We start from the raw sequence: 72,089 nt of genomic DNA, 5'->3' as shown, positions 1-72,089 counted from the left end.
AAGATATCAAACCCACAGGGAACGCTTTTTAACTAAAAACTTATTTAATTCAGTTTTATTCACGTCTTTAGGTTTAACTAAAGAAAATCGTTTAATTGATAGTAATGGTTCGGATAAATTAGGATTAGATGAGAATATTATATGTTGAACTTTAGAGAACAATTCTGTCTTGAGATTTTGATTACAAGACAAATGCTTCCGTAGTTGGAATAAATAGAAGGTATAAAACTTATTTTCATTAAGCAAAGAAAGCAACTATAACTTTGGTAAAATTATGAACATGTAATGATATAAGAATTTATGCAATTAAATGGCTTTGAACCGCAAACGATCTTCCTACGATCGGGCAAGATCGCTACCTCAATTAAATTCGTATCTTATATCTGATAAGCCGCGCTAGCGATCATATCATCCATAAAAACTAATTCTTTCAAGTGTTCAACAAAGTTTCTATATAAATATGATTATATAAAAAGTTTTAATAAAAACACCAGTTTATCATTTTGAAAATCATTTTGTCAGAACAATATCAAAATAATCAACATAAAGAATGTATTGAATAAAATAAATATATCATTAGTGAATTGTGAATCTTCACAAGTTAACAGAGAAGAAGAAACATGGATAACATTTTAACGAAAACTTTGAGATCCGGGTTGTCAATCTTTCCCTCAAACTCCGTAGGTTTGTCAGACCTCTTTGCGTTTCAGCCGTTAGTTCTTCTCGCTGAATCTTCGGAATAGAGACCGCTAGGTCCACTACCAGAATGAAAACTTGTCTCTGATCAACCTTTTAAACTAAACTAATAATATTGTGTTTATAACTAATCTAATAACAACTTGTGTACATCAAGTTTGTTTACACAGAAATGAAATCTAACTTTTTGACTATTTCTGAATCAGAAACTCAACATAATATCTCTCTGATTTCTCTAACTTTTCTAACTTAGCCAACAACATTGATTTCTGAAATGGATCACTTATTTATAGTTGTTGAAAGGTTGTAAATGAAGGGTTATGTCCGCTGGTGAAGGGTCGCTTTTATCCAAACGAACAGACGCGTTTTTTGGAATTAAACATGTGAAATCTGTGCAGAATTCTTCGCTGTCTCATATGAGATTCCGAGAATCTCAGTCGCGACAGGGGGTGAAGGGGCGAGCTGAAGACTTCGAATTTCCGGAGATTGGTGATCGTATGTCGCGACTGAGATTTTGAAAATCTCAGTCGCGACAGGGGCTTTCTTCCCCGTCTTTCGACTACTTCTTGCCCTCTTAAGTCGGTCTTCTGATTGATACGTATTTTTGGCACGTAATTTAGGTTTTTCCTCCATTTTAGCTCTGTTTTAGCTCCTATTTGGATTTAACCAAATAATTAAGTACCTTGCATCAAAGAAGTAAATAAAGACGTAAAAGTATTCTAAATGAATATAATTAGCACGATTTCAATGTAAATTTAACGTATTTATATATGATATTTTAGGTATATTTTGGGCTTAACATCTTCTATATATCCTTTAAAAGAAACACCAACAAGGCCTTCTATATATTACTAGATGTTACTTATTATGTGTTTATATTAGGTAATCCCAAACATGATGTGTTATTATTTTATCATAGCTTTATGGTTTGGTGAGTATAAGATTCAGATTAGGAAAAGATATCATTCATTATCAACGGATAAGTAAATACGCAGAAGATAGCATCCGTAGTAAAATAGGCGAATACTCATGAAAAGGTCCGCCTCCACAAGTCTTTATCATGATAGACTCGTCAGTATAAGAGGTATGTGCAAGACATGTACATTCGGATACATGTGAAGGCTTGAGATTCGCAAGGAGATGATGGAAAGAGGGAAAGGATGTATATAGTCATGCTCGAATACCTTTAGAAGCAGTTATGCAGAGTCCAAAGAGAACTGTTATCCCTTCTAAACTGTTATTCCTTTTAGAAAGAGGAATAATGACAATTAATGAAAATAATAATGAAACGACCTAATTAATAGGTTCGTTATAAAAGGTGTATATATACCCCTCGGAACATTTTTATAAATAAGTTAACAACATTTTTGTATACTCTTTTCAATATCCATTTATTCACTTCAATTAGTGGCGGAGCGAAGACTCATACATCGGGGTGTGTGTGTGGGGGGGGGGGGGGGGGGGGGGGGCTCCACTATAGATTGAATTTTTTTTTTCCCAGGAATTTGATTTCTATTGAAGATGTGTATTTATATACAAAAGTTGTTTGAGAATTTTTTTTTCAATATATTCACTAGCAATTGATTGAGCTAAAATCTAAAAATACCTAAATTAATAAGCTTTTTTTTATTTTTTTTATAACATATAGAAATTATAAAACTAGAAATAAAATAAACAACGAAAAAAAATTATTTGAAAGTTAGAAGTTGAATAATAAAAAAAAGATATTGGGCAATTGAAATTTCAAAAAAAGTATGGAGCAATTTCCAAATTCACAACATTTTCCTGCGTAAATGAGAAAAAAAAGGGAGAAAGAAGTATTATAATAGATAGAAGGGGGAAAAATTGACCTTTCCATCTTTAATTTTTTTAAGTTAACCTACTCAAAACGAAACGACGTTGTTTTGAGTAGATTAACTTAAAAAAATTAAGGATGAAAAGGGCAATTTTGCCCTTCCATCCTTTTACAGAAGAAGAAGAAGAAGAAGAGTCTTTTTCTTTTTTCCAGCCGCCATGGCTGGAGGGGCTCCAGCCATGGCGACCCCTGGCGGAGGCCAGGATTGAAACCCCCTCCTAGGGGGTTTCCGGCGGGGTCGGAGGGTCGGCTGACCCTTCCCGTCCCCTCTAGCTCCGCCCCTGACTTCAATAATATAATGATTTTTTTTATCGAAGTACCTACGACCGAATCCAACAATGTTTCCCAAGAAAGGAAAAAATATCAAACAAAGGAAGTGTTGTTATTAAATCCAAATCTCCGTTTTCATATCTCTAATTTTGATTTTTTACTACGATCACCTCCAACAAATTACTCTATTTTCTACTCTAAAAAATAGTCTATACCTTTTCTTATAGAGCACACATGTATTCAAAAAAAAAAAAAAGGATAGAGTATTATAAGTAAATTTAATTTATAATATATTCTAGGGCTAATTACAAACCTAGCCCAATTAAGAGTGGCCTTTTACATATCTAACCCACTTTGCTTCCATCTTACCAAATTAGACACTTTCAACCATTTTGGACAAAATTACCCTTAGTTCTATTCAATCATCGATCTACTTCTGATTCTTCTTCTTCTTCCGCTTCTTCTTCTTCCTCTTCTTCTTCTTCTTCTTTTTCTTCTTCTTCTTCTGGTTCTTCTTCTTCTTCGGTTCATCTTCTTCAATTTCTGATACCAATCATTATCGATTTTTGAGATTATTGACGTATTATGTTCAATTTCCCATAGAAATGGTATGTTTTTAGCTTATACGCTTGCTTTTCTCATTGGTCTTGCCTCTTTCTTCATCTGTAATGGTATCGTTTCAATTTCCTCTATTTTTCACAATTTTTCTCAATTTTCCTCCATTGCTGTCGCATTTGTGACGAAATTTGTCGCATTTCGTCACAAATGCGACAAGAGTTGTCGCATTTCATCACAAATGTGACAACTCTTGTCGCATTTGTGATGAAATACGACAAATGCGACAAGAGTTGTCGCATTTCGTCATAAATGCGACAAGAGTTGTCGCATTTGCGACGAATGCGACAACACTTGTCGCATTTGTGACGAAATGTGACAACTCTTGTCGCATTTGTGACGAAATGTGACAAATTTTGTCACAAATGCGACAACAATGGAGGAAAATTGAGAAAAATTGTGGAAAATTGAGAAAATTGAAACGATACCATTACAGATGAAGAAAGAGGCAAGACCAACGAGAAAAGCAAGCGTATAAGCTAAAAACATACCATTTCTACGAGAAATTGAACATAATACGTCAATAATCTCAAAAATCGCTAATGATTGGTATCAGAAATTGAAGAAGCCGAACCGAAGAAGAAGTTGAAACGAAGAAGAAAAAGAAGAAGAAGAAGAAGAAGAAGAAGAAGAAGAAGAAGCGGAAGAAGAAGAAGAAGAAGAAGAAGTAGATCGATGATTGAATAGAACTAAGGGTAATTTTGTCTAAAATGGTTGAAAGTGTCTAATTTGGTAAGATGGAAGCAAAGTGAGTTAGATATGTAAAAGGTCCCTTTTAATTGGGCTAGATTTATAATTAGCCCTATATTCTATGTCGTAATTAAACTTCTAGTTCAATAAATGTGAATAGTACAATATTAATTAGGTTTGTAACCTTTTCTATCGACTTAAATAAACATTCGTGTAGGTTCAGTTAAACTACGATTGGGGACAATAGGATCTGGATGATAAGGTTGAGACGTAATCAAGCCTCTCTCGTTCGAACTCCATTGAAAACCACGACAGTAGACCCAGGGGATGTGTATATTAACCCCTTTGTAGATACCATGTTAGAATGGGAGAAAAAAAAGCAGCAGTACAAGGTAAATCCGTTTCTTTTTCAAGTTCAAAACCCACTCTCGCTAGTGTGTGCACTATTCAACGTGGGCGGACAAGTGACAATGCCCTGCTACTGAAGAAGACCTTGACGTCAAAATCTGCACAGGACATACGTAGCTCGAATTTCTTTTGCTTCATTGACAGATGTGAGCTCAGATATGGTGGACATTGAGGTGTTGGATTCCCCTCTGGATTTCAGAGTTTCGCTAGGGAGAGGGAAAAGTCTCGGTTAGTTCGGAGCAGGGAGCCAGTGCGTCTACATTAGGGCCGAAACTCTTGGAGGATCAGGTTTCGATCCTCCGTAGACCATGTGGAAATGCAGATAGTGGGATGGAAGGAAGGGTCAGGGGGCATGGCTGCGAGGTGGTTGGCTTTTTTATTTCTCTCCAATACTACTCTAGGGGGACGAGTTTTTGTTTCTTTAGTATCTTTGTGTATTTTATGCAGTACATCATTTGGAACTGTTTTGTGAAGTCTCATAAACCGACTATCATTGCTTTGCTTGAGCCTAGAATTTTGGGGTCTCGTGTAGATAATCTTTATCGGCTTCTAGGTTTTACCGCTATGGAGATTGTTGAGGCTGATGGGTTCAGAGGTGGAATCTGGATGTTTTGGGATTTTAATCGGGTTATGGTTGATGTCATCCTTTGGAATAGTCAGTTCATTCATTCACAGGTCACCTTGATTGGTGGTCGGTGTCATGGGGTGCAGTTTGCTTTCTTAGTTGTGTATGTGCGCCCCCAAGGTGTAGAGAAACACAAGTTTTTTTTTGAAGATATTTGTGGTTTGAGGAATTCAATCTATATCCTGTGGATTATTGCTGGTGATTTTAACTGTATAAAAGAGGCTACTGAAAATCTTGGAGGATCGAAGTAATCGCTGCTCACTATTTCAAGAGTGGATTCAAAACTTGAGCTTTGTAGATTTGGGATTTATTGGGCCCTCGTTTACTTGGTTTAGGGGTCGGACTCCTAGAACTCGTGTAACGTGTCGGCTTGAAAGGGCCCTTTATGACTTGGACTGGCGACATCTGTTCCCTAATACGGTTGTGCGCCATCTGCCTCACCATAATTCTGAGCATGCTCTGATTCTGATTGATTTAGAGATTTGTCCATCGTGCTCGTATAACTCACATTTTTTGTTTTTAAGGAGGAAGGTTTGAGCACCCAAACTTTGTTGGTTTTGTTCACTCGGATGGGTCTCAGGGGGTGAAGGCGAGACTAGTTGATGTCAAGTTGGGGGAGTGGAACCGATCAGTTTTTCGTAACATATTTTACAGAAAAAACAGCTACTGGCCCGCTTAGGTGGGGTGTAACGCCGAATGTGTTTTGCCAATCATGGTGGCTTGTTCAAATTGCAGAGAAAGATTTCTCACGAGTTGTCTACGATTCTAAGGCAAGAGGAGTTACTGTGGTGTCAAAAATCTCGAGTTAAATGGATTCATTGTGGGGACCAGAACACACGGTGTTTTCATACTTCGATGATTATCTGCAAACAAAAAAATCGGGTGGATGGCCCAAGGATGTTAATGGAAATTTGGATTTGGGACCAGGAGTTTTTTAGAAAATATGGCTTTATCCCATTTTAAAGCAGTGTACAACGAGGAGTCGGGAAGCAGGAATAGCCTGCGAACTTTTCAGTCGTTCCCACACTAGGAAGCTTCAGTGCTGGACCGGTTGCAGCAGCCATTCATGGCCGTGGAAGTAAAATCGTCGGTTTTTGCGATGGGGGCTACTAAGGCACCTATGACTGATGGGTTTCCAGTATAATTTTATCAGCATTTTTTGAATCTAGTGGGGATCGCGATGACATCTAGTATATTACAGGCTTTGAATCAGGGAGTTTTTTTGGTGAATGAGTGAATGACACACTCATTAAACTGATCCCTAAAGTCCCACATCTCGTCTCCTTATCTGAATTCAGACCTATAAGCTTATGCAATGTTCTATCTAAAGCCTCATCTTCGGTACTTAATTGGGCCTTGTCAAAGTAGTTTCGTCCCAAGCTGTCAGATAACTGATAATGTGATCCTTATATAGGAAGTTATGCATTATATAAAAAGAAAGTCGGGTAGGCATGGTAATCTGATACTTAAATTAGACATGGAGAAAGCCTATGATAGAATTAGTTGAGATTTCTTAAGAGAGACATTGGTCTGTCTGAAGCATTAGGTACGTCTAATTATGGTTTGTGTTTCATCTCCTAAAATGGCGGTTCTTTGGAATGGGGAGGCGACTCTAGAATTTAGCCCGTCCTGTGTGCTCCGTCAAGGTGACCCATTATACCCTACCTTTTTGTTCTTTGCATTGAAAAGTTAAGCCATCTTATCACTGATGTAATTAGTATGCGTGATTAGAAGCCAATATTAGTCTCGAGAGGTGGCCTGACTCTCTTCTATTTCTTCTTTGCGGATGATATTGTGCTGATGTCACAAATACAATACTCAATTTTTCTTCACAAATTTATGTAATGGACATTACAAACAAAATAGGCATGAACTCCATTACGATTAACCCTTATATTTTTATTACTAATGGCGAAATACGTAAAAAAACATGAAAACATAAAAACCGAAAAAACGTGAAAAGGTGGAAAACTTGAAAAAAACCGAAAATGAGAAAAATGCAAAAAAGGAAATTGGAAAACGCGAAAAAAAAACATGAAAACAGCAAAACGAGAAAAAACACGAAAAACACGGAAAATGGAAAAAACATAAAAAATACGGAAAAAAATAGAAAATGAGAAATTCGAAAAACGCAAAAAACATGAAAATTACATTAGCTAGTATAAAATATACGTATTGCAATGATAATTGCATGTTATCAATTTTATTAAAATTTATCAACCAAACATAATAATAATAAAATCATTATTCCATTCTATTACATTACACCTTTGATTACGTTGCATTGCATTACAACATTCCAAACATACCTTAATGTCTTATCCTATAGTTGCCTATTATTTTGAACTTATATTTTTTGTTTGAATCAATACGCGGACTTTAAATTAACGAGGCATTAATATTCTCAAGAATAACAACTGGTAACCAATCCGGCAAATCAAAGAATGAAAAAATACTAGCATGGGAAAAAGTTTTTCTGGCTACAGAATGAGCCGCTCTATTCGCTAGTCTAGGTATAAATGATACTGAAAATGCATTATTTTGGATAATTTTTGGGAAAAAGTACAAAAATAAACCTTGTGGTTTGGCCCATTTTCGAACTGCACCTATGTGGTTTAAAAGTTTGCAAGTTGGTACCATGAACTTCATTCCGTTAGCAAACATATATCAAATTGACTAACGGTGTTAAAAGTCAAAGGGAAAAGAGTTAATTTGGTCCTTATATTTATTTATTTTATAAATTAACTCCCCTTATTATCTACTTACCACAAACAAACCCCAAAATTAAAAATAAGAATCAAATACACCATCTTCTTCACATCTCTTTTGGATTTTTTTTTCTTTCTCTCTCCTCTCCCAAAATTCATACACATACATGCTCTTCATCTATGGCTTCTATCCTCTCCTTCACATACATGCTTGATCCACAAACAAAATAAGTAAATATATAATAGTATGAAATTAAGAAGAATGGATTGAAAACCTTCGCCGCCGAAGTTGATCTGCCGGAGGGATCCAACTCCGCCAGCTCCTTCAATGATGTCGATACTTTTGATAACCTGAGGCAAAACTTTGGGGAGAAGTTGGGGAAAATCCAACACTACAGCTTTGAATATTCTGGATGGAGGAATTGTCGAAATAATCTCTGTTTCATAACTTACAACTCCCATTTTTTTTCAAATTAATTTGATGTAGAAATATAAATAGAATAGAATTGTCGAAATAATCTCTGTTTCATAATTTTTGCTCATAATATGTTTAATTTTGGGAGAGGAGAGAGAAAGAAAAAAAAATCAAAAGAGAGGTGAAGAAGATGGTGTATTTGATTCTTATTTTTAATTTTGGGGTTTGTTTGTGGTAAGTAGATAATAAGGGAAATTAATTTATAAAATAAATAAATATAAGGACCAAATTAACTCTTTTCCCTTTGACTTTTAACACCGTTAGGCAATTTGGTATATGTTTGCTAACGGAATGAAGTTCATGGTACCAACTTGCAAACTTTTAAACCACAAGGGTGCATTTCGAAAATGGACCAAATCACAAGGTTTATTTTTGTACTTTTCCCTAAATTTTTTTTGCAATTCTCTATCAAGTCTCCAAATAATTAAATGTCTAGTACCTCTACATTCACATGATCTGCAATCTCTTTCGCATCTGTTTCGAATGTGGCTGCCTCAATATTTTGTTCCTTAGCCCATTTCAAGCTTTTCCTCAACGTATATACTTCCAACCATTCGTGCATCATGTGCTCCGTCTCCTGCCATATTTTGAACTTATATTACTTTCTAAAAAAAAAAAAAATTAGATCCAAAACCTAACAAACAAAATTCATTTTTCAGGTACATGTGAACATAAATCATTATTTTCCTTATTTTATCGTTGCTTCGTGATTCAATGATAAAACATCACCCATCTCTTGGGCCCAGTGGCTCACCATTGTAAAATACACACGCGGGCACCTTATCATTACTCATTTTCAATCACCATCATTTTCTATATAAATTCTGTTTTTACTGGCAAACACTAGAAATTATTCAAGAGATTCAAAAGTTAGACAGAGATAGAAAGAAAGAGCGAATCGGAATTCAGGCGAGAATGGCGGGGAGATGGTCGACTTCAATGTTCAACTGGCTAGGTTTCGACTTCGCTTACTCATCTCTCCGGTCATCGTTCCTCCGATTTCCGCGATTCGTGCCGTCGTCTTACTTATCCCCGAGGTGGACCTCCGGAGGTTCACTGAATCTAAATTGGGACCCGCAGAGGTTCTTACGGTGGCCAGATTTGAATTTCTCGATCTTCGACGATGTTCTCTGGAGCTTAATCACCGCGTTTGAGTCCGTCGCTCTTGTATCTATGCTCTGTTTCTTCTTCCTCTTCTGTGGATGCACCGTTTGATTGATAATCTAGCTTGAGTTGTAGAGGTAACTAGAGGAATCTGAGGACGCCGGAGATGTGAGAGGCGGAGATAACGAGAACGGTTTCTGTAGCCGGAGAAATACAGCTGACCGGTAGAGGACAGAGGTAGATGAGCAAACACGTGATGAGACGATAAGGCACGTGGAGGTTTTCCTTTTGCAGATTTTATAAAATATTAGTATTTGACATATAATAACATTATTTTTAGTTGAATTGATTTTTGAAATTTGTTTGTTGTAACAATGTACTAATTAGTACAATAGTATGGTGTTTGCTAAGATTAGGTACAGTTTTAATTTTATGATTTTGTTTTTTTGGATTGCCGACGAAAATTGCTTAGGCAAGAAGGATATTTAATTCTTTTTTTTTTGATAATAATGTTAAAATTTGATTAAATAAGAAGATTGATATTATTGCAGAAAAGCAGCAAGGTACAAAACTTTACATAAGCATAAGCTATGTCTCATACATGATCCACTAAGGTAATAAGATGACTACAAAAAGCAGAAAAAACCATAAAAGATACAATTAACATAAACAACAACAGATGAATCATATATTTCTCGAAACTTCAAGATTGCAGAAAAGCAGTTGTAGTCCAATCTTCAACACCAGAACCATTCTGAACCTTCGGATCTGAGTCATTTCTTTCGCAATCCCATAGATCTAGTAATCTACGGATAAGATCTATCTTTTCAGAAGGATATTTAATTTTAAACTCTAATCTTCTTAATGTTTCTTAATTGAGTCAATAATTTTTTTGGGATAATAATATTTGCGGTAACGTTGAGATAGCGAATTTGATTAAAGTGTTTCTTCAAACTCAAAAAGATTACACGAATAGAATAATCTGACTATGTATTTATCAAAGTGCCACGATTGTGTTAACTAATTTAACGAATAGAATAGCCCGATTATATTATTTACTTAACCAAAGTGCCACAGTTGCGTTAGCTAATTCGAGGCAAATATTGTATCAAAATTTAGTGTTCAATTTTTTTAAATGACACAAATTTCTCTAATATTTTTTTTTTCACATTGAATTGAGTCGTTACTTAGCTAATAAGCAACTTAATGTCGTCAAAATACAATTACAACATTCAACATCTTAAAACAAATAAAATCCAATACTAAAATGGTCAATTATTACTTAAAAAAAGGTCAATTATTAATAACTCAGAACATTCTGTTAAATATATTGATCCATATACAATTCAATAAATCTATCTAACGATATGAAATTAAGAATCAATTTCAATTTTTTTTATCAGCTTATCTGGATTTTTTTAACATCCTGTGCATTTTTTGACCGCCTGATGGTGCCTAAGTTGTTTTTGGGTATTGCTATATACCGCACCCAAAATTGCTAGCACCGCCCCCATTGGACAATTTTGCCCTTGCCATAAAAATGTTGTCAAAATTGAGAAAAAAAAATTTGAGAGAAAATTTTGAATTTAGCCTAAACGGATGCGGCATACCGTCCGATCCATGGTCGGAACGGATGCGGCGTCCATTCCACCATGGGTTGGGTGGTACGCCGCATCCGTTCCCGCCATAGGTCAGACGGTATGCGGCACCCGTTCCGGCCATGGTTGGAACGGATGCGGCATCCGTTCCACCATGGGTCGGGTGGTACGCCGCATCTGTTCCCACCATGGGTCGGGTTGTATGATGCATCCGTTTAGGCCAAATTTTGAAATATACAAAATCGTAAAATTTTTAGTGACGAAAAATACTAAATCATTCAATTTTTTGTGACGAAAAATTAAAAATTCTTCTATTTTTTGTGACGAAAAATGCAAAATCGTCATGAAAAATATGTATTATTTTCATGAGTTCTTTGATAAAAAAATATAAATCTTAATGTTTCCGACTCGTAATCATCCATTTTTGAGGTTCCAATTGTCACATATCAATTATTTTCATAATTTTAATTATTGTTGTTCGGGTTTATGATTTTGGAGAGAAAATGCAAGGAAGGTAGAGAGGATTTGAGCAAATTCCATTTTCTTGTTTCAAAAAGTGAGGAGGGCAAATATGTCCAAAATGGGCGGTGGACCGGAATTTGAGTGCGGTATATAGCAGCTCACTTGTCTTACCCAATGCTTAGACTGCCTGTGCAATATCTAGGTGATGAGCGGAACAAAAAATACATTTTTTATTATTAATTTTTTTGTTTTTATTTTATTTCATTATAATTCACTTTTGATTATTACTGAATTGTGTTTATTATCTTCAAATAATTTTTTTATCTAATTGTATTATTATTTCCATGATATGATTTAAAACTTTAAAAATATTGATAGTTTTAGATAAATTATATTACTTATTAATATTTTTTTTTTTACGTTGAACGTTTTACTAAGACCCAATTAGCCATTCTAACTAAAGAGCGAGATACAAGAAATTGACATTGACATCCCAAAGAAATTTCCACACAGGATGAAAGCATGTCACATTCCAAAAGTAAGGTGAGATATTTTATTCCGGAAATATTATAGAATCTCTCTACAAGATGAAGAGACCAGAGATTGTTCCACGCATTATGAGAGGGCTTCACATGACCTAAGTCCGTTAAAATTAACAGCAAATTGGGTTGTGTTTGGACTAAGCATTTTAAGGTGAAAGCTCTTGAGGCTCCACTTTGCCTCTTCCACTTGTAATACCTTCTGACGTCCTTCAATCTACAGAATAAGTTGGATAAGCTGATATATAGTCACCTAAGGAAAACCAACAAACAGTCAGAGAAAGTCAGTTTATAGCGACCCTCTTTCGATGTTTAAATCATTATTTTACTAAAAAAAATTGTTTCCAAAATAAGCATTAATTATTATGGTCATGACTTGGCATGAGGGAGCTTTGTATTGTCAACAAAAATTCAATAATGTTATAGCTAAGAAAGACATATAGTGGGAGTAAACTGCATAATTTGGAAAGCACTTTACCACTTGTTCAAAATGAACCCTATAATGTTAACGTAATCAACCAACTCATTATACATAATGCCAAAAGCCTGCACTTCTTCTTTAATCCTTTTGGCTTTTGTTTCCATATAAATCACTTTATTTAAGTGGGGTGTTTCGTTCACTAAAAATATACTTTGGAATGGGAATGGAAGTAATTGATTCCCTTTTATAATGTTTGATTCACTAAAATTAGTTTAGGAATGGAAATCTAATTCCCCAAACTATGGGAATCATGATTCCCATCTCTAACCCCATTAATCAAATTTCATTCCTCCTAATTTATTCAATTTAACAAAAGAAAAAAAAAAAGATAAAACCGTAAAACCCACCCATTACCCCAAAAACAATCCACTTACAACATTATAACCCATGATTAGTTATATATATATATATATATAAAATAATAATAATAAAATAGTAAATAATATATTATATTCTATTTTAGTAAATTATATTTATCAAAATCATTATTAGTCTAATTAATTTAATAAATAAATATTACATTCCGATTACGGATTAAACCATACAGAATTATTAAATTGTGATTCCGATTCTGATTCTCTATCATTCTGATTCCGATTCCAATTCCGATTCCGATTCCGATTCCAATTCCGATTCCAAAGTTTAATAGGTTATTCAGAAATACTTTTTTTATCCTGTTAGGAATTAAAAACTCAAATTTGGATCCAATTGAATAATTAAATACCACTAAGGAGTTGCTTGGTTGTCATAAGTGTAACGACTCACTTCTAAGAAGATAATGTTAGGATGGAAAGTTTGAACGAGATGGCGATAAAATAGAAATGAACTAAATCTTAAATCGAGTGACTAGACTATATTAGAAAGTATGTTTCCAACACATATAACTGCGTTTAAACTGGAAAATACATTAAATAAGATTTGAGCCAAGTTGCCAATATTTACATGTATTTAGCCTGGTTGTTATAACCAGGCTCTGAAAAGGAGTTGAATTGTAAGGTTCAATTTCTGGGTAAATTACATACGTGGTGTACAACTTTTACCCCAAATCACACTTTGGTGTACAACCAAAATTTTATCACACTAAATCGTACGAGATTCAGGTGACCTCCCACTAAAGTGTACAGCCGGTTTTTATGACCGGTCAACGCTAGTCAACTATGTCACGTCAGCATTTTTAATTGTAGAATTAAAAAAAAGGCACACTCTTTATAAAATGACTAAAGTACCTTCATCTTCTTCCTTCAACTCCTCTCTTCTATTTCTCTCTCCAAGTCTTCTCTCACTCCTCCTTCTCCTCCTCTATGATTACTCTCTTCTTCCTCCTTCCCCTCTTCCTTTCTCTCTCTAACTTCTCTCTCATTACCTTATCTCTCTCTAACCACGTCTTCAGTCGTTTGTTTCCAAATTAATAGGAATATTATTGCTTTAGATAAATATAATTTTTATAAAATTCATTTATGGTAAAATTATGAAGAGGGTAATCAGTGAGGAGGAGAAGGAGGAGTGAGAGAAATGAGAGAGAGGGGTGAAGGAAAAAGATAAGGGTATTTTAGTCATTTCATAAAGAGTGGGTCCTTTTTTTTAATTCTACAATTAAAAATGCTGACGTGGCATAGTTGACCAGCGTTGACCGGTCATAAAAACCGGATGTACACTTTAGTGGGAGGTCAACTGAAGCTCATACGGTTTAGTGTAATAAAATTTTGGTTGTACACCAAAGTGTGATTTGGGGTAAAGATTGTACACCACGTATGTAATATACCCTTCAATCTCTCGATTTTCAAAGTTGGTAAAATGCAAAAAAAATATATTTTTATTTTATTTTTTAATAAAAGGATTACAAATCTTTCAATTTGATGCATTGACTTTTGATTAGTTATAATTGCACACATTGAGCTCTTGGTTAATGGTTAAAAGCTCAACCCACTTCATATGTGTTTGACACAATATTTTTCTACAGTTTGAAAATAAATTTTTATATTTATACGTTTGATGTAGTTATAACTTATAGGGCACTGATTTTATTGAAACAAAAATCAAAATTGGATGAATTTATTGAGACAAATTGAAGTTTAACTTTATTGAGACAAATTGATGTTTAGTGACCATTTTAAGACAAACCTCAAAGTTGAGTAACCGACGTGCATTTAAACCAATAAGGCTTGATAATTAAGCCACTAAATCATGACTCATTAATACTCTTAGTGCCCATAACTCTAATCTTAGCTATCCCACTAATCACAATTAACCAAAACCTTCCCTTCTATAAATTTGCGTCCATAAAGAGACTAAATGTTCATCATGAATGCTTGGTAGTTTTGGTTCAAAGAAGGAAAACAAAGTTAAGTACAAAGACATCTATGTAAGAATGTCAAATTAGGTTGTCATGTAGACGAGTTGTATCTGTAAATTGTATTATCGTGTCAGAAATTTACAGTAGCTTTTGAATATCAAAATTTGTACAAGCATTAACATGTTTTGGTTGAAAACTACAGGGAAAACGTGAAGAAAGTGACGGGAATTATGTTACTAATTCTTGGATTAACATTAATGGAAGCTTAAGTTGATGCTAGAAGGCTTGTTCAAGAGCAAGGTAAAACAGAAAAAGCTGATAATCAACTTCTATCCAACGTGTTGGGAAGCCTATCGGATGATGATGATGATACAAATGAGATCAAACTAGGAGATTATCGAAATCCTGCAGGAACATCCTCTCAAGTGTGTTACGGGTACATGTACCTTTTGTTGAAGGTCGTTCAAGCTTTTCCTGGAGTATGACATAAGTTACTTCAACGTTGTTGCACCTGATAGTCGAATACGATGTTCTCTACCACTTTTTACCCTAAAAAAGCAAGGACACCGTGCATCCTTGAATTGATAAGTATCTTTCAGCTAACGTAGTCTCCTCTGTCCCTCGAGACAAACAAAAGGTATTCGCCTTTTGTCCATTGCCTGACTACACCTTTCGGCATGATCTTAGGCATTGTCTCACCCTTTGGGGATGAACCTTGTGGAGGACCCCTTGCTTTTTGAGGCATTAGATTCTTACCAATGTTTACTCAAGCCAACATTCCCGTTTCCTCTTCATATATTTATTAAAAAGATAAATTAAAATTCCAAAGCCCATCCAACCAACTAATATATTTATTAAAAAGATAAATTAAAATTAAACTATGATTATAAACAATAAAAATGAAGCAAACTAAAATTTGGTTAGTAATCCAACAAAAATCAACAAGGTAATCTTAAATAAACAAAAAAACATTTAACAAAACAATAAGAAATCGAGATAAGGCTGGATTCGAGCTTTTTGAGATAAATCTCAAACTGAACCCATTTTATATGTGGGCTTGGAGGGGTCCGGGCCGGGTCAAATGTCAAATATCATGAAAGCGGGATGAGCAGGCTTGGGGATCCATGAACAGGTCTAAGCATAGCAAAAAGGTCAAGACCAAAAAAGCACCTCCACCTTTCATTTTTTAGTCAATTTAGTCCAACTCAAAAATTAACTTGGACTTGTTTGTTCCAACTTGCCAAGTTGAGAGTGTTTTTCGTAATTTTACCTAAGATGAACAGCTACATGTTGAAGTAATTGTTCACATACTGCTAAAAGTTTACTTCATTGTTAATAACCAAGGTTGCACGGAAACAGAAACGGATATCAGGGAAACGTTATTCCTACAAAAATATAGCTAGAAAACGGTAATGGAAACGGAAATTCAAAAACACTAACGAAGAAGAGTTTCCGTGTAACATAGTTAATAACTGTTATTCGAATTCCTTCACCATTTTCGGGCACCAAAAAGTTCTAAACTTTCCTTTCCTGAAAGTGTCACTTCCCTTACTATCTACTTTTGCTGACTCCTATTTCAATAACTCACCAAAAATCGTTGCACGAACATGTTCCATTCTTAAAATGATGGTAACGTGCGCGATCTCTCACAATAATCTCTCGACTATACACACGAGAAATCAGCTTAACAGCAGAATGACAGTCTTCACACATCCTTAGATTCTTCACAATACGAATAGTCGTCCCTGGCTTCGTATTGATCAATCCAAACGAGATTGCAAGCTTTTCACTATGATAATATAATGCAGTTTCTTTTTCCTCTTCTTCGATATCAAACAAAACCTGAGACGTATTCGGAGAATACCCTTCTAGCTCTAGCCTCTCAATCATGTTTTCCAACATTAAGTAAATTTGCTTCATCTGTGGATGTGATCCATCCCCCATTTTGAATTCATGAACAACACCCCCGAAATCAATCATGCTAGTTCCGGTCGTGGTCTTGACTCCTCGTTCCTTCATTAGTCTCCGAACTTCGGTTACATCGTTCCATCTACCAGCCTTGGCGTATATGTTTGATAACAATGCATATCTACCACTATTTTGTGGCTCCAATTCAAGTAAAATCCTCCCTACTTTCTCGCCTAATTCGGGGCTACCGTGTATCCTACAAGCGCCTAATAGTGCGCCCCAAACAGCAGCGCTTGGTTCAACTGGCATCGAAAATATGAACTCCTCTGCATCTTCCAACAATCCTGCTCTCCCTAAGAGATCAACTACGCAACCATAATGCTCCATCTCGGGTACAACACCGTATACTTCTTCCATGGAATCGAATACTTTTAGACCCTCCTCTACCATTCCGTTGTGCGCACACGCATTCAAGATACCGACGAATGTGATCCCATTCAGCTTAAAGTTCTGATCCTGCATCTGAAAGAAAAGCTGCATTGCATCCTCTGCTCTGCCGTGCATTGCTAGACCACAAATCATAGCATTCCAGGTGAAAACTCTCTTTTGTTTCATCGTCTCGAAAACACTCCACGCCATGTCAAGCTGCCCGCATTTCGCATACATATCGATTAAAGCAGTACCTAAAACTGCATCCAAATGTATAGGATTCTTCTTTATATAAGCATGAATCCATCTACCTTGATCAAGAGCTCCAACGTTCGCACACGCAGCTAAAACACTCGACAACGCGTACTTCTTCGGCCTAATTTCCTCTCGTTGCATCAAATCGAATACTTCCAACGATTCCTTATAGTATCCACCTTGAATATATCCATCAATCATAGCACTCCAAGATATATCATCCTTTTCTTTCATTTCATCAAACACTTCCCTAGCTTCCTTAACCATCCCACATTTCGCCAAACCCGAAATCATCACATTCCAAGAACCAACATTTTTATCCACCATTTTCTCAAACAACTCCCTAGCTGAATCCCCATCTCCACTCCTAAAATACCCATCAATCGCCGCGTTATAACAAACAACATCGGACCCCCCATCCGCCTCTAACATTTTCCTAGCAGACACCATATCCCCAAAAGTTGCATACATTTGAATCCCAGAACTTCTTATATGCCCATCTCCATTAAGCCCAAATTTAATCACATGACCATGAACTTGCACCCCCTCTTTACCCCCTTTCGCAGCCGCGCAAGCCTTAAACAACGGAGGGTATGTGAACTTATTAGGCCTTGAATTAGCCCCCATCATCATATTATAACAACATATGGCATGAAAGGGTTCATTGTTGTCTAAACAAGATTTGATAAAAATGTTGTAAACAAACACATTAGGGTTTGGGATATGATCAAAGACTGTAAAAGCTGAATCAAGGGTTTTAAATTGGGGATTTGCATAACATTTGAGTAATATACCAGACACATAATGATCTTGGAAATGGCCACTTCTTAAAATCACAGCATGGAGTTGCTTGAGATATTGAAGTGAAGTTATGCATTTGGTGTTTAGGAGATTGAGGATTGTTTTTTGGGAAAGTTTGGAAGTGGGTGAGTTTTCTGCTGGTGAAAGATGATAAGGAAGATTTGTGGTTGTGGTTGCAGAATTCATATTTCTTTGCACTGTGAAGAATTGGGTTTTGGGGTATAGGATAATGTATCAGAAAAAAGTTTTAACTTTTCTGATATTTAAGCAAGGATGTTTCAGATAAGGTGGGCCAAATGAAATCTATCCATATGTAGAGTCAATTAGTCTTTGAATTACTGAATTAACATAAGGGATTAAAGTTAATTTTGTAATTAAAGGTATTGCAATCCATGATCTTCTCCAATCTAACAAGAAAAGATAAGATTTTTTTTAGGTTTTGTAAAAGAAGTGGATGAGCCATTAGGGGTAATAGTGACACGAACCTGCAAAAACTCTGGATTGCAGATGAATTCCGGACGCCGTGGCATCACCGGCATGGATGGGCCAGTTTTCATAGAAGCTGATCAGAGAATCCTCAAGACAGCCGAAAAGTAGGCCGACCGGGAAAGGGTTCTCCATTGTATCTGAAAAGAGTATTTAGGAGGAAAGTGTAGGAGCAGAGTAATTAAGGGTGTGCCCTCAGTTTCACTATCACACACTTTCAAGGCTTAATCCGCACTCGTACGAAAACTTTGATTTGCCCTGAACATTCAAAATATCAATATAATTCCATGTATAAAATGTAATCAATTGATCACTCGGTTGTAAAAAAAAAAAAAAAAAAAAAAAGTTAAATACGAAAAATATATTGCACGAGTCTTAAAAAAAAGTAAAACGACAAAAATCGAGATATACGGTTATAATATTAGAGAAGACAAATTCTATAGTTGAACAAATAATAACTTCATTTTTAATCTATTTTTAAATTATGTAATAACATTTTAAGATGCGTGGAATACAACTTTCATATTTAACTTATTTTTTTTACGACCGAGTGATCAATTGATTATATTTTACGCAAATTTAGGAAGGTAACTGAACATTTTATGCAAGTTTAGGTGGCTATCAGAACACTTTAAAAGTTCAGGGGCCAATCAAACTTTTAAGACAAATTCAGGGGCAAATGATGTATCCACTTTCAGAGTTCAAAGTCTGCATCTTGAATTATCATTCAAATTTGAATTTGGGTAAATAGAAAAATAAAATTATGTGCATTGATTTGTAGGTAAAAAATGTATTTTTTTCCCTTTTTTTTAATGTTTTATATGGTTAGCAAAATTTATTTTTTAAAATAACGATGTTAATTTACAATGTATGACTATTGACTTTGATGATGTAACATGTTAACTTTACTAATATGACATGTTGACTTTGATGATGTTAAGAGGCAATGACAGAGGAGCCTTCCCATCGCATGTATCACTTCTACTGAGGATGGTTCTACGCTCCTAATTCCAGAAGTTTGGGGTTTGAGTGTTAAAATAGCATGACTTTTAATTTATATATATATGTAAATGTGAAATTGGCACTTTAAGCGTAGCAGTCCTTTATTCACCGATGCTAACGTGACACAATACAATTTTATCTCTTGCTGATATTGCATGTTGACTTGATGACATAACATGTTAACTTGATGATGTAATAAAATTTTGTTAGTTAAATTCCTTTTTCTACTAACAGTGTATAGGATATACACACTTTTGCAGAAGAAAAAAAAAAATCAATGAGAGCACACAAGTTCTTTTTTATATTTTTTCCTTTAAATGTTGTGGTTTTTGTATAATAAATTTATGTTTACGTAAATAATTTATTAGTCTATAAATTTATACATATTATATTAGTAAATTTCTCTGTTTTAAACAACAAACTATAAAGTACATGGTTTTTGACTAAACTAACTACTTAGTCTCTCCTAAATTTATATAAACTATTTAAAAAAAAATTTATAGATGTTTTCTAATTAATTTTTATATAATTTTTTTTTAGTATATTAAGACAAATATGAAAATAATATAGTAATAAAATTATATCATTATTTAATATATTTTTAATTAAAAATAGATAACTAATTCTTTAATAACATAAATTTTAATTTGAATAAAAATGAATCTATCTTTAATATAATATTTGTTTGTGGTTCTTCTAATTTCTATACTATTAAATATATAATAATATATTAAAAATTATTTTAAAAGATACATATAATATATAAAATGATAAATTTACCTATCTGCAATAAATTATTTCAGTATTTCATAATGTTAGATAATATATTAAAAAATAATGGTTATATGTTATATTTTTTTATCAGGATTATATGTTATATTAAAAAAAAAAAAGCAAGAATATAACATTTTATCATATTTTACTAAATAAATTAAGGTTGATTTGAGTAGGTAAGTACTTTTATTTCTCAAGTTCGAATCTTAATATATATAAAAGAATTGAATTGAGAGATGATCCACTTAAAGAGGCTTTAACAAACCTCAAACGTAGTAATCAAATAAATTATATATAAAAATCTATTTTTACTAAAATAGTATATATGAAAATTAATTATTAATTATTTTATAAATTTTAATTTATTGATTAGGTTATAAAAAAGTAGTGATTATCTAAAATATGTTGCATTTAATCGATTATTATTAGTGTAAAGAATAATAAATTATTTACTCATATCATTATGTCATCTATATCGATTGAACCATCTAAACAGTGTTGTCCACCTGGTCAATAACTGACTAAATAAATGGTTTTTTTTTGTTAGATCTAGACTTAATAGAATTTTAGAATGAATATTAAAGTTATCTTAAAGTGGATATCTAATAACCGTAATTAATTTTGAGTCAGTGACTGATTAAATTCATTTAGTCTGTTACTAACTAGACCTGTCCACGGGTCCGGATATCCGCCCAGGCACGTGTCCCTTGGACCGGGCTTGGACAATAAAAATTGTTCATAAGCCTAGGCCCACTAAAGCTCGCCTATTTTTTGGGCGGGCTTGGGATTAATAAAAATAACACGGGCCGGCTTAGCCCGGTCCGTCTATCAATATTAATTAATAAATGTATATATTTATATATTAAATATTTATATATTAAATATTTATTTTTTATAATTAATAACTTTATATTTATCTTTAGGTGGGTTTATATGGATTGGGCTTGAGATTTGGTTTGTAAGCCCGAGTCCGTCTAAATTAATAATGGGATGGGCTGCGCTTGGACCGAGCATTGTTACCTGAAAACCCGACAGGCCCGGCCCGGCCCATGGATAGGTCTATTACTAACTAGTTAAACACCACTACCAACTAAAATATTAATAGATATTTAATAGATTGAAGTATAACATTTTTAATATTAACCCGTTAAGTTCGGTCCAAACTTGCACGTAAATAGGTCTAATTGTAAATGGATAAATCTTGATTTTTTTATAATTTTAAATAATAGAGTTAATAAGCTTTTTCTTAAAATTTGAAATCTTCTATGTATAATATTTATACATTATGAATATGTAATAATTGGTAACTTTAAATATAGATTTAGTTCAACTTCTTTTAAAATCTGATCACTTTTATGATAAATAATTTTGTTAACTTCATTCTAGAAAACATATATCCAATTTTTCCAATAATAATAATAAGTCTATAATAGATTTTTTTTTTTTTGATAGAAATATAAGTCTATAATAGATCACTGTCTAATGATCGGGTAAATTACACCTATTACCATTAAACTTTACCCATTTTAACATTGTGGCTACTGAACTTCAATTTTAACGGTGTGTCACTAAACTCTACACTTTTTAATATTGGTGACCATTAAACTTTAACTAACTACTCAAAATGATAATTAACGATCTCAAAATGAAAATACTGAAAAATTAAAGTTGTTCGGAATGACATCTACCATGAAACCACATTTTTTATTTTCCAAAATCACATTTTTTTGAGTTTTCTCTTTCTAAAAATTCATTCTTTCTATTATAACCAAATAACACCAAAATGACCTCAAAACGAAAATTTTCAAGAATTAAAGTTCCTTAGAATATTATTAACTCTTCAAATTTTTTATTTTGAGGCCGTCAACGGCCGTTTTGAGGCGTTGGGTGGTTACATGTGTTAAAAAATGTAAAGTTCAGCGACCATACCGTTAAGAATTGACGTTCAGCGGCCACATAAAATGTGTAAAGTTTAATGGCCATGGTGTAATTTACCCTCTAATGATTTTACGTTAAAAAAATATATCATCATATCAGTAGCGATCACCTGGACCTTAAATGACCAAATCAATTTGGTTATTTACTGTCAAATCTAGACTCATTATAATCCTACGATGGAGATCCAAAACATTCTAAGGTATAGATTTAACGAACCTAGATCTAACGGTTTGGCCATTCAGGATCCAATGAATACTACTAATCATCATATACACAGTGGTTAGATGTAATAAATGAAGTTATGGTATTAGTTATCAATAATTCAAAATTATCACCAATTATTATACATGAATAATGAACAAAAGTAAGAAAAGTAATGCAATAATTAATGAGAAAAAAAAGAGAAGAATATAATTAAATTATAATTGGTACTATAAATATTATTGTACAATGATCTTGAAATTGGTTATTTATTTTTTTTTCTACTTTAAATTGCTTCTAAATTGTTAGATTGAAGACTCTCGCAAGTTTTATTTCTCTGATCACAAGTAAGTTTTTTTTTTCATTTTATTTAAAATATTTTCAATTCACTATGAATAATTTGAAAAAAAATAAAATTTGATTGCTATATAAGTATTGATAACAATTAATTTATTCATGTTTCTTGAACAATTGAATGTTCTTATTATATGTAATTGATAAGATAAACAAATTTCTAAGTTGAATTACAAATATCCTTCTAAGCTAAAATGACTATCAATTATATATTAATACGTGTTATTTTCGACTAGTTTCACACTAGATGCCAAATTAAATGACTAAATTAATACCCTAATTTTATTTTGGTTTAAATTAATCCTACTAACCAATTTTAGGAGTAAAATCGATCCTATACTTGGGGTCGAGAAAAAGTGGGTCATGGAGGTGATCGGAGTAAAAGTAATAAGGTAAAAGCATAATTAGCCTATAAATTTTGTCTTTATTTAATCATAAAGTCACTGATCTACTATCTTTCCACATTGACTTCTTAATCATTCAGTATGTTATGAATCAAGTCATTATTTAATTTTTTCATCGAGTTTGTGCTAAATACATCATTAGGGCAATTCAGGTTGTTATATGGATAAATAAAAATAAGAATTTCTTAACTAGGAGAGGTAAAAAAGTAAATCAATTATATAAACTAATTTCCATTAGGTTTTTCCAAACTCGATCTTTTCCTTTCCAATTTTGCGATTTCCAACATCAGAGTCACCAAATCGTTATTCTCCCCTAATATCAAAATTCACTTCCAGCAGGTTCTTCCAAACTAGATTTCCAGCTTAGAAAAATTTACTCAGAATCGATTTCTCTAATTTCTTTTTACTTTTTACTCGCCCCTAATCAAGAAGCTTATTTTTTTTTATTTGTCCACATCGAAGTAAAAATTTCCACATCAGCAGGTTGAATCCCTTAACGCTTGTCGTCCAAAGTCGATGGAAAAGTTAAATAAGGGTTAAATCTATAACAAAATCAATGATCAATGGCTCAATATGGAAAAATAATTGATTAGAGACTTGATTCTTAAAACAGACAAAGTTCGGGGGCTTAATTATGCTTTTTTTTTTTTGCCAAATGATAACAATTAGAAATACTGATGTAAATGTTTGTCGCTAAGCATATATTTCTGTCGTTAGTTATATATATTCAAAATTTCTCAAGGATGACGGAATTATTCGTCGCTGATAGTCAATTGTTAGATAAAGTTCCTTTTTTTCTATGACAGGAATTTGATTAATCGAAAATGTGGAAGAAAGTTGAGAAATTAGGATTTTATTTAGCATGTTTGGTTCTTCTTCTGGTTGTTCGTCCCAGTAACGGTGAAGAAGTAGTGAGGATAAGTTTGAAGAAAGGAGAAGTAGATGCTAACATAAGGCTTGGTGATTCGGATTCGGAAGTAATACCACTTGATAATACATTGAATACTCAATACTATGGAGAAATCGGAATCGGCACTCCTCCCCAGAGATTCACCGTCGCTTTCGATACCGGAAGTTCTAACCTCTGGCTTCCTTCCTCTAAATGCTTCTTTTCTGTAAGTTGGGTTTTTTACAGAACAATTTAGTCTACACGTACAAAACAATGAAATATTAAACCTAATGTTTACGGAATTACACACATTTACTATTTACAGATTCCATGTTATCTTCGCCAGAGGTATGATTCAGATAAATCCAGAACATACTTATTCAATGGTAAGCACTTGGTCTTAATAGTTTTATATTTCCTTACGAAAATTTCTATAATAGACTAGGACCAGTACTCAGATGATGTTATATTAACTCAACTATTGATGTGACATTATTTAAGTAGAGGGACCAATATTAATCCCGGTCTATGGTAGAATTTCCTACCTCTTACATGATTTAAATTAATCTTTATTTATTTATTCTGATTGAAATTATAAACGTGGTTCAGGAACGTATGGCAAAATAAATAGTGGATGGAGATCAATTTCAGGTTTCTTCAGTCAAGAAAATGTTGAAATTGGAAATCTTCTTGTCGAGGCTCAAGTAATAATTTCTTAATTAATATATGTCACTCAATTTTAATTGGATTCAGATTCACAAAAATCTAATGTTATCAAATTCGGACTGGACCGGTCAGTTCGACCGGTCGAATCTGGAACTAATCACATTTCCGGTTTATGTCATATTGGATTTGTTAATATTTAATAACTCAGGACCCGATAGTCCAACCAGGATCCGACAGTCCAACTAGGACTCGATTTGACCTCGGTATTTTATTTTATTTTTAAATATTATTTAAAACAAAAGAAAAATACTTTTGGAAAATTTTGTATCTCAAGTCTTATTTTTTCATAATTAACTCTCTTTATACAAAATTAAAATATATATTATTTATTCATTACGTCATCTGGTCCAATCAATTCGAATCATTAAACAAGTGACTCATAACTCATAAATCCGATTTGATGTTTGATCCAATTCTGACAATATTGCATGTTGCAGAAAAAAATATAAATTTTCGATTTATTTGCATTCAAAGATGTTAATGAGTAAAGATAACTTATAAACTGTTCGAGCTCGGGATCGGCTTGAGACATTAAAAAGTCAAATCTGACCTTGTAGCTTGTAAAGAGACTCGATTATTTTTTAATTATTATATATATTTCATTAGTTTTTAATTTAAAATAAATTTATTGTAAACTATATATTAAATTTGTGATTTTAAGTTTAAAGTTGGTGTTTTCTTCATTACAATACTGCAATTAAATAAGGCCTAATACACAAATAACCCCCTGAACTTGTCCAAATGTTGCAACTGCCCCCTCCAACTTTCAATTGTAACAACTTACCCCTCAAACTTGTCCAATTGTAACAATTTACTCCTTAAACTTGTCCAATTGTAAAACACAACCCCAAATTGCTAACATGGACTGCAATTAAAGAAACACATGAAATACAAAATCTGCAACGATCGTGGAGTATGATAATCAGATCTTTGGCATGATACGAATCCGGAAAAACTTTTTTACGGTTGCTTCAAATACGAGGTAAAAAAATTCTCAATTTGGGGTTATGTTTTACAATTGGACAAGTTTAAGGGGTAAGTTGTTACAATTGAAAGTTGAGGGGGCAGTTGCAACATTTGGACAAGTTCAAAGGTTATTTGTGTATTAGGCCATTAAATAATACATGTTAAAACATGTATTCAAGTACAAATTTGAGCTCAAAAATATTCTCGAGCCATTCTCAAACCGTTCCCAGCTTATATTTGATTCTCTTGAGGTCGAGTCGAACTCGACCTCACCCATTTCCAAGCCGAGCCTACCGAAACTCGGTCTCGGTTCTCAACTTGTTAATATTGCATCCACCTTGGTGATATTTTTGTGACAACATTTACTATGTTTTTTATTCAGGACTTCATTGAAGCAACACAAATAGGTAACGAATTTATTGCAATGAAGTACGATGGAATGCTGGGACTTGGATTTCAAGAACTCTCGGCAGAAAATGCCGTTCCTGTTTGGTACGCCTTGTCTTCCGCTTATATCAAAAATTCTAAAATGGTCTCGGTTCATATGGATCCAACCAATGAAAAACAGGCACATACTCATATATTACTTAATTACTTGTCAATTTTTCATTGGTCGGATATCGTCGTCTCGTGTCTCGAAAGCGTTAATTTTATGATGGAAATTGTAGGTACAATATGTTGAATCAAAGTCTTGTAAGAGAGAAGGTTTTCTCAATTTGGTTGAGTAAGAATCCAAATGCTGTAATAGGAGGTGAGATTGTTTTTGGTGGTGTTGATCAAAAACATTTTACTGGGCAACATCTTTATGTTCCTGTTACCAAAAAAGGTTATTGGCAGGTAATAAAAATATTTTTATTTATTTTGATTACGAGAAATTCTAAAATGGTCTCGGTTTTTCGATTAAACTAATGATGTTTGATGGGTTTTTTTCAAATTCAGTTCGATGTGGATGACATTCTAGTCGAAAGCCAATCATTAGGTAATGGTCATGCAATCTCAAGTGTTGTCTATACTTGGTTTAAAAAACTTATCGGTTTCCTGAATTTTGGAGATGTCTTAATAGTTTTTTAAATTTGTTTAATGTGACAAATCGGCCCTTTAGACTTACTTAAACTTGTCTATTGGCTTTTAAATAAGTTGGTCTCCTGAACTTGTTTAAAGTATTAGACGTTTCAACTTGCTTATTTGTCTTTTACTCTGTGACGTAGTAATAAAGAGCTAATCATTTCATTTTAACAAGTTCATGAGATAACGATGCATAGTTTCAAGAGGCTAAGTAGGTTTTTTAACCAAGTTTAGATAGATTCTGACTTTTGATTATTGATAAGTTCTTTTTTCGTACGTCAGAAGCCATATTGTAAATCTCAATTATTCAATTAAAAATAAAGGGGTAATATACTAAAATAGTACTATTAAGTTTTTTAGGAAAAAAAGTCAACTTAGTCCTTATACAAACAACACAATTTCAGTATTGTTAAATGATATAATTAAAGCCTTCACCATCAGAAATTGGCATATCAAATGTTGTTTCTTTAACCTCTCTACACCTAGGTGCCACATGACGTTTTAAAGATTGAGCCTAGATATAGAGGGGTTAATGACACAATCAACTCATGTATCAATATTTATTTGCGAGGACTTTAATTATGGCATTTGACAAACATTAGGACTTAAATTGTATTATTTTGGTTTTCTATATGCCTAAATGGCATCATTTTAACATATTGGAAGCTAAAAAAATAAAGATATCCAACCGTTTTTGGATAAACACCTTTATTTTCTAATGGGGTGACACCCCAAGAGAGATTGAGAGCTATCAGGGGACGACACACTACCGCTCCTCGGGGGTGGTGTCGCTACAGGAGAGTTCCGGCTCTCCTGAACTCCAACTAGCTCTATAACTCTAGAAATACTATAAAACTTCTTCAACACTTATTTAGTTTAAGTTTCTGAATAGAAATTCAAATTCAATTGTTTTCTTTAAGAAACAATATGACTAAAAATTATGCAAATGTTCTTTGAACTTAAATCATACGCAACACGGGATAATTGCATACGTGATGTACAATACAACAACAACAACAACAACAAAGCCTTAGTCCCGAAATGATTCGGGGTCGGCTAACATGAACCATCATATAAAACCGTGAAATCAAGTCGTGTCAGCGACACAAATTCTCTCCCTCCACTCTTTCCTATCCACTACCATATTTTATCTGCAAAATTGAAGGTTGTACACCAAAATGTGAAATAGGACAAATGTTGTACACCACATATGTTGGAGCCTGCTGATTGGTGTATTAAGTGATGCACACCATATTGTAATGCACACAACCACACTATATCCTTTTCTCCTTTCTGTTACATTTTCTGTTATCACCTGCCAACTGTTTTGGCGCCATTTTCTTTGCTCATCACTTGCTATATAAAGCAGTGATCTAACTGTAATTCTCAAGAGCTTTTAGTAATACAATTCCATTTGATTGCATTGTTCTATATGGTATCAGAGCCACTATGACCAAACGGTCGAGGGTTCGAGTCCCGGCAACCTCATTAATTTGTGGAATTAATAAAACACATGGCGGGATGAACACATGGCGGGATGGGCCTGTGTTGTGCACGCTGCAAGCCCAATGGGCATTTGCGTGTGAGGGTGTGTCGGAGATTAATATAAGATATATGATTGGACCTTAACTATTAGCTCGAGCTTTTAGTTCAATCGGTTCCATGACATGGTATCAGATTTAGGTTGATTTTCCTCTCATTTTCGTTCAATCATGGCGAAAAAGAAGAACAATGGCGGTCAAAGGATGAATACTAGATCTCTCCGGCAAGAGAATGATCTCTCCGATTCATCTAGTGAATCCAGTGGCGATGATAGTGTTGCTTCTGCTTCACAATCGAAGGGAAATGCTTCCCAGACCTCCAAACATGGTGGATCTTCATCATCAGAAAATCCTGGTTTGGTGCTCATCAATATTCTGCTGACTAGCACAAATTACCTGGCTTGGAGCAGTGCCATGATTCGTGTGCTCACTGCGAAAGGCAAATTGAAGTATATTCAGGCTGATCTTGCTCATCCTGCGCTCAATTCTCCAGATTTCATGCGCTGGTAGAAGAAAGATTGTCTTGTGCAGCAATGGATTGTTAACACAGTCTCAAAGGAGATAGCTGATGGCTTTCTTCATATCACATCTGCTGGTGCTCTGTGGAAAGAGCTGAAAAGAAGGTTTGGCCAGAGCAATGGCCCTATGCTTTACAAGATCAAGCGCGAGATCAGTAATCTTCAGTAAGGTAATTTGTCTCTCATGCTTTACTATAATAAGCTAAATAGATGCTGGGATGAACTAGCTATGCTTAGACCCCTGCCAGGATGCATTTGTAATGCTGGAAAATCCTGTGCTTGTAATGCATTCCAGAGATTAGCTGAGATTTCTGAGGAAGATAAATTGATGCAATTGATTCTCATCTCTGACCCTCTCCCTGATGTACACAAAGCCTATTCTATGGTGCTTCGTATTGAACATCAAAGAGATATCTCCAATACTCAAAATCTTGAAATAGCCAGTTATGGTAAAGGTTCTAGCTCTTCCAAACATGGCTCAGGGGATAAAGGGAGAGAGTCTAAGAATAACAAGAAGAATGAAGTGTGTGAACACTGTAATCAGTCAGGCGACACAAAAGCTACTTGCTTCAAAATAGTAGGATATCCAGATTGGTGGAAAGATAAAGGGAAACAGAAGATTGTTAGAGCTAATGCTGTTTCTATAGGCCTGAATAATGATAGTTCTGAGGAGGAAGAACTAGATACCAAACAAATGGCTAAGATGGTTAGTCAGATGTACAAATACATGAAATCAAAGTCATCTACAGAAAGTTCATCTGCAGATTCTCCTTTACATAGCAATTTTGATTTTAATGCTTTTGCCTGCTGTGCAAAAACTTCTTATGGAAACCATCAGTCTTGCTGGATCATAGATAGTGGAGCCTCTTCTCATATGTGTGCAGAAAAGGATTGGTTCACTCAAATGCAGCAAATCTCTTTTATTCAGAAAGTTACTTTACCTAATGGCTCCTTGCAGGATGTAAGCCATGTAGGTACAGTTCCTTTACATGCTGAGTTGACATTGCAAGATGTACTGTTTGTCCCAGGTTTTCAGTACAATCTATTATCTTTTGGTCAACTTTTAGCACAGTCAGAGATTCAAGTTATTTTTTATGAAAATTGTTATACTCTGCAGAAGAAAGGGTCTGGCAGGGTTATTGCAGTAGCTTGGCTGACTGACAAGTTGTATCTGTTGGATACTACATCTTTCACTGAAAAGATTAAAAACAAGTTTTTGGCTTGTCACACTCAAAGGCATGTGTTGCATTGGATACTGGCACTGCAGATGGTCCTACAGATAGTGTTGATTTATGGCATTTGAAACTTGGACATGCCTCTTTTGAAGCATTGAGCCACATTGATGAAATAGAGCTCAAAACAAACTCAAACAAGTGTCAAGTCTGTCCATGTGCAAAGATGCATAGATTCTCTTTTAGCAGAAGTGAGGTGAAGACTGCAGCTAGATTTGAGCTGCTACATCTTGATGTCTGGGGTCCATATCACACTCCTACAATTACTGGTGCTAAATACTTCTTATCCATTGTTGATGATTTTACTAGAATCACTTGGATAATACTGCTTCAACAAAAATCACAAGTTTTCAAGTCATTAGAAGCTTTTCTAGCCATGATTTCTACTCAGTATGATGCAACTGTCAAGGTTCTGAGGTCAGATAATGGTGGAGAGTTTGTTAACAAACAATGCAGTGAACTTTTCAATCACAAAGGAATTGTGCACTAGAAGAGCTGCTCTTATACTCCTCAACAAAATGGAGTAGTTGAGAGAAAGCATAGACATTTGCTTGAAATAGCAAGGGCCATCAACTTACATGCCTGTTTGCAAGTTGAATTCTGGGGTGAAGCTGTTCTTATGGCTACAACCATCACCAATGTACTTCCAAGCAGACTATTGGAGTGGAAATCTCCTTATTACAGGTTTCACAACAAACAGCCTGATTACTCTGTATTCCATGTATTTGGAAGTTTGTGCTTCTACAAGGATTTGCAGTGTACTGATAAAATGAATACTAGAGCAATCAAGGGTATTTTTCTTGGTTATACACCTGGCAAAAAGGGCTATAAGTCTACAACATGGAATCTGGCAAGATTTTTACCTCCAGAGATGTCATTTTTCATGATACTATTTTCCCTTATGCTCAAAATGCCCAATTTCCTGCTGAAATGCAGTCTACAACTCTCACTGCACCATCTGAAACAACCAGAATGCTTATATCTCCCTCTCCACATCTTATACCACCTATTGCAGACCAAAACCCTTCCCTCAGAAGATCACAAAGAGTCTCCAAATCCCCTACTTGGATGTCTGATTATGTTCATCTATGTGCAGAAAACAATTTCTCACATCCATCCACCCATCAACCCCTAACTGATCATTCCTTACCTCTTGTACTTCCTATGGCAGCCTTCTCTCAAACTCATAAGGCTTTTATGGTAAAAATAGTGCAGCACAAGGAACCTGCAAACTATACAGAAGCTGCTACTAATCCAACATGGATTCAAGCAATGAATGTGGAGATTGATGCTCTAGAAAGGAATGAAACATGGGTTCTATGTACTCTACCTAAAGGGAAAAAGGTTATTGCCTCTAGCTGGGTCTACAGAGTCAAGTACAAACCTAATGGAGAGGTGGATAAATATAAAGCCAGATTGGTGGCTAAGGGTTTCAAACAGATTCAAGGCATAGATTTCCATGAATCTTTTAGCCCTGTTGCAAGAGCAGTGACTGTTAGATTATTTCTAGCAATGGCAGTAATTAGATCCTGGGAAGTACATCAGATTGATGTTAACAATGCCTACTTACATGCCACCATTGATGAAGAACTCTACATGCTCCCTCCTCCAGGCTATAAGAAAGCAAATGGTCAAGTTTGCAGACTGGTAAAGTCTTTATATGGCCTTAAACAGACTGGTAGACAGTGGCACAAGGAGCTATCTACCAAACTTGAAGGTTTTGGTTTCAGGAGATCAGTGTTTGATCATTGCTTGTTCATTCAACAGCATAGTGATATTAATCAGTTCACAGCCATCATCATCTATGTAGATGACATCTTAATCACTAGCTCAAATCCTGCTCACATCACTGCTGTTAAGGCCTTTTTACATGATCTTTTTACTATTAAAGACATGGGGTCAGTTACTTACTTTCTTGGCATTGAAATTACTAAGACTGCAGAAGGAATGATGTTATCACAAGTGAAATACATCACTGATATGCTCAAGGATGCAGATATGATGAGTGCCAAGCCTGCTGCCAGTCCTTTTCCTTCTGGAGTTGATCTATCTATAACCAGTGAAGAAATTTCTAATGCAGCCTTCTATAGAAGGATTATTGGCAGACTCTTGTATCTGGGGTTCTCAAGGCCAGACATTGCATATTGTACTCAACAGCTCAGTCAACATATGCAAAAGCCTCAAGCACACCATCTTACAGCTGCTTTACATGTCTTGAGATACCTAAAAGGTACTCTATATACTGGTTTATTCTATCCTACTCATGCTACACACATTTTGCAGGCCTTCTGTGACTCAGATTGGGGGGGCTGCCAAGTCACTAGAAGGTCCTTAACTGGTTTTTGCATCTTCCTTGGAGAATCTCTAATTTCATGGAAGACTAAGAAACAAAGTGTAGTCAGCAAATCTTCAGCTGAGGCTGAGTACAGAAGTCTGGCAGCAACATGTGCAGAGTCGAAATGGCTATCCTATTTGCTCAGTGACTTCAAATTCCCACTGGAGCTCCCTATACTAGTTTCATGTGACAGTCAAGCAACAATCTCAATTGCCAAAAACCCTGTTCTACATGACACTACTAAGCATTTCGAAATTGATTGTCACTATGCGAGACAATGTGTCAATCAAGGTTTTATAAAGTTAGTTCATGTATCCACTCATGCTCAACTAGCTGATGTTTTTACTAAGACATTAAGCTATACACAGATGTCTCCTGCTCTTGTCAAGATGAACCTCCGCAGCATTAACCTTGCTTCATCTTGAGGGAGGCGTGTTGGAGCCTGCTGATTGGTCTATTAAGTGATGCACACCATATTGTAATGCACACAACCACACTATATCCTTTTCTCCTTTCTGTTACATTTTCTGTTATCACCTGCCAACTGTTTTGGCGCCATTTTCTTTGCTCATCACTTGCTATATAAAGCAGTGATCTAACTGTAATTCTCAAGAGCTTTTAGTAATACAATTCCATTTGATTGCATTGTTCTATAACATATGTAATTTACCCGCACAACTCGTATTGAAATTTGCATATTCTACCAAGTATTAAAATCTTATCATCAAATAACATTGCCAAGATTAAAATCTTGGATCGCTAAATCTAAGAGAATTTAATACCGAGTCTTTTTATTCATATGCTTAAGCTGATAAATAAAGTCAAAAAATAGCGAGTTTCCTATAATTTTATAGGTGCTTGTGAATTCTAAGAGAAATTAATACCGAGTCTTTTGATTCATATGCTTAAGCTAATAAGTAAGGTCAAAGAATAACGGGTTTCTATAATTTCGTAGGTGCTTGTGGAAGTTATGGTTGCGCTGCGATTATAGATTCGGGAACAGCCTTGCTTGGTGGTCCAGGGGTAACATACATATTTCATACAATCTTTTAACATAAATTAATTAATCTCCATCTTCATCAATTAAATTTTTTAAAAATTGGGTATATATTATATAGTTTGTTGTGGAACAAATCAATAGAGCAATTGGAGCAGAAGGTGTCTCAACTGCTCAATGTAAGAAAGTTATTTCACTCTATGGAGATGTTATTTGGGATTTCTTGGTAACTCGGGTCAGTTTTACTTCTAAACCTATTCTTTTTTTTAACTTGTTTATCGTGTTAAACCTATTTATCGGTCGGATTGAGCTAGATCTTACGGGCTGACCTCCTTATGTATAAGGGTATTTTTATAATGTTATAAATGATACAATTGAGAATCTAACTAAGGTAAACTGGATCATTTCAGACATTATTAATGGTATCTTGTTCTCAATCATGAATTTTGTTATTTCTACAAAACATGTGCGTAAAACACTCATCGATAAACAGATTACAGACACATGTATAAAAGAATTTTTTTGGTAACTCAGGTCAGATTTACTTCTAAACCTATTCTCTTTTGTTTCCATATTATGCCTAATGATTGCTCATGGGTCGGACTGGGTCAGACTTACGGGTTTATATCGAGAAATATGTAGTCTACATTAAACTCAATCTATTATCAATTTAATCGGACTCTAGCTATTCTAGGTTTAAATTTGAAAATTTAATCCCGAATAGCTCAACCCAAATAGACCTACCTCCTTATGTATTTTATTTTAAAATTATATATCTTTTTTTTTTTTGGTAGAAAAGGAAAAGAAAAACGAATAACAACAAACTACCCAGGAATTAGCCTAGGGAAGCTAACCCCAATCCTATCTTCTAAGAGAAGATGAGAGATGAAACTAGGGGAAACAGGAAGGGTAGTAACGCCTAACGTCCCTTCATGGCCCGCCGCCGCCAAGCGATCAGCAACACGATTCTGCTCTCTAAAAATGTGTCTGAACTCTACGAACTCTAAAAATTATATATCTAATATTGTCAGTTAAGAGCATTTTTATCCATAACGTCATGGATAATACAATTGAGGATCTAATGTTGGCAAGCTAGGCCATTTCAAATATTATTAACGGAATCATGTCCTCTTTCATGAATCTTTTTTATTTCCACAGTACACAGTAATGGACTGTGGCAGATCTAGGATTCACTGACAGTGAGTGTTTGTGGTGGTCTTTCGTGATTTATAGTTGCTAAATTAATATTTTCAGGGTGCTTTTACATATAAAAAATTAAAGCCTCGTACACATTTTCATAAATTTTTTGGTGTTTTATGATGACATGTGGGTACTCAAGCTCCCCCTTCCCCCCCTGGATCTGTCCCTGGTAACAGATTACAGACACGTGTACAATAGAATTCTTGTGTTATGCACGTTGTAAAAAAAATCCAAACATTTCATCAAATTTGAAGCGATAGTCATCTTCGTATTTATTCTGAAATTGTAAAAAACTCATAATCTTTTATTCTGAACCAACCGATAAGTAACTTGTATCAAATACAAGGATATAATATTTGTTTTTTAATGATATTTTAAATTCCCTTTGTTTGTCAATTAAACTCTCAATTGTATCATTTATGACATTATAAATAAAGTTATTCTTCACTAACAACGTTAGGAATACTTTTATACTTTATACTTACAATTAATGCCAAATTGGTCATTTCTATTTAAATTTTTTTATGTTTAAACCCGACCTATTAGATAGGTCATGAACAAATACCGAAACCCACGAACAAATAGTTTGTATTTAATAAAGTATTCAAGCATGTTTAACTTTTCTCGTAATTATTGTCTTTAGGTTATACGTCCTTCTAAGATATGCTCGAAGCTTGAGTTATGTCGTGGAGTGTTTCCAAGGTGTCTATTTCTAACACATAATTTTCGATATCTGTTTCCATTTCCGTAAAATATTCATCTAATTATGTATATCTATATGTAGCAGGGGGATTAAACCTATGGTGGAGGGATCATCTACTAATATTGACATTGGATGTGTTGCGTGTGAGATAGCTGTGTCTTGGGCTCAAGTGCTACTTAGACAAGGGCATACAAAGAAGGAGGCATTCAAACATTTAACTAAGGTGTGACTCATTACTAGACATGTTCATGCTCGGGCTGGGTGCGACTTGGGTCAAGCCCAACATGCTTTTATCTAAAAATGTTCAGTCCAAATCTAATCCAGAATTCTGCTAATTTAGGTAGATTTGGGCCGATGTAGGCTCGAGTTTATAGATAAATCTCAAACTCAATCCATATAAATCACTTAATATATATATATATATAATTCTCAATAATAATAATAAAAAATTATAGTTAAAAATAAATATTTAAATATATATTTACTAATTAATATTAATAGAGCAAGTCGGGCCGAGTCAGACCATGCTATTTTTATAAATTCTAAGTCTGCCCAAAAAAATAGACGGGTTTTAATGGACCTGAGATCGATTGAGTTTAAGGTCAAATTTCATTATCCAAGCCAAGCTCACGAGACACAAACTCGTGAACAGAGCTACTCATTACTAGTTTTCACAATTAATTGAGTTTGGTATAATACCCCATTTAATTGTTGGAAAATATCGTGTAAGGAATTTTTTTGTGTTTGGCTACAACACCGAGGAACGAGAAGAAGTGGTGAATAGTTACTATTTTCAAAAGAGTAAAAATGAATGAAGTATGATTCAAAAATTTAGAAAAATATTTTACTCTTTTAAAAAACATAAAACATTTTACACAGGTTCTCATAAATCTTCTTGTTGACAACTTAAAAATTTTCATTGATTTATTTTTTTAAACAAACAAACATTGAAAAATCAAGAAAATATTTTCTACACAATATTTTTCGAAAAAAAAATACAACCTAAGTTTCAAATTTGACAGTTATGTTGAATAAAATTTTATCTTGTTTATATTAATTAATTCTTGTGTTAACTTTAATTGAGTATTTATCATTTGGCAGTTATGTTTAAGCCTACAAAGTCCTAAGAGCCAACCAGTAATTAACTGTGCCGTACTCTCAAGTATGCCAAATATCAGCTTCGTTATAGGAGCTCAACCATTCAATCTCATGCCTGACCAGGTTTGTTTCACTTTTTTCTAATGGTCCATGTTTATGTGAATGAACTCGAACAATCAAAACTTGACACATTAGCACGTATGACATGCCATATGATCAGATTCTAATTGGCTAAGTTAATATGGATCTGGACTATAATAGAATTTCTCGTATTACATATTATAACTATTATTTACATATTATTATAAGTGCCACATTTTTCTTGACTACTTGTGTAGTTCAAGGGCTTATTAATTCATATGGCTGTTAAAAAATATGTCATGACGCGATAATATGATTTGTTTAACCCGTAAAATAAAAACATTAGAGTTAAAGCTTAACGGGTTCAAGTCATAAATGGATTGACACATTAACCAAAAAAAATAAACGAGTCAATTTACGGGTTGACACACCTGTCTAACATGTTTAACTCTTAAAACATTTTGTAAATAATATATTTATTAAAGTATAGTGTGTAAAGTCGTTGAATTTGGTTTGTATGTTTGAATTCCATACTTTCTTAAAGTATTATGTATATTTGGAAATATTAGTTATGTTGAATTAGATTTAAAAATTTGGATTTATTAATAAATGTTGAAGAATGTTAAATGGGTTTTTAGTTGATTTTGTTATATAATAGGTTAATAGGGTTTAATGAATCGGTGAATTATATAATTTTTTTAAGGGTAAAGTTCAAATAAAACCCTTGTGGTTTTACTAATTTTCAGATAAAAGACTGTGGTTTACTTTTTGTCAAAACGAGGATTGAGGTTTTCAACTTTAACAAACTAAGGACTTTTTCGATTGATACTATTAAAATCACCTTTGACGACTTCAAAAATGACATATTTTAAGAACTAATATTATTCTAAGCAACTTTAATTCTTCAACTTTTTTATTTTGAGATTGTTTAGTTTAGATGATGTTTGGTAAAGAGAGAGAAAGTTAATGTTTAGAGAGAGAAAGTTCCAAAAAAGATGATTTTCGAAAATTGAAAATGTAGTTCCATAGAAAATATGACATTGAACAACTTTAATTCTTGAAAATTTTCATTTTCAGGTCGTTAAAGATGATTTTAATAGCATTAATCCAAGTTTGAAACCTGAATCCTTGTTTTGACAAAAAGTAAACCACAGTCCTTTATCTGAAAATTAGTGAAACCACAGGGGGTTTTATTTAAAATTTATCATTTTTTTAATTAATTTTATTATATTAAATGTTAAACGAATTAAATAAGTCAACATGTATCAAAGTTGACTCTTAACATGTCAGCAGAGTAGGTTGACACGATCTGTTTATGACTCGTAAACTTATTTTGACACATTTTAATAATCTATTTAAAATTTGTGAAATTTCAACCAGTGATTTACCATCTACACTGGTTGAGCTTTCACTAACTTTAAGAGGCTATGAGGGATAAATCTACATTGGCCAAGTAATAGTAAACTAGTACTTACAAAATGGTAAACTAGTATGTTCTATTTTTCCTGTTAGGTAGAGGTAAATTTATCTCGTTTGGAAATATTAAACGTTTTTTCTATTTCATATGTTAGAGATAAATCTACATTTTCCAAAAAAAACCAAAAAGACAAATTTGGACCTCCCTGATTTATATAGGGTTTTGCTATTCGTCGCCTCTATTTTCTTTACCGTCGCCTCCTGTTTGACATTTTTGTCATTTTCATTTTTCATTCAAAAAATTGAAATTCTCTCAACCCCGAAGAACAAAACGAAGAAAAAGCATGCCTCCAAAACAATGAAAAATACTTGAACATCTAAGTTTCGTATTAACCAATAATCTGAAATTTAACGAATTTAACTTGAAACGAACTTTTTTTTTCGTTGAATTTACTCTAAACGGGTAGCCCATACGGTCCGGTCCATGGACCGACCGTATGAACTACCAGTTTTGCCTAGGCAAAATCGGGTAGCATACCCCTTTTTACCTAGGCAAAACGGGTAGGCTAGGTAAAAAGGGGTAGGCTACCCGATTTTGCCTAGGCAAAACTGGTAGGCTACCCGTTTTCCTTTAGAAAAATGGATTTAATTTTTTTTTAATTATAATAAATATTAAAAATTAATTAATTATTTATTGATTTGATAGAAAAAACGTATAGATAAATTATTGATTGGAAATAAAAAATACGGTATTGAAGTGTCCAATTAATTTTTATTTGGTAAGGGTTTATATTTATTTACCTTTTAGAACGTAAATTTAATTATACGTAAATTATGTATTGACTGGATAGAAAAAACGTATATATAAATTATTGATTAGAAATAAAAAAATACGTAATAACGCGTGCAATTAATTTTTATTTGTTAATTTATATTTATTTATCTTTTAGAACGTAAATTCAATTATTGATAAATTATGTATTGATTGGATAGAAAAACGTATAGATAAATTGGAAATAAAAAATACGTATTGAGGCGTCCAATTAATTTTTAATATTTATTATAATTAAAAAAAACTAAATCCATTTTTCTAAAACGGGTAGCCTACCAGTTTTGCCTAGGCAAAATCGGGTAGCCTACCCCTTTTTACCTAGGCAAAACGGGTAGGCTACCCGATTTTGGGTAGCCTACCCGTTTTGCCTAGGTAAAAAGGGGTATGCTACCCGATTTTGCCTAGGCAAAACTGGTAGTTCATACGGTCGGTCCATGGACCGGACCGTATGGGCTACCCGTTTAGAGTAAATTCAACGAAAAAAAAAAGTTCGTTTCAAGTTAAATTCGTTAAATTTCAGATTATTGGTTAATACGAAACTTAGATGTTCAAGTATTTTTCATTGTTTTGGAGGCATGATTTTTCTTCGTTTTGTTCTTCGGGGTTGAGAGAATTTCATTTTTTTGAATGAAAAATGAAAAGGGCAAAAATGTCAAACAGGAGGCGACGGTAAGGAAAATAGAGGCGACGAATAGCAAAACCCTATATAAATCAGGGAGGTCCAAATTTGTCTTTTTGGTTTTTTTTTGAAAATGTAGATTTATCTCTAACATATGAAATAGAAAAAACGTTTAATATTTCCAAACGAGATAAATTTACCTCTACCTAACAGGAAAAATAGAACATACTAGTTTACCATTTTGTAAGTACTAGTTTACTATTACTTGGCCAATGTAGATTTATCTCTGACATTGAACTTTATAAACATTAGTGTTGTGTAAAAAAATTATTTTGTTACTCACACAATAAAAATGAACTATAACAAATGATAAGAACGAAATTGCAGCCTAAAAAATAGGCTTATTTCTAAATTTCTCATTTTAATGTTTGACACCTTAAATTTATACCTGGACCTATCATATATCTAAACTTGTCAATTTCGGACATCATGTTAACCCTACTTCTTCTCTGTTACGCAACTTGTGCTCGGGCCAGGCACTCGCGTCCTCTATGACCGTTATTCCTTTTCCTTTTGTTGTTTTCTTTCTCTTTGCAACCGAGTATAATACTCTGTTTTATTTCTTTTTTCTGTAAGTTGTTTTCAACAATTATTTTGAATCCACTTCATTATTCCTGAGATATTCTAAAGATGGTTGGACGACGTGCTGGAAGAGGCAGCAGAAGTGCTAATGTTAATTGATTTCTGATGTTTGATGGTGATCCATCTTTTGAAGAAGTAGATCACAATTTTTATGAAAATACGAACCAGATGATTATAAGTTCTGGATCTGATAATCCAGGCTTAGTTCTTATCAACATTTCTTTTACAATCTCGAATTATCTTTCCTGGAGTAACGTGATGATTCGAGTCCTTACTACTAAAGATAAGTTGAGTTACATTCTCGACAATGAAGAAATTCCTTTAGTTGATTCAACAGAATACAGAAAGTGGAAAAAGAATGATTGTCTCCTTTCTTCATGGATCATCAATACAATTTCAAAAGTTGTTTTGGAAGGAAATTGAAGTCGGTTTGGTGATAGAAATAGTCTATGTTATATAAGATTAAACGCGAGATTGATCTCTTCAATCAAGGTAACCTCTTTGTTGTGATCTATTTTAACAAATTGAAGTGATTTTGGGACGAATTGTTTCTGATGTGTCCGCTCCCAAAATGTCGTTGTAATGGAGTTAGAAGATGTTCTTGCAATGCCTTTTACAAAATTGCATGAAAAGTAGAGGAGGATAAGCTTATCTAGTTTTTAATGGGACTCAATGATCAATTTGATCAATTTAGAAGTCAAATCTTGATTATGGAGTCGTTACCTGATATTAACAAAGCTTATTCAATGATTTTGTGCATTAAAAACCAACATGAGATTTCTATTGATAATATTGTTGAGATTTACATTTATAACTTTTAACTATAAATTAATTAGAGAGCAAAGGAATTAATATTTGATTTGTCTATGTATAAGTGAGAAAGGTTAAGACTTCGGATCCCCGTGTTGATTCCTATAGACTAATATGTGTACCTTGTGTGTAACGAAGCTAACTCGTGATGGTAGCTTATATTAATAAGATAATAACTCCGACCTAGAACTATTAACTCTACTCCTAACACCCTTAGGTCGATGATCCCTAAATGTGCTAGGAAGCATTAATTACTATGAAATCTAAGGCTTAGCCGTAACGTAGACCACGAAGTCGAACTATCTGGTTAAGGTAAATGAATAGTTAAATTACTCGGTTGAATCAGTTACTTGATTAGATTACATAGTTCAACCTTTCTAACTAATTACTTGATTACGTGTCTTAGCTAGAGGTAAGCAAATACTTTTAACTAATTCTCTCGTTATTCTTCCTACAACATAGTGTATACACTTATTAACGACTCATACTCATCAAACACGGTTCACCTCCATCCTAGCTTTAAGTGGTTTAGCTCATGTTTGAGTTAAAACACAAAGACATGGTAAGATGGATTGATGTCGAACCCATGTTCATCAAGCCGGGTTGTTAATTCAATATTATAAGACAAAATAGAATGGAGATGAAGAGAAGCTTGAATTAATCAACTTAAATTGATAAACAGGGATGAAAGACAAACCAATGTTTAGCTCCTTGATAAATGGAACAAAATACTTGAATAAAACTAATGTAAAACGAAATACAAATGAGAACGAAATGTAAACTAAAGCTATGTTACTAATTATCTCCATCACATTGATAAAAGCTCCTATTTATAGTGATTAGGTCGTCCTCTGATCTCTAGTAGGTCTTCTGGCCTCCTTGTGATCAGAATAGAGTGATCTAAGTCGAATAAGACCGAACATCTTGGATTAGAGTTTTGATAGAAAGCAATTTCTATTTCTACCATAGCTCGCTGAGCTGATGTGTCTAACTTACCGAGTTACCTGAATGTCACGATTTCTTCAAGGTTGACTCTTTTATCTTTCGTTGACTCTGAAGTAAGACTCCTCGCCGTGTTAGTGTCGCAACTCGTCGAGTTGCTAATGTTGAATTTTTCCTTTTCTCTCATTTCGAGGCCCAATTGTACCTGAAATAGCTTAAAACTCACATCATACCGAGATAAGGCAGAAAATACTATAAAGCAGAGGAAAACATCGATAAAAGCATATAAATAGTGCTAAACTAGACTCTAAAACTCTATCTAAAATGGTGATAACAAGGGCCAACTGACATGTGAGGTGATAGTTGTGGTTTGGTTAGTTGATGGTTTGTACTTACTTGAAAGTACTTCATTTTCTTCGGTTGTCTTGCATAAATTTCAAAAATGTCATCTTTCTGCTATAGTTTCTTGTGAACAACCTAAACATGATACTAACATTTGGCATTTGAGACTTGGACATGTCAATTTTGATTGCCTCGGTCATATTTTAGATATTTCTATTTCTTGTAGTTAGAAAATTGCATAGTCTGCCCTTATGCTAAGATACATAGGTTCTCTTTCTCTCTTTTTCTCATAGTGAAATTAAAAGTGTTAGTTGTTTCAAGTTGTTATGCATCGATGTTTGGGGACTTTATAAAACTATGTCACTAATTTGTGCAAAACATTTCTGGACAATAGTAGCTGATTTTTTTCGAGTTACATGGGTTGTCCTTTTTAAATTGAAGTCACATATACCTAAAGCTCTTGAATGTTTTCTTACTATGGTACAGACCCATTCTCAGTCTACTGTGAAAATTATCTGTAGTGATATTAGTAGCAAAATTCTAAATCAGTCATGTGCATCATTGTTTACTACAAAGGATATTATTCATCACAGAACGTGCACCTATTCACCTCAACAGAATGGTGCAGTTAAGAGGAAGTACATGCATCCTTTAGAAGTTGTCAGAGCTATTACTTTACATGTTGGGGTTCCTACACAGTTTTGTGGTGAAGTTATTATGATGGCAACAACTATTATTAATATCCTCCCTAGTCGAATTTTTGGATAGAAATCACCTTATTTTAAGCTTTATAGCAGGAAAGCTAATTATGAAACTTTTCATATATTTGGGTGTCAGTGCTTCTATAAACTCTATCCTTTGCTTGATAAATTTTCTATTGGGCTAAACAACGCATTTTTCTTAGTTTTACACCATAAGTTAAAGGACATAAAGTGTTGGACCTGGAGAGTAATGATATTATTACTTCTAGGGATGTCATATTCCATGAGACCATTTTTCCTTTTAAATCTCAAACTATCACACCCCCTATTTCTTTTCCCACACCTGATATTGACCAAAAAATTATCTTTAATTCTTCTCCTTCTTCTTTACCTGCTATTGACTCTGACATTATCCTTGAATCTTCCTCTTCTTCACCTCCTCTCAAAGATCTTCTAGACATACTGCTCCTGTTTGGATGGAAAAAATTCACTAATGCTTCAATCTTACTTTTCCCTTGGCATAACTTTTCCTCAATTGCATAACTTTTCCCTTGGCCATAAAGCTTTTCTTGCTAACATTTCTCACCATAAAGAGCCTAAGTCCTACAAAGAAGCTGTTAAACCCCCTGAATGGCAATAAGCCATGAAAGTTAAGCTTGATGCACTCGAAACAAACAATACATGAAACATGGTTGATTCCCTCTTAGTAAGAAATCTATTACTTTTATATGGGTTTTCCACATCAAGTACACTCCTTTTGGTGAAGTGGATCGTTATAAAGCTAGACTAGTAGCTAAGGGATTTAATCAGATTCCTAGTTTGGATTTTAATGATTCATTTAATCGAGTTGCTCGAACTGTGACAGTTAGATTATTTTTTGCTATTGGCGCTATGATGAATTGGCACATACACCAAATTGATGTAAATAATCTTATTTACATGGTGTAATTGATGAAGACCTTTATATGCTCCCTCCTCCTGGTTATGACAGAATTCTCTTTAGCAAAGTTTGTAAACTTGTCAAGTCCTTGTATGGACTTAAACAAGTAGGTCGCCAATGGCACAAGATGCTGACCTCTAAACTGGCAGAGTATGTTTTTCAAAGTTCTTCTAATAATCATTATCTTTTCTTACTTCACACATCTTTTTTTATCAATTGCAGTGTTAATCTATGTTGATAATATCCTTATAGGGAGTATTGATCTTACTCAAATTGAAGTTGTTAAAGCTTTTTTGCACAAATTGTTTACTAACATGGACATTGGCACAATTAAGTATTTTCTGGGAATTGAAATTGCAAGATCTTCAAAGGGTCTCATTTTATCATGCAAGTACATTACAGATTTGCTTGAAGATGATGGACTTCAAAATGCAAATCTTATCTCAAGCTCTTTATCCAGTGGTGTTATTTTCAGATACAACAAACCAACTTGATGATCTTAGTCTGTTTTGAAGAATCATTGGCAGGTTATTATACATTGGTTTCTCTAGACCTGACATTGCTTTCAGTATATAGCAATTAAGTCAACATATGCAGAAACCATGCCAGACACATTTGCATGATGCTCTTCATGTTTTGAAGTTCCTTTAAGGAACACTATCCAATGGTTTGTTCTATCCAACAACATGAGAAGCTTTCTATTGAAGTTTATTATGACTCTGATTAGGCAGTATGCAAGACATCTCAGTGATCCTTAACTAGCTAATGTGTTTTCCTTGGATCATCTTTGATTTCATGGAAAGAGAAGCAACAAAGTGTTGTTAGCAGGTCTTCTGCTGAGGCTGAATATAGAAGTATTGCCTCCATATTCTATGAGTTAAAATGGATTAAATTGTTGTTGCAGGATTTTCAAATTCATGTCCCTCTCCCAATTCTCTTATCTTGTGATAGAAAATCAGTTATTGCTATTGCTATCACTATCACTATAAATCATGTGTTCCACGAGGAAACAAAACACGTGGAGATTGATTTCCATTTTGCACGAGATTGTGTTGATCAGAAGTTCATTTCCCTTGTTCATATTGCTACTTATTTATCATCTGGCTGATATCTTCACCAAATGCCTGAGTCGTTCTTCTTGCTCTCTCCAAGATGGGTCTCCTTGCTCGTCTTGGAGCTCCATCTTGAGGGGGATTGTTAAGCTCACTTCTTCTTTGTTTCACAACTTATGCTCGGCCTAGGCCCACTTACTCACTTTCTCGTATGACTGTTATTCCTTATCCTTTTGTTGTTTGCTTTCTCTTTGTTGCCGAGTATAAATATTCTGCTTTTTTTCCTTTTCTGTAAATTGTTTTCAACAATTATTTTGAATTCACTTTATTATTCTAGACATCGACACCCTTATTTGCTGATTTTACAGATTTTAAAATTGGCATGACACCATAAAGTCAAACTTTCATCTAAACACATTTCATGTCATGTAAACAAATAATGGTGTCAAAAGTCCAAAATTAACATGTTTAAATATATGATAGATCTGAATATAAGTTCAGAATATCAAACGATAAATTATTAGTATTATTCTTTACGAACTTCCGCAAGTATTTTTATTGTTACTAAAACCAATTGTGTTGCAGTACATGTTGAAAGTTGGAAAAGGTATGGCTAAAGTTTGTATGAGTGGATTCACATCTTCGGACTCCAATCTTCCAGGATCTCCTCAATGGTAAACAACGTTAATTACATTAATAACTGTTTTCCTTTTGACATAAAATCTTGTTAATATAAGTTATTTATTCCATCGGCCTCTAAAATTTGCATTTTTAACGGTTATAAAATAATTTATATATGTATCATATTGTTATAAAAGAAACTCCAATTAAGAATTGTCAAATATATAATTTTAGATACATATTAAATTAGTAACGCTTTATTAATTGAATTTTATATTTACGATTAGCTAATTTGATAATTAAAGATTTAATGTGACAAAAATAAAAGATTAATAGTTTTTTATTTTCTTTTTTACATTTGATTTACTGACATTTGAATAATTTAAAATGTATTTATGTCCAGGATTCTTGGAGATATGTTTATAAGAGCATTTCATACTGTGTTCGACTTTGGTGATCTCCGATTGGGTTTTGCTGAGTCTGCTTAAGTAATTACATTTTTCTTATATATAGCAATAATGGAATGGAATTTTAGAAAAATTTAATTTTACAATATGTATATATATTATTATTGTGTGGTTATGATTGTATAACACATGTTTAATGCTTAAATTAAGGAAATTATAATTAATTTTTTCTTAGTAATTGTTTATGTATCGACCCGGTCCGGAATGCGTGGCGACGGGGTAGAAGGACTGAGCAAGGAGCGGCCCTAATTAAGGGATGGCGATATGAACTGAATCCCATATCGGAATTTGAGAGATAGTGATTGGAGCTTATTAGTAAGATCATAATCCAATACATGTAGACGCGTTTTAAAGCTGTGAGGCCTAAGGTGTTAGATTTGGGCCAAAGCGGACAATATCTACATGGTATTCGACCAGATTGTTACAATTGGTATAAGAGATGACTCTCCACGTACGTTGTGTGGTTCGGGAACGAACCAGGCGGAAGTTGGTGGGCCTGTAACGACCCAGTCCGGAATGGGTGGCGTCGGGATAGAAGGCCTGAGCAAGGAGCGGTCCTAAGGGATGACGATGGGTGCAGGAATGAACTGAATCCCACATCGGAAATGGAGAGGGAGTGATTGAGGCTTATTAGTAAGATTTCATTTATGAAGGATTTCGACAAATATAAATACGGATAATCGAGTTATTTCCTCAAGTTTAAATTACTGTTGGGTTGATGCAGCAGAAGAATATCATCATAATCATGAGCACGTATTACCAATCACACCACTCCACGAAATTATTGGGGAGGACAAGCAATGATTGTTATACACTGGTTAGAGATATATATCCTCTCGATTGACATGTATCTATTCTAGTACTACACACTCATTGAAGATGTATAACCTTTTGATTGAACATGTATCTTAACATGTTGTATGCTTTATTTCAAATACTGTGGTTTCACTTTTTTTTTTTTTTTTTTTTGCAGATCGGTATCTGTGGTTGGCAAAAAATTTATTTGTCCAAATTTGATTTTGAAATTTTTTAAAAATTAAATGATATTTTAAGCAACTTTAATTCTTTAATTTTTTTTTGAGGTTTAAGGTCATTTAGACATTGTTTTTTTATGAGAAATAAAGTTAATTTTTAGAGAGAGAAAAAACTCTAAAAATGATAATTTTGAAAAATAAAAAATGTGATTCTATAGTAAATATGATACTAAACAATTTTAGTTCCGAGTCATTATCAGTCAAATTTGAAAAAATGAAAATTTTACCAACTATAGGTACCGATCTATAAAAAAACATGACATTTATTTGAAATAGCTCTATCATTTAAATAAAATTTAATTTTAGAAAATATAAGTTATGTGAAAGAGTACAATATATTTTTCCAAATAAAGATTTAAATAGTAAAAGTTGAATTAGATCGTAAATTAAACATGAAAAAGTTAATTTTCATCATACTAATATAAAAGAATGAAAATGATAGACTGACTTTAAAATCATTAATGGTACTTACATATGAAAAGAAAGTATCACCTAACAAAAGTTAGAAGAAAAGAAAACATAAAGCTAATCATTTTCCCTAAAAGAAATATCTAAATTAATTTAGAGGGTGTTTGTTTCAGTTTTTCGAATGAGCGTTTAGCATTTCACTTCAGACCACATGAAATATAGCGTTTGGTAAGGTTTATATAACCACAACGTTCAACATTTTCTCCGAAAACAGCAGCGTTTTAGAGTTTTTCACGAAAAGCTTCTGTTTGTAGCTTTTCATAAACATATGTTTATAGTTATTTGTTATTGACAAAATTATCTTTTTTATTTCCACAAAAATATGTTTCTTCTTTAACAATATTTATAAATATTACTCCCTCCGTTTTTTATTATATGACGTTTTGGACTTTTGAATTTGTTCATTTTTATATGTCGTTTTGTATTACCAATACACTTTTTATAATACTTTCTCTAATTTGCCCCTATTTATTGTAAGAGAGAGATGTAGTTATTAATGCAAATTATCTTAATTAAGCCATAAAAATTAATAAGAGAGAGAAATTTTGCATAGAAAGTAGAGATCCAGGAGAAAAGTGTTAAGGGTACATTAGTCATTTTAATAGTCTCATTAATATTGCATTGGTTTTGATGAAAAACCTTAAACGACATATAAAAAAGAATGGAGGGAGTAGTTTTCAATTTTATTATTAAATCACAAAAAATATAAACTAATTTTTTTTTCATGAATTTTTTTAGAACTAAATGATATGTGCAATTGGTGTAGAATAAGAAATAAAATATTTGTGTTTTATAATAATATCTCAAATTGACTCAACTTGTCAATGTTAAAAGTAAAATTGCTTTTAACTGCCAGCGTTATAGGTAAAATTGCACCATTTTAGACGTTAAGAGTAAAATTGCTCATAGTTATAAACATTATGGATATTTTTTTCACCTTATCCCTTTTATAATTTCTTTGTTGATTAATTTAAAACATATCCATATTAGGCACTTTAAATCCGAACAACAATAGTTCAATATAATTTTATCACTAATAATTAAACAGCTAACAACCTACTGTAATTATAAACAGCTAACAGCTTACTGCAACGGTAAACAGCTAACAGCAACCACAACAGCTATTAGCTAATAGTTGAACTAAACCGGTCCTTAAAAAAATATAATCCCCCTTTTTATATATATATATATATAAAATAATGGAATATTCTTTTAAAAAAAATAATAGAATTTTAAACTTAACTTTTATTAGAAATTATAAACCATATAGTTTCGAATCTTATAAAGTAAAGATAGACCTTTAATTAATAAAAGAACTTGTCTCCCATTAAAGAAACATGAAATTATACCGTTTAGTATCTATTAGACTTAAGATTACACCATTTTAATGGTGAAAACACACAAAGTAAGACTTACTTTGTTAGAAATAAAGTAAGCATAGCTTTTACCTTAAAATGGGTGTGAATGGTTAAGGTTTCAAATCGTTTCCGCAAAATCTCAAATTTGATTTCTAACGTATGCATAAAGTTTTAGTTGGAAGATGATCTATTTAAAAGGTACCGATGAACCTCAAACCGAAAAATCAAATAAACTATAAAAAAAAAACTTAAAATTACACTATTTAACATGAAGTATAAAAAATAGCTTCATATAATTTTAAAAAACATATCAATTTAGTCTAAACATCCAAAATATCATTATTTTAGGCTCAACGTTTAAGAAATAAAACAATTATAAACATTGAGATTAAAGTATTATTATTTTACACGTCGAGTCTAAATTTATATTTCCACAAGAACGTAAAAACTATTTAAGAATAAACATAGTGTCTACATTATCCTAATTGATATGGTAATAGTTAAATGGACCAAATGATTGAGTTTCAGTTAAGGCCTGAATCCAATATTTGAACCCAAGCCATTGAAGAATACATTCAGATATAGAATGGATGAATAAAGTTTCACTATAGTTGGAAGCTGCCTCAAGGGACATGTGGTTGGAAGCTGCCTCAAGGGACATGTGGATCAATGATCACTCTGGATTCCAAAAGCATGCTCCCCAATTCATATGTAACACAAAACGAAAATATAATTAGAGATTTATTAAAGATATAATAATTATTATTATTATTTAATAACCTATTTTTAATAGAAATTGTATTCATTCCGATTCTGATTATTAAGTAACCAAACAGTTTTAAAAGGTATTAAATTCCGATTCCAGATCGAACCAAACAAAGTAAGTAAATAATCATTCCGATTCTGATTCCACCACATTCTGATTCTGAAGTTTAAACCAAACGCCTCTTTTATTGTTTATAAATAGTTCGGAAATTAGAGCTAAAGATATATAATCATTATCTCTCTCTTATTCAATTGTTTTCAAGTTAAACACTCTACTTCTTCAAATATATAACTGATTTTAGTATCGGAAAAAATTCACCAGAACTCCAATCCTTTTTCTAACGTACCTGACTGACTTTAGCATAAGAAAGAGTTCACACGAACTCCAATCCTTTTCGTGACGATTGTTATTCGTTCAGGATAGTGGAGAGAGAATAGAATCACAGTTTAGAATAGAAGACATTACTAATTAATCATATCCAATTTGTGGAAATTCATTGAGAAGCGTGGCAAATCCTGATTGGTTGAAAAGCCCAAACATGGCCCACAAACCTAGTGACTCGTCATAACGAATAGCCACACAATCATACGAAAGAAACTCCCACTTGAACTTGAATTCTCCGCCCAACGCCGGAGTCTCAGAATTAGATAAGTCTCACCGCCGCATTAACAGAATTCAGAATTCTCCACCCTCTTCAAATAAGAGCTACCCAGCCAGAAGGAGAAACGCAATCTTTCTGAATTTTGTCTCATAATTTCTAATGAAAAATTGGGTACTAATTTCTTAGTTTTTGTTTTTCCTTATCTTTGAGGCTGCACTGCATGAGTAGTCAGGAATTCTGTACCTATTTGTGCTTCTTCAAGTTTGGGTACTTGAAGTTGTTGAAATTAAAGCAGTTGAAGTTTGTATTGCTATGGTCTCAATTTCACACTCTCTCCCTTTCAATGCCAATGTCTTCTCCATACGCCAAACGCCTCTTTCGGCACCGCAGGCTTCTAGAATTCGCCATAGCCTCATTGCTCGCCGATGGTTGAATTTCTACTCCGTTTCTACTTCGTCCAGGTATTTTGCTTGCTTTTGTAATCTCTTGGTTCCGAATTTTGGCCTTTTGGGTATGTTTGGTTACTGAGAAAGTCAAGGAAAACAGAAGAATTTTCTCGAATTGTAGATGAATCAGTGAGTATTTCTTAATTGGGGATTGCACTGTTACTTAGTAGATTCTTTGTCTTGGAAGTTGGAACTGAATATCAACCTTGGCTAAATTCATTTCCACTATCATGTATTGGGCATTCATATCATACTCATTTGAGTTGCATTTTCTGAGGAACCAAACAAACCACAATCTTTGAATTAAGGGTCAAAATGGCCCCTAAAGTAGTATCATTTTCATCCAAATCGAATATTAGGAATCAGCTCAGCCCTCAATTTGGCAAATTTTAGAAATTTTAGGTATTAAAATTGATTGTATTTGGGCTAATTTGCCAATTTGATGGTTCAGTTGATACCTAAATTTCAATTTGGGTTAAATTGGTGTTGGATGCCAACTTTAGTGACTATTTTTTACCATTAATTCCACAAAGGTTGTTTGTTTGGTTGCTGAGAAAAAGCAACTGAGATTAGTATGATTTGAATGGCCAATGCATGATAGTGCAAATGAGTTTAGCCAGAGTTGTTCTTATTTCATGAAGCCGGGCAAACTTTACCAGTAAAAGAAAAAAAGGAAGAAATTCAACTTTGAATGTTGAGTGCATTTTCCTAGACATGCTTTGAACCATAGAGTCAATTTATCAATTAGGAGGTAGAAGATTACACATACCAAAATGCATAGTTATGAAAGGAACACCTCAACCTCAAAAGGCGCTAGGTTCCAAGCATGTCTCCTCATAAACCAAAAGGCGAGTTCTACTCAAGAGGCCTTACACCTAGGCTTTAGGACCCCCTTTGCGCCTTGCGCCTTTAACTTTGATCAAATGAATCCACTGATTGGAAATTGACTCCATCCCTTTGTATTAGGCTTTATCGCGGGTGCGTTTTATTTCAGGTCAAGCAATTTAAAATCAAGGTGCTCCATTACAAATTCTGACTTGCAATGCGGTCAGATTCTCACTGATGATGAGGTCAAAGAACATGTATCAGGCGTTGAGCCGGATTGTGCAGCCCCCATAGTTCACATTAAATCTGAGATTCTGGAGACTGAACCTCTGAGTTTATTAGCTGAAGCAACTTATGTTGATAATCTTTTGACAGCATTGCCTGTATGTTCTTTTGATTTGTTCTCGTATCAATTTCGTGTTGTTGTGTAAGGAAACATTATCATTCTTTGATCCTTGCGCTTAGGTTTTATCAGAGGAGGAACAAAATGCCCTTGCAGCAACTCCAGCCCATCCCGTTGGATTATATTGTAAGGTTCTTATATTCATGTCAAATTAACTTACTGTGTTATCTTGAAACTGATACTTTTATTAAGCATTGGATTGGGTATGAGCCTCAACCATCATGTTATATAGACTTTTTCAGAATTTCGAGATGGAAATCCTCCTTGCTCATTTGAATTTGGAGATAAAAAAAATTTAGCGCTCTTAGGTTGAGAATAAGCGGACTTAACGATTTTGCTTCAGAAGCATCTAAATCATCACTAGTTTTAATCAACTTTGAGGTGTCTTTATATGTAAGCCTTTTGGATGCGTAATTTTTCCGAGTTTAAAAATCACCCTAGGTTGTCCCGTAACCGAATGCCTTTCGGATTTTACTTTTGTATAGACGTTCTTTTTAGACTTTGGACCACTTTAAAACTTTGGCACATAATAATTTGCCTCATCTTGCTGCTTCACTTATAATACCGTTCAACCATCGCTCAAGCCTCAAAGTCAATTGAGATGTTTCTTGCTAAATAATATTTCGATGTACCAATTAGACAATGAAATAATTGATTAAAACGGTATCTTACATCAAGGACTTGTATGTTACAGCACTTTATGCTACTTCTCTAGCTGGAAACTTAGTGGAACAGTTATGGAATTTTGCTTGGCCTTCTGCTATAGCATTGATTTATCCAAGCCTTCTACCAGTTGCTGTCATGGGTTTTTTCACCAAGGTTATGATTTTTTCCAACAAGTTGTTAATTTTAAGGATGGGAAGATGTTAATTTTAACGATTTATGTGTTAAAACAGGTTGCAATAATCATTGGAGGCCCTTTAATTGGCAAACTCTTGGATTATTCTCCCAGAATACCTTCCTCTATTGCTTTAAATACGGTCCAGGTAACTCTTTTCCCATTTTATATTGTTACTGATCAAAGAATTCAAAACCGAAGTAGAAAATCAAATTGTTACTTTAAATGGATGTCTGGACAGAGAATTAGGACTTTGTTAGACATGGTTCGATCTATAATGAGTCACACTAATTTGCCTATCTCATTCTGGGGATGTGTAATTGAGACAACACTTTACATCCTCAACCGTGTTCCTTCTAAAAATCTCTGGTGACTTTGTTTTTCAGGTTGCTGCGCAGCTGTTATCTGCAGCGATGATAATTCATGCACATACTGTTTCTACTACAACCTCTGCATCCTCCATTCTTCTGCGTCCATGGTTTCTTGTACTTGTTGTAGCTGGGGCTATTGACAGGCTTTGTGGAATAGCATTGGGAGTCGCCTTAGAGCGGGATTGGGTTGTGCTGGTAGCGCCTATTTGTAATTCGTTTGATGCTTTATTTCCGGTTGGAAAGTTTAGCCGTTCTCACTAATGTTCTCGTGTGTCCAGCTAGCAGGAATAAATAGGCCAATTGCTCTGGCTCAAGCAAACGCTGTTCTTAATAGAATTGACCTGTTGTGTGAGGTGTTAACCAAATTCATCAACTCGAAATAGTATTTTTCGGACTTACATTAGTATGTTAAATCAGTTTTTGATTGTCTTGTTTTCGCATACGACAGATAGCTGGAGCATCTCTGTTTGGCATTCTTCTCTCCAACTATGATCCTGTTACTTGCTTGAAGTTTGCTGTCGGTCTAATGATATGGTCGTTACCAGTTATGGTAATCATTTTCTCCGTATTGTTATTGATTAAATAATAAATTCAGCAATAGTTTATAATCGTTAACACCATTTTTCCAGATTGGTCTGACATTGTTGACCAACAAGCTTTCTAGTGGGGTTCTTGACCACACCAGATCTTGCCAGACTTGTTGCAGAGAATCAGCCGGAGAATCTATGGTTAATGGCAACAGCATAGGTAAAAACGATAATGATCTGCTTAACGAATCTAAGTTTCTGCTAGACTTACTTTCTTTGTGAATAATCAGTGGATAGAGGTCTAGAAACTATCAAGCTCGGGTGGAAGGAATATATGCAGCAGCCCGTTCTTCCTGCCAGCCTCGCCTATGTTCTCCTATTCTTCAATGTTGTTCTAGCCCCAAGCAGTCTGATGACCGCGTTTTTAACGCAGCGTGGTACTTTTCAATCCTTTTCCCAAATTATTATGTTTTAGGAACTGTTTAAAATAACTTCTAACCAATGTTCCGTACCTAACATGAAAGTTGGATTATTTTTAGAATACCGATCTATTTTTGTTCTTTTTCTCTGAGTAGGCGTAAATCCTTCCATCATTGGAGGGTTTAGTGGATTATGCGCTTTAATGGGTGTTGCAGCAACGTTCTTGACTGCAACCTTGGTCAGGCATCTGGGCGTTTTAAAGGTTACTTTATGCTTCTTACTCCTTTCGAGCCCACTTAATTTCCTGATCTCGGCATAGTTTTTACATTTCTTTTCCTTTTCACCAGGCCGGAGCAGCTGGCTTGGTATTTCAGGCTTCACTTCTTGCGCTAGCTGTTGCTGTTTATTGGAGCGGATCTCTCTCCCAGCAGAGCCCCGTCCTCCTCTTCTTAGGATTGATTGTAAGGATAATTTGTGTTTCTTCTGGGGAAACTATTTTGTTTGTCTCCCTAATTATTTGAAATATTTGGTGAACTTTCGACTTTTTTATGCAGGTTTTATCGAGATTAGGGCACATGTCATATGATGTTGTGAGTGCACAGATTCTCCAAACGGGCATTCCGTCGTCTAAAGCAAATCTAATAGGGGGTACAGAGGTTTCTGTTGCAAGTTTGGCAGAATCCGTAATGTTAGGAGTTGCAATAATCGCAAATGATGTTTCACATTTCGGGTTTTTAGCGATACTCTCGCTTCTATCAGTAGTCGGGGCAGCGTGGATGTTCTGCCAATGGTTGTCTAATCCAACAGATGAACAAAGGACGATGTTTTCCTACGAGCCCAAGTTATAATCCTCAGGTAACTCTACTTTTCAGTTTACGGAATTAAATCGCCTCCAATGCGTGGTTTTCGTTTTATGGTCATCACCGACAGGTTTTGTTTCCGAGTTATAACAATGCAGGCCTTTTAACTATAGCAGGAACCAAGAATAGGATTTCGAGCACCATATGTATCTAGCTCGAGAACGCCCGATAAGGTATGTGTATTTCCGGCACCTGTGTAAATCTCATTTCTTTCTTTGTAGAACTCTGTTCATTTTCATCCCACTGTATAAAGTAGAACAATGTAGAGTAGTAACTAGTTCGCAACGACTTTCTTGCGCGGCCTTGCTTGTACAAAGGACAAACATTTCTGCACGTGTGAAAAGCAATCGATTCATTCGACTCCTCGTACTGCAATTCGGGTTTCGTTTAGTTTGGAGTTTGGTTCCTTGTGGTGTGAGTTCTGGTAACTGATAATGTAATTCTATTGTAAGTTATAAAACAAGTGTTTGTAACACATTTCATTTCCCTCCCGAACTTATTCCAATTCTAATATCTCGGATCAAATCGGTACATCAATATCGATTTGATCCGAGATTAGAAGAAGAGAGATTGTTAGAGAATGATCATTCCTTTCTTTTGGTTGGGGTTGAAATCTTGAGATGGAAAACTGCAAATCAACTTAACGGCTTAATATCAAGAGGTTCAGAGTTCGAGTCTTGTAGCTATATTTACTCATATAAAAAGTGCATGAGTTAGAAAATAAGATAAAAATGGCTTGAGAATGTGAAAGCAAAGGTGAGAAACGGTCGGTTCGGTTTAGTGCTAAATCAACTCGAACGAATTCGGTTGAGTGCTAAATCAATTTGAACTGAACAAATCGAAGATCGAACTTTTTGAAGAATGCATATTGAACAAAGTCAAATTGTGTAGGACAACTAAACCAAACCGAAGTTTCATTCGTCAAATTGCGGTAGGACAATCGAACCAAACTGGAGATTGATTTGGTTGTATGGGTTGAATAATTTTATGGTCCCAATTTTGTCATTAGGTCCGGTTAAATAACTTTATGGTCCTAATTTGTAATAATAAGTGTTATTTTGTTATAATAATCTGAATTAATTATCAAGCAAAAGAGAATTAAAATTTTTCCCTTATTTATACCAAAACAAGCTCTGTTTTTGTCTGAACTTGAGCAAAACCAAATGCACAACCGTACATCTACTTAGGATGTAAAAAGACATGTTCATGGGTTGGGTCGGACTGGGTCTAACAGGGCTTGCTATGTAATTAGTTTGTCCAAACCCAGCCCAACACGTACTAAATTCGTATTGGGTTTGGGCCGGGCTGGGTCAGATTAAGGGAAATGATTCCCAAGCCCAGCCCAGCTAATTCATTTTACATTAAAAAAGTAAAAAATTAAATTATGATTAGTATAAAATAACAATCAGAAATATATTTGATTTAATTAAATATACAACTTTTTTCTATTTTTTATGATGTTTTATGAAATATTAACAATATGCAAGATTCTGTGTATCATATGCATTATATTTTATTGAGTTATACTCTCTAACAAACTTTAATATATCAAATATTAATTACTTTTTCAACAAAATAATGATAAAACATAATATATAATATAAGGCTGGGCTGCGCTGGGCCGGGCCTGGCTGAACCGGGTTTGAGATTTTTACACAAATCAAAAGCTCAATCCATTTCATGTGTGGGCTTGAATAGGCCTGGATCAGGCTGAGCAAAACATAAAATATGTATATACCCATAAAAGGTGGGTTGGGTGGGCCAATGAGCTCTTGAACAGGTCTGGGATGTAATTAGCATCTCGAGTATGCAAATGGAGAGATGAACACGAGTGGTTCCCGATAATTGGAAATGCGTCGGCATCTTGTGGCCTCTTGTTTTCACTTCTGAGTCTAGATAAAAATCTCATTTTATTACAAGGGTTCAAAATTAATTCATGTATTGTCATTTGAATACGGAATTGCTCTAAGTTAAACTGTTATAAATAAAACCTTATCGTTAAGGGCATATCTTCACTTTCCAAAAAAAACATTTGGGACACATTTGTATCTTACCCCCAAATTAAAACTGCTTAAAAGCCAACTTAAGAGACTGTTGGAGATGCTCTAAATAATTGAGAGTAATTAATTGCAATAAATATGTGTCTATGTCTTGACTATGAAGTTACATTTTATTTATAAAGAGTCCAGGAGGTAGAACCGTCAGTTGATGCTTAAAACATACCTTAGATTCCGCTGAAGACAAGTGTTAGATTCTGACTAGTGGACATATTTTAGATAGTAAATATATCCAAAGTACTTCCTTAATCCTCGGCGTGATTGAACGGCAGGCCCGTTCCTGAGCATGGGCAGGAGGGGCGCCTGCCCAGGGCCCAAATTATAGTAATGTATTAGTGCCTATTAAAATTATACTTGATTAAATTAAAAAAAAAAATATAGTTGATTAAAAACGTTGGCATTAGATTCTTTCCAAATTAGTTTTTACAAATAAAAAACGTTGGCATCAGTTATGAAATAGTCTTTCTAAATTCCCTAATTTATCTCTGATTCTTTCCAAGTTTCCTAATAAAAACTTTGGGCATCAATTCCCTAATTTATCTCAATGTATTTCTATAATTACCTTTCCCACCTGTCAATCCGAACAAAAATTTATAATTTATCTCTCCCTTTTTAAATCATACTCCAATCCCAAAGAATATTAAACAGTAATATTATCCTACATCCTCAGTTCATCTTCTCAATTCGTCAGCTATATAATCAATTTTGTTTTCTAATCACCTCACTGTGAAACTTCCAATTACTAATAGTCTTTTTTGTTATCCTTGAGAAACTCTATCAGATTCTAATTTACTCGGTCTTCAAAAGAAGTTTGGGAAAAACGTATCAAAATCTTCCAATTTGAAGAACTTATGCGCTAAACCTCGTTAAATGATGATTTTCAAATTTGGTTTTTCATTTTTCTATTATCATGTTTTATATCGTAAGGAGCATAAAATCTATTAGAACTATTTCATAATTTATTAAATTTAAGAAATTTACTTCTAGAAATGCTCATAGACATCATTTTGTATAAGAAATTTGGTACTTAAAACAATATAAAATGTTTTTATTAGATATTTTGTTAAATGTAACAAGAAAAGTGTCATTTTTAAGTAATCTTCTTTTATGCAATTTACTTTTCTACTTATTTTGTTTTTATTTCCACTTATTTATTAGGGCCTCATTTGATAATTCGCCCTCGGGCCTCTAAAATCTCAGGATCGGCCCAACGGTTCCGTTCTAAAGAGGATTCATATAGTATTTCATTCGTCTACATATCATTAGTAATGTTTTATTTTATTACTTTTTATTTAGTTTGATTTAACGACTTCCTTACTCCAAATGTCCTTGTGAGTTTAGAATGACGGTACATGGATCTTCATATTTTTCTAACGATATCATATACGTTGAGTGCTCTGAGTTGGATTGAGTTTGGAAGTCCGTTCTCTTAGACTGCTCGGTCCGATCTGAGCTCGATATGGAATTAAACTATGGGTAAATTACACTCATAGCCACTAAACTTTATCCATTTTAACATTATAGCCACTGAAGTTCAATTATTAACAGTATGGTCACTGAACTTTACATTTTTTTAACACCGGTGGTCACTCAACTTTAACTAACTCCTCAAAATGACCGTTAACGATCCCAAAACGAAAAAATTCAAGAATTGAAGTTGTTCAGAATGACATTTACCATGAACCCGTATTTTTTATTTTCCAAAATCACATTTTTTCTAGTTTTCTCTCTCTAAAAATTTGCTCTCTCTCCTAACCAAACAATACCTAAATGACCCCAAAACGAAATTTTTCAAGAATTAAAGTTCCTTAGAATATCATTAATTCTTCGAATTGTTTATTTTGAGACCGTCAGCGGTTGTTTTGAGGCGTTGAGTTGCCACCGGTGTTAAAAAGTGTAAAATTCAGTAGTCATTCTATTAAGAATTGAAGTTCAGTGGCCATAATGTTAAATGGGTAAAGTTCAGTAGCCATGTGTGTAATTTACCCATTAAACTAGACGGGGCAACCAAATTTGAAACATAAACAGGTAAACTTGAAATCTATATTAAAAATGTTGATGTGTTTTCCCTAAAAATAAAAAATGTTGATTGTGTTTTATATTATTGTAATGAAAATGTAGAATGGGAATCTTGGACAGTAAGGGATGGGAGTTGAGTTGAAAGTGTGGGATTGTGTAATCAAATATATATATTATCAGTCAACTGCACGTACCCGTCACGCTGAACCCTCTTCCCTTCATATTCCAAGAAACTTACACTCTTACCTATCTTGCTCTTCTTTTCTATAACACGCCCCTCAATCTTTTTCAATTTAATCAATCTAATTAATACTACTATACAATAAGCTTCTTAACCTTCATAATTACAAGTCATAAAAGTATTGGTAATATCTCAAATAATATTGAGAGTCGCAGAGCCAGAGCTCAAGGTCCGGAGGGGCTCCATTAATAAATAAAAAAAAATTCTTCTTAATAACGACTTAAGGCTTTGCTTTATAGTAGTCAAATCAAAATTTTCAAATTTTTGATAATATAAAGATAAATTTAATCATAATTGGAAACTTTAAAGTACAAAACAACTAAGATACAATATAAAGTAAGGATAAGGTGAAATACTCTAATGTTTACACCTAAGAATAATTTTACCACTAACGTATAAAATGGTGAAATTTTAGCCTTAACGTTGGCAGTCAATAACAATTTTATTCCTAACATTGACAAGTTTGGTCAATTGGAGAAATTATTCATCAAATTGTCTTCTCGGTAATGAATTTTATAACTAAAAGAATACAATTAAAAATAATAAAGGAGAATGAGGTTAATAATGATTAAAAATGATACTTAATATTGATATTTTTAAAGGAGAATGAGGTTTAAGGGGAAAAATTAAAATGAGATAAAAAGTAAAGAAATGGAGATTCAAACATAGGACCAATTGGATGTAGAGATTATTTTAACTATCACTACAACCAACTATGCAAACTTAGTTTTATGTCATATAATCATATTCTACATTATAAGTACTAATTTTAACTATTTTAGAGGCTACTCGGGACTGAACCACTGTTCGTCAAGGGTGTTTCGGAGGGTCGGGAGACCCTCCCCTACCCCACCTGGCTCCGCGCCTTTGAGCTCAAATAATATTTGTTCACTAATATCTCAAATAACGGATCAAATTGGTCCTTTAGTATCAATTCAATCCTTAAAGTTGACATGAATAGTCAAATTAATTCATTATCAAATCAGTCTTGAAAGTATAATATACTTTTTACACCCAAACTATATCATTTTTACATTTTGATACACGAAATCATTTTTTACTTAAAAATATTATATTTTGCGCACCCGTAGAATGCTTTGCAATTATCGCATTACTTTATGCGCTAGTGCAGAACATCAATGCACTAATACTATTTTGAGGGGTCGAATGAGATTTTCTTTTACTCTATTTCGAGTAGCTTCTATCAATCTTAATTGTTCGTGATTCACACTTCTATTTTTTGAGAGATTTTCTTTGTTAGTATGGTTTTGTCTTCTATTAATTCTAAATTCAATTAATTCTTATCTAAAATTGGACATATATAAATAAAATATATCCGGAATTTATTTCTACCAAAATGTTCTGCGACTGCGCAGAATATAATAATTTTTAAGTATAAAAATAGATTTCAGGTATAAAAAACATGATAAAATTCGGGTATCAAATATATATTATATTTTTTAGAGTTAATTTAATCATGGGTTAATTTGACCTTTCATTCTTATATTAAGGACGAAATTGATACTCAAAGATTGATTTTGGCTAAATTGACCCTTCTTACCAACTTGATGGGCACCCTTTATTCCTAATATCTCCTAACAATAATTAGGAGTCAACAAAATTGGTTTAATTAAACTTGTATATATTATAATATAATGAAATTGGAAAACAAAATATATTTTTCAATGTAAAATAATAATATACTTAAAAATGTGATTGATTTGAGAAAGAAGTGAAATGAAAAGAAAGGAGGGTTGATTTCAAGTTACAAAGAAGGTCAGGTCACGTGAATCAAGGGTGTTTATAATTATTAATAGAATTTGCATAAATAAACCAAAAGTCCCCCGTGTTTGTCGCGTGTCTTCTACGCCTTTCCTTCCTTCTTCGTTTCTCGTGTCCAATACTATGTTTTCCCTTTCCACCACTCTCTCCTTTCCTTCCATTATTCTTCCTATCCAAACATATCCTTATCAACCCCTTTTCCTATTTACTCTAATTAATAAACTACATTTTTAGCTTAATGCTCAATTAACTCCTTCAATTATAGGGAAAATTACAAAACTAGGTCAAATTGGAAGTCAATTTACAAAACTACATTTTTAGCTTAATGCTCCTTTTCGTACTCATGTTTGCCTTTTCAATTCGAAATAGAGAGTTTTAGATGTTTGGTTAGTGACATTCATGTTTGCCTTTTACACTTGAAAAGCAGTTGATAACTTGTGGAAAAATCCTTGATCGGAGCACTTCCCTGTGAGGCGCCGTTGGGATCGGCCGGGGATACTCCGATGCTAAAGTCAGTAATATTTCTGAGAATAAACTGTAAGCACAAAAGTAGAGAATCAGTAAGTGTACCTTTCATCCTAGGAAGCTGGGGTATTTATATAGGTTTTTGTAACCTTCAGCATTAATGGGGAAGCAGGTGAAGAGTCGTGTCATTACTCGTCTTTAATTGCTATCAATTCTCCATTAATCCCAGTATTTAGCATTGAAACCCTCAGAGTTGAGGTATTCGAACAGTCAAGTCTTTATTCCCCTTTAATGGCTATTAATTGTCATTTAATTGTATTTATTCTCATTCATGGATGGTAATAAAGGCACCTTTTGGTATTCTTAGATCCGTCAAGGCGTATGTACGCTCTCCTTGAGAGCTATGGCGGGTCTCCACTACTCGCTCTCATCGGGCGTATCTCGTTATGGCGTATCTCGCCATGGTCCACGTGGTGTGGCATAATGCTAGAAACTCCTTCATTTTCTTCATTATTTACATATTCACCCCTGCATTGATCCTGCAATAATTGTCATTAATTCCACATTAATCATGCACAAATATCTCTTTTAGAAGGAATAATGGTTTGCCATTATTTATATTAATTTTCCCTTATTTCTTATTCAAGAATAATTTGGGTTGTTATCAGAAGCCCCCCTAAAGGTATAAAAAGCTCTTTAGGGCTGTTTAAATGGTGTTTCATTTTTCTATCTTGGAGGAAAGTGGACCCGCCCTAGATGGGGGATCACATATGGATATGATACGCTTTTAGGGGATTTTGCTTCTTCGTGGATAGGTGGCCAACCGTATCCATTGTTAGCCTCTAGGGGCTTCTTGAGAGTTATATTTCCTTTAGAAAGGGAATAACCCGCCCTTTATGGGACCATTTGTTCCTACCGCATAGGATTATGATTCGCCTTAGATTTCTTTTCTTCAGTTTTGCCATATTGAGGAGAATGACCCGCCCTTAGGGATCAGTAAGAATGATCATCCATTTAGGGACTTTTGTGCATTTTGTGGGGGGTTTTGACACTCTAGGCACTTGCCTTTTTTAGCCTTTCATTTTCCAAAGTGTTTTTACTTTGCATTTGTGAAGACGATACTTCATTGCTTTTGATGAAGACGAGGCTTCATTGCTTTTGATGAAGACGAGGCTTCATTGCTTGGATGAAGACGATGCTTTATTATTTAGAGATGAAGACGAGGCTTCATTATTTGGATGAAGACGAGGCTTCATTATTTGGATGAAGACGAGGCTTCATGAATTGAAAGAAGATGAGACTTCATTAATTTGATGAAGATGAGGCTTCATTGTTTGGAGATGAAGACGAGGCTTCATTGTTTGGAGATGAAGACGAGGCTTCATTACTTGGAGATGAAGACGAGGCTTCATTAGTTGGATGAACCCTTTGCTTTCCAGAACTATTTTTACTAATGCATTATATCTTTTAGCAAATAATTTTCTAGAATCTGGTTTAGGATTTCTCTGATTGTTTAGGGTAGGTGGCCAGCCGTACCCCAATGTGTGAACCTTTGTGAAGGTTTGGAAGCTTTTATTCCTGGTGAGGAAGTTAAGCTGCCTTAGGCGATCGATTTGCTTCCTATCTTTGAGGTGAATCGATCCGCCGCCAGGTCTTGAGACTCTTTTTTGGGAAGAGTATTTGAGAGTGTAAAGTTCTCACGTCTGAGAAATGTTTTAACTCTGTCTCTGACGGCAATCAATTGTTTCCTATCTTTGAGGTAGATCGATCCGCCGCTGAGATTATTGTCCGATTGTTTGTAAAACTTAAGTACAATTGTTTTAATCCTTATGGTCGCCATTTACTTTTACGTTTGTGTAAGTAAATATATAAGTTTGTAGGATTTAATATGGAGTAGGTGGCCAGCCATACTCCGTTGTGCGAACCTTTGTGAAGGTTTGAAGCTGTTCTATTCCTTCTAGAGGAAGTAAAGCTGCCTAGGGGATCAACTTGCTACCTATCTTTGAGGTGAAGCGATCCGCCCGTAGGACTTGTGAACCCTTCTTTGGGAAGGGAGTGAGAGAGTGTAAAGTCCTTGCGTCCAAGGAATGTTTTAACTCTTTCTCGAATGGTGATCATCTAAAGATGGATCCGCCCATGAGAGTGTTCTCCTATCTTTGAGGAGAAAGTTGAGGGTGTAATGATCTCATGTTTGAGACGATTTTAACCCGCTTTTGATGGTGGTCAATCCTTTTCCTGTCTTTGAGGAGAGAGTTGAGCTCATTTGAAAGCTCCTGAGGGTCTGTGCTTCTTATCTTTATGGAAAGGGGATCCGCCCGTGATGGGATCAATTGTCCTATCTTTGAGGTAATTGATCCACCTGTGGAACTTTTCATTCGCCAGCCACTGGGCGTATATCAGCACTAAAAGCTAGGCAAATGAATATAAGAAGTATGGCGAGAAAGAATAAATTATAAAATATAGGATACTATAACAGTTTAATGCACATATAGAACTACATCCTCAATGATGTTTAACTTATGAGTAATCACATCTGGGCTTACTCCTGTGGGGATCTCATTTTCCTATGTAAATACGCTTTCAGACTCAATGAGAACTTTTTTTAACATCCTCTTTGATCTCAAGTTTTAATCCTTTGGCGATCCGCACCCACTTTCCATCAGCAATAAGGAGCGTTTCTGTGCCGCCCAAAGCTGTAGTGACAAGTTCATCTTCCTCACATTCGTCATCTTTGAATTGTGGGCGGATCGATAGTGACGCCGAGTAGGACTCTTGAGCCACCTTTTGGTTCCCGCTAATCATTACTCCTCCTTTGCTGGTGGGAATGTACATTGCCAGATGGCGGATGGAAATTAGGGCTTACAACCTCTGAGATGAACGGCTGCCAAAGAATGATGTTATAAGCTAATTGTCCATCCATAATAGAGAACTCCAGATCACCAATCCACGCTTGATCATCATCCGCTAGCCTGCATTCCAAAGTTACCTGGCCCTTGGTTCGGATAGTGTGACTTATCACTCCCATGATGTCAACAATGGTTGTTTCTATTTGGATCGGATCAACCTTTAGTTTGGCGAATGCACCTATGGTGATGACATTGCAATAAATGCCCGTGTCTACCATTACTCGCTTCATTTCATCTCTCATCCTTCAATTGTCAACGCATCTGTATGTGAAGAGATTACTGGACCTGTTTCTGCAAAAGGGGCAATTGAGGGATGTTTTATCCAGAACGGATATTTTTGCTTTTTCCACGGGTGGCTAATACACTGGTCCATCTGCTATGACATTAATGACACTTTTGAATTTCTTTTTAGGATCTGTCTCCTGCTTGTCATCTTGTTATTTGTTATTCTGGACAAAGCTATCTAGTTTTCCAGCTCCCAGCAAGCTTCAGTGTGGTGGCCAACCTATAGTACGCTTTGGCGTTTCTTCCAACGGTTACATGCTCCCCTCCTTTGGGTTCGGGATATGTAATGTCCCGCTTATATTGATTTTTTTCTTTTATATTGTGGCAAGTTGGAAGCTTTAATCATTTTTTCCGCCTCGTACCCCATGATTCGCGCTGTGAATGGCGAATTCCTGTTAATTGGATGGCGTATCTTTCTGCATTGTTCTCTTGTCTATCCAGAGCGGCATGCACTCGCCTTTCAATCTCATCATTCGTGTGTTCAATGTTGAACCATGATGGTGAAGCCGACTCTTGATCTTGATCTCGATCATGTTGAGGTTATGCTTGGAGCTATGGTTTAACGCGGATGGATGTTGTCACAACTGTGGGAGACATTTTATCTAGCTTCGAATATCTTGTCTCCGCATCCTTCAACATTTTGCTAACATAATAAATGGAGAACTGCTGACCTTCTTCTTCTTGAATAACCACGGTGCACATAGCTTTATCTATGACAGATTGATACAAATGCAGGTCTCCCCTTCAAATTGGTCTGCTCATCAAGGGTGGTTCTGCTAGGAATTGTTTTATACCTTGATATGCTTGTTGACAATCTTTCTAGTATGATGATCCGCCCGTTCAACCTCTGGATCTTTCTCACCCATTGTGGGGTTTTCATTTAGGCGCTCTTTTCACCTTTTTCCTCGCATGGCTTTTATTTAGGCGCTCTTTTCACCTTTTTCCTTGCAAAGCTTTTTACTTTATCTGGATTTGCTCTAACTCCTTTTTTGCTAATGACATAGTCAAGGAATTTTTCTGAAGTGACTCTGAATATACACTTCTCTGGATTGAGCTTTATTTTTCATGCTAGTGTTTGCACTGGTTGTAGTATTATCAACTCCCTTGTACCTGTGGGTTAGCACTGAAAGAACTCCAGAAGTGGGGCATGCTATGTCCATTATTAAAAGATTGTGGTAAGTCATAAAAGCTACATTCACTTACCTTGGGGATCAGTGACTTGATCCACGGAACATACTTCATAGCAAAAGACTGTTTGCATTGGCCTTGTTGGCAAATTCAACTTAATAACTCCTTCACGTTGGTCCCTGACTCTAGAATGAACTTAGTCAAAGGATAAAACTGAGTAAATATTATATGTCAAACAAATTCATAATAGAATTTTTATCGTGCTTGTTTTAATAATAATATCACGTATAACGGTCATAACCATAAAGATTGCTACTGCACATGAATATCATAATGAATTCTTAATAAATAACCATAATGAGAATGGTTTAAGAATAATGTCCTTTTGTATTTCAATGCGCATTAATATCCAAGATAGCATATTTATTTTAAACGTCATAAAAGTTATGACATTCTATATTGGGTAAGATATCTTACATAGTTGATATTTACTTGCAATTAATATTGTGCATCCATACATTAATGGCATTCAGAGATCATCAAAGCCTCATTTGAATGAGGTCTAATTAAAGAAAGGTAAGTGATGATTTAATAATATAGTTATATATAAAATTACTTTTATATCATTTCATTTGTACGAATAAAAGAAAAGAGAAAGGGTAATTTTGGAAGAAAAATACATGTACCATGATTCTCCTCCAATTTGGAGTGTAAGGAAAATTACTCAAAATTCACTCTCACCTACCTTCACATACAATCCTCCAATCTTTAAGGAATTCTCATGTATATCCTAAGAATTTTGCATAAATTAATGTTCTGATCCGAAACCGACACTTGCACTATTTTGTAGTTAGCTCAGGACATGAAAGTTTTGTTTATCAAATTTGGTAATTCATCAGCCCATAATGGCCTTAATAGTTAGGGACAATTATAAGATAATTACAAATAGACTCAATATTTTCAAGTCTCTTGTGTTGGTAACAGAAATTCTAACAATGTCAAATAAACAGTTTTTATATGAATAGACACATCCTTGTAAAAAAGGGAATGAAATAACTGTTTGACAAAACAATATTCAAAAATATGAATTTCTGATATTAAAAGTACTATATAGGAGAAAAGCCATATATAGATGGTGAATTGTACAAGGAAAAACCAAATATGATTTTTTTGTAATTTCTTCTAATAGTTATATGCATGTTCATCCAAAAGACCGACCAGATCTAAATCATTTGTAATTACATGAGCCCTTTTATGATATTTTAATATCAAATGACAAAATCACATTGAATGGATGATTTTTTTTTTTTTTGTAAATCCCAAGATTACGGGTCTTATACATGCGTTTGTACTAATTCAATGATAATATCATATTACACTTGTCATGCATAAAAATATGAGGGCATAATAAGCATGCAAGATTTAATGAAAGATTTGTGTCTATGACTTCATCTTTCACAGTTTATTAGATTTATCATAATAACATGTAACGATATTCATAGCAACTTGGTAAAGGTAAGAAACTTCAATTTTCTTTAATTAAAAATGGAATAAGAAAGGGGAGGAAACTTATCTTTTTCATCATAAAATTCCAGATTTAATGTAGAAAACTCTTTTCCACCAATATATAGAGAACTGTATCTTTGGATAGATTTGTTTGCACTGATTGAGCCAAGGTTTGAGATTGTGATTTCTATTATGTTGACTCCATTGTTTTGTTCTTTGTGAAACTCTATACAATCAAGATTTTGTGATCTTCTGTTTGTTAGAGATCCACGCTCACCGCACCAATTGATAACTTGTGGAAAATCCTTGATCGGAGCACTTCCCTGTAAGGCGCCGTTGGGATCGGCCGGGGATACTCTGATGCCAAAGTCAATAATATTTCTGAGAATAAACTGTAAGCACAAAAGTAGAGAATCAGTAAGTGTACCTTTCATCCTATGAAGCTGGGGTATTTATATAGGTTTTTGTAACCTTCAGCATTAATGGGGAAGCAGGTGAAGAGTCGTGTCATTACTCGTCTTTAATTGCTATCAATTCTCCATTAATCCCAGTATTTAGCATTGAAACCCTCAGAGTTGAGGTATTCGAACAGTCAAGTCTTTATTCCCCTTTAATGGCTATTAATTGCCATTTAATTGTATTTATTCCCATTCATGGATGGTAATAAAGGCGCCTTTTGGTATTCTTAGATCCGTCAAGGCGTATGTACGCTCTCCTTGAGAGCTATGGCGGGTCTCCACTACTCGCTCTCATCGGGCGTATCTCGTTATGGCGTATCTCGCCATGGTCCACGTGGTGTGGCATAATGCTAGAAACTCCTTCATTTTCTTCATTATTTACATATTCACCCCTGCATTGATCCTGCAATAATTGTCATTAATTCCACATTAATCATGCACAAATATCTCTTTTAGAAGGAATAATGGTTTGCCATTATTTATATTAATTTTCCCTTATTCCTTATTCAATAATAATTTGGGTTGTTATCAGTAGTATTAGATGTTTGGTTAGTGGCCTCCTGTTTGCCTTTTACACGTGAAAAACAGCCTTTTACAAAAGCAGAGAATCTCTGTTTTTTTAGAAAAGCAGCATTTTCCAACAGCAAACCGTAACAGCAAATATCAAACCGTAACAGTAAACAGTAGGTAAAACAAACGGGCCCTTAGACCAATTACCCAACTCATTACCTATCTAGACTATTTATTTATGACTTTTCCAAAGTACCCTTCATATATATATAACCACTTAGAAATTTCTTACTCTTTCTTCTTTCTCTTTTCTGTTTCTCTCTTTCATTTTTTCTTAGTTTATGAATTTGGCACCCCGTTTTTAATTATCGACTCATATATACATAAAAAAATTCTTCTTGCAAACTTGGCACATCGTTTTTTTATTATTTTGTACGTTTTTCCCAGAATAATACTTTCAGAATAAAGGAATTCGGCTATTGCTCTTCCTTTGATCACCTTTCTCGTCACGTATTCAATATCGAACTCAGATAGTAAGAGTAGTCATCTGGATAATTTTCCTACTAGAGCAGGAGCTGAACACAAGTATTTCATTGGATCAACTTTTGCTATTGTTTGAATAAGACTGCAAGTAATGGCGAAGCTTCTTTGTCAACCAAACCACTGTTGCACAAGTCTTCTCTACTGTTGTGTAGCAAGTTTCATAATCAAGCAACTTCTTACTAAGATAATAGATGGCGTGTTCAGACTTATTGCCTTGTTCTTCGACTAGCATTGCCCCAACTGAAGTTTCTTCAACAGCCACATATAGGATTAGAGGCTTGTCCGGTATCAGAGGTTGCAACACCGGAAGATTTGTAAGATACTCCTTAATCCTTTCGAAGGCCAACTGACATTGTTCGTTCCAACCGACTGGTTGTTCCTTCTTTAAGAGTTTAAAGATAGGCTCGCAAACTGTGGTGAGGCGTGAGATGAACCTGCTGACATACTGAAGTGGTCCTAGGAAAGACCAAACGCCTTTCGCTGTCTTCAGAGCGGGCATTTCAGTGATTGCTTTGATTTTATCTGGATCAATATCTATACCCTTCTGGTTGATGATGTGCCCTAATAGTTTACCGGAGGTGACTCTAAAAACACATTTCTTCGGGTTCAACCGGAGGTTGTACTTCTCAATCCGAGTTAGGAACCGGTCTAAAATGATTGGGTGTTCTTCTCTGGTCATAGATTTAACAAGCATGTCATCGACAGAGACTTCAACCTCTCTGTGGATCATGTCGTGGACGATTACCGTTATTGCATGATGATACGTGGCTTCGACATTCTTTAGACTAAAAGGCATCACTCGGTAGCAATAAGTCCTCCATTCTGTGATGAAAGATGTTTTCACCATACCTAGGACGCTGATACAGATTGAAAGTGATAAATGGAGGTTTTAATCGTAAACCAACAAAGATCTTCTTCTCTAGCTAGACTAGAAGGAGTGAATCCCGATAAATAAAGGTATAAACCTTAATCTCAATGAGAAATGATATTTGATTGATAAAAGTTTTTTATCCTTACAAAATGAGGGTTTAAACACAACCTCTAATTGATCAGTAAAGGACAGGGACTACCCCTATTAGGGTTACAATATGGTTAACAATAAAAGGGTAAGATAGGTGATGCGCCTAGACAATAGGTACAGACGTGCAGGTACGGAGCGTCAGAGGTTGTTGGTGAATTCCTTCGGCAGGAAGTAAACTTGAGATCCGCCCAGTGTAGTTGTTGGTACGCCTTATGGCGTACGCCTAGATCCGCCCCGCTCGCGTGTCCAGGGGATCCGCCCTCTTAGATACAACCTCTGTGGGAACGCCGAGAGGAGATCTGCCAAGGCGCGTGTTATTATTGATCCCAGTTAGGATGTCCGCATCATTCTCTCCTTCTTTAAAAGAATTCGGCACTTGTTTGTCTGTGTTGTTCTCCAAAGGGCCATCTGACTTCCACGGGCTAAGGTCACGAACATTGAATGCCGGTGAGACTTTACCAAGCCAATTTGGCAAAGCTATGTGATAGGCATTGGCATTGACCTTCTTGGTGATCTTATATGGCCCGTACTTTCTCGGTCGAAGCTTGCTGCTTGTGGCGTTGGTGAGTCTCTCTTTTCCCAAGTGTACCATAACCTCATCTCCCACTTCGAACTGTAGGTCCCTGCGGTGCTCATCCGCCTTAGCTTTTAGTTTCTGGTTTCTCTCCTCAAGAGTCTCCTTCACCTCTTGGTGCATCTGGACATAGTGTTTGGCTAGCTGGTTTGCAGTCACGTTTCCTTTGGGAAGATGGGCTATATCAAGGACGTGATTCAGGGCCTTAGTGTATACCACCTCAAAGGGTGACTTCCCAGTTCCTGAGTGTACAGATCCATTGTAGGCGAACTCAGCTTGTGCTAAAACCACGTCCCACATCCTGGGCTTATCCTTACATTTGCTGCGCAGTAAGTTTCCCAGAGTCCGATTGACCACTTCTATCTGTCCGTCTGTCTAAGGGTGGGCGGTGGTACTAAACTTCAGAGAAGTATCAAAAAGAGCCCACGAGGTCCGCCAGAAGTGACTCAGGAACTTTGTGTCACGGTCTGAGACAATGCTCTTTGGTACACCATGTAGTCTGACAACCTCTTTGAAGAATAGCTTGGCAGTCGCTGAGGCGTCGTTAGTCTTACGGTATGGTATGAAGTGTGCCATTTTCGAAAACCGGTCAACAACCACAAAGATGGAATCCATGCCTCTCTGAGTTCTGGGTAACCCTAGGACAAAATCCATGGACAGATCCTCCCATATGGTTTCTAGTATAGGCAAGGGTAGCTGTAAGCCAGCATTTGTAGCGTGTCCCTTGGTGGTCTGGCAGATATAGCATCGTTCTACCAGGTACGCCACATCTCTTCTCATTTTGGGCCAGAAATAACGGGAACTCACTGCTGCATATGTATTGTCTCGCCCAAAATGTCCCCCTAGGGATCCGCCATGTAGATCTCGGACCACCTTCTCGCGGATAGAAGTGCAGGGTAAACAAAGTTGGTTGCCCCTCATTAGATACTCATCCATCAAGTGATACTCCCCATCCCCAGGTTGGCGCTGGCACTTCTCCTAGATACTTCCAAAGTCAGGATCCGCCAGGTACTCTCCTCTGATGTGTTCGAAACAATCGGTCTCCAGGTTGACTGTTTTTATTAGTGCAACCCTCCGACTCAAGGCGTCCGCCACTATGTTCTGTTTTCCCGCCTTATGGATAAGCTTATAGGGGAACTTATCTACGAAGGCAGACCACCGGGCGTGCATGGCGCTTCGAAGTTGCTTCTGACTTCCTAGGTATTTGAGAGCTTGATGGTCAGTGTAGAGGATGAACTCTTTTCCCACCAAGTAATGTTCCCATACTTTCAACGCCCTCACTACAGCATAAAACTCTTGATCATACGTTACCCACCTTTGCCATGCCTCACAGAGCTTCTCACTGAAGTATGCAATGGGCCTCTTTTCTTGCATTAAGACACCACCAATCCCAATTCCACTGGCATCACACTCAACTTTAAACAGTTTGTCAAAATCGGGATACGCCAGCACTGTCGCTGTACTCAGCTTTTCCTTGATCAAGGCGAAGCTCTCTTCTTGGGCGTCCGCCCACTCGAACCCCTTTCCCTTCTTCAAACATTCCGTCAATGGGGCCACTATGGAACTAAAGT

General features: G+C 34.6%; 3 protein-coding genes across 8 annotated transcripts; 2 read left to right on the top strand and 1 right to left on the bottom strand.

The window, feature by feature from the left end:
* Positions 1-12,056: 12,056 nt before the first annotated feature.
* On the bottom strand, positions 12,057-18,922 carry LOC136206256 (pentatricopeptide repeat-containing protein At5g48910-like). Of its 2 annotated transcripts, none has more exons than XR_010676232.1 (2): positions 18,698-18,922; positions 12,057-12,298 (listed from the first exon to the last, which is right to left on the bottom strand). XR_010676232.1 is itself a non-coding variant. In XM_065997237.1 (2 exons), exon 2 carries the CDS (start codon positions 18,396-18,398, stop codon positions 16,404-16,406), a length of 1,995 nt encoding a protein of 664 aa, XP_065853309.1. In that variant the 5' UTR covers positions 18,399-18,619; positions 18,698-18,901; the 3' UTR covers positions 16,186-16,403. The 2 variants fall into 2 exon arrangements, 1 of the variants encoding a protein (XP_065853309.1); XM_065997237.1 differs by lacking the exon at positions 12,057-12,298 and adding an exon at positions 16,186-18,619 and having other exon boundaries at positions 18,698-18,901.
* A 3,951-nt stretch (positions 18,923-22,873) lies between these two features.
* LOC136205874 (cyprosin-like) lies at positions 22,874-46,270 on the top strand. Of its 3 annotated transcripts, XR_010676115.1 has the most exons (15): positions 22,874-22,960; positions 24,178-24,486; positions 24,586-24,646; positions 24,870-24,964; positions 26,335-26,444; positions 26,621-26,789; positions 26,892-26,931; positions 33,599-33,666; positions 33,762-33,875; positions 35,484-35,542; positions 35,625-35,766; positions 36,645-36,764; positions 44,369-44,493; positions 45,604-45,692; positions 46,043-46,151. XR_010676115.1 is itself a non-coding variant. In XM_065996712.1 (14 exons), the coding sequence occupies exons 2-14, from the start codon at positions 24,196-24,198 to the stop codon at positions 46,125-46,127; spliced, it is 1,440 nt and encodes a 479-aa protein (XP_065852784.1). In that variant the 5' UTR covers positions 22,874-22,960; positions 24,178-24,195; the 3' UTR covers positions 46,128-46,270. The 3 variants fall into 3 exon arrangements, 2 of the variants coding, with proteins under 2 accessions (XP_065852784.1, XP_065852783.1); XM_065996712.1 differs by lacking the exon at positions 44,369-44,493 and having other exon boundaries at positions 35,628-35,766; positions 46,043-46,270; XM_065996711.1 differs by lacking the exon at positions 44,369-44,493 and having other exon boundaries at positions 46,043-46,270.
* Positions 46,271-50,319: 4,049 nt separating this feature from the next.
* LOC136205979 (solute carrier family 40 member 3, chloroplastic) lies at positions 50,320-55,626 on the top strand. 3 transcript variants are annotated; one of them, XM_065996860.1, is made up of 14 exons: positions 50,320-50,794; positions 51,774-51,987; positions 52,070-52,133; positions 52,702-52,826; positions 52,904-52,993; positions 53,232-53,411; positions 53,495-53,569; positions 53,665-53,766; positions 53,846-53,963; positions 54,034-54,180; positions 54,319-54,425; positions 54,511-54,624; positions 54,718-55,018; positions 55,137-55,626. In XM_065996860.1, exons 1-13 carry the CDS (start codon positions 50,646-50,648, stop codon positions 55,009-55,011), a joined length of 1,779 nt encoding a protein of 592 aa, XP_065852932.1. In that variant the 5' UTR covers positions 50,320-50,645; the 3' UTR covers positions 55,012-55,018; positions 55,137-55,626. The 3 variants fall into 3 exon arrangements, with proteins under 3 accessions (XP_065852932.1, XP_065852931.1, XP_065852930.1); XM_065996859.1 differs by having other exon boundaries at positions 55,122-55,626; XM_065996858.1 differs by having other exon boundaries at positions 50,321-50,794; positions 55,140-55,626.
* The last annotated feature ends 16,463 nt before the right edge of the window (positions 55,627-72,089 follow it).

Source organism: Euphorbia lathyris, chromosome 9 (genome assembly GCF_963576675.1).
Source record: "Euphorbia lathyris chromosome 9, ddEupLath1.1, whole genome shotgun sequence".
Lineage (NCBI taxonomy): Eukaryota > Viridiplantae > Streptophyta > Magnoliopsida > Malpighiales > Euphorbiaceae > Euphorbia > Euphorbia lathyris.
The sequence above is the reverse complement of the archived record's forward strand: the minus strand, read 5'-3'. Positions and strand labels throughout refer to the sequence as shown.

What these genes read in the sequence shown, in the direction of transcription:
- LOC136206256 (XM_065997237.1), bottom strand. Translation starts at nt 18,398, where the DNA reads ATGAATTCTGCAACCACAACCACAAATCTTCCTTATCATCTTTCACCA.
- LOC136205874 (XM_065996711.1), top strand. Translation starts at nt 24,196, where the DNA reads ATGTGGAAGAAAGTTGAGAAATTAGGATTTTATTTAGCATGTTTGGTT. An exon ending in CCTCTAAATGCTTCTTTTCT is followed by an intron (nt 24,487 to 24,585) that starts GTAAGTTGGGTT and finishes TACTATTTACAG; the next exon opens with ATTCCATGTTATCTTCGCCA. An exon ending in AGTCGAAAGCCAATCATTAG is followed by an intron (nt 26,932 to 33,598) that starts GTAATGGTCATG and finishes ATAATTTCGTAG; the next exon opens with GTGCTTGTGGAAGTTATGGT.
- LOC136205979 (XM_065996860.1), top strand. Translation starts at nt 50,646, where the DNA reads ATGGTCTCAATTTCACACTCTCTCCCTTTCAATGCCAATGTCTTCTCC. An exon ending in ATCTTTTGACAGCATTGCCT is followed by an intron (nt 51,988 to 52,069) that starts GTATGTTCTTTT and finishes CCTTGCGCTTAG; the next exon opens with GTTTTATCAGAGGAGGAACA. An exon ending in TTGCTTTAAATACGGTCCAG is followed by an intron (nt 52,994 to 53,231) that starts GTAACTCTTTTC and finishes TTTGTTTTTCAG; the next exon opens with GTTGCTGCGCAGCTGTTATC.